At 38.0% G+C, this 69,640-nt stretch overlaps 1 protein-coding gene across 4 annotated transcripts; it reads left to right on the forward strand.

The window, feature by feature from the left end:
* The first annotated feature begins 26,232 nt into the window (after positions 1–26,232).
* EED (embryonic ectoderm development) lies at positions 26,233–60,718 on the forward strand. Of its 4 annotated transcripts, XM_081239248.1 has the most exons (13): positions 26,246–26,975; positions 32,206–32,358; positions 34,318–34,410; positions 37,662–37,727; positions 39,225–39,350; positions 39,998–40,079; positions 45,211–45,302; positions 47,111–47,244; positions 49,751–49,856; positions 51,031–51,105; positions 58,780–58,938; positions 59,893–59,966; positions 60,383–60,718. In XM_081239248.1, exons 1-13 carry the CDS (start codon positions 26,862–26,864, stop codon positions 60,507–60,509), a joined length of 1,401 nt encoding a protein of 466 aa, XP_081095374.1. In that variant the 5' UTR covers positions 26,246–26,861; the 3' UTR covers positions 60,510–60,718. The 4 variants fall into 4 exon arrangements, with proteins under 4 accessions (XP_081095377.1, XP_081095376.1, XP_081095374.1 ...); XM_081239249.1 differs by lacking the exon at positions 51,031–51,105 and having other exon boundaries at positions 26,251–26,975; XM_081239251.1 differs by lacking the exons at positions 32,206–32,358; positions 34,318–34,410 and having other exon boundaries at positions 26,233–26,975.
* Positions 60,719–69,640: the final 8,922 nt, after the last annotated feature.

Raw genomic sequence — 69,640 nt, forward strand, 5'->3', positions numbered from 1 at the left:
TCATTTTAAAAGCTACATATAAAAATATGCCATAACTTATATAATCAACACTCCATGGATGAATTTATATTGTAGTCTTTTGCTATTATAAACAGTAAGTCTGTCGGTTTTGAAATCTTCAGAGAATCTTTTTGGTGGAACTGTATCCTAGGCCTGCAAGCTTAAACGTCTCTTAGTCCGTTTGGTCTTGGGAACAAGTGGACCTAAGAAGAGCCATTTGGAAATGAATTTGTTCATAAGAAGAGAAAAATCTGTGTCTGGAAAGAGGGTAACGTGGCAGAATGATTAGCTAGGAAACTAAATTCAAAATTAGCAATATCCTAAAGGGCCTCATGTGATAACCTAAGAAATTTGACTTTATCCTGAAAGTTATTCAGAGCCACTGACTGGTTTTAAGCAGAATGGCTATGACATGGTTATATTTATGTTTTAGAAACTTACTGTAACAAGAATGAGGAGAATAGAGTGGAACCAGAAAAGAAGTAGGGAGGCCAGGAGAACTATATAAGTAACTCAGGAAATAATTTATGAGGATTTTAACTAAGTGATGGCAGTGGACTGAAGAGGAGGAGTATGATATTAGAGAACTATTAAGGGAGTAAAACTACAGTACTTTGGACTGACTGCACAAGGGTGTGATTGAATGGGCAGAATCTAAGATGAATACCAGGTTTCTGGATTGGCCCACTCAGTGGATGGTATTAGTCACCAAGGCAAGAGGAGCAAGTAAACGGAGAAGGATGTTCAGTGAGTTTTGAACATTTGACCTTGTCCTTCTGGAGCATGTAGGTGGTTATGTCAAATAAGTAGTAGAACATATAGGTCTGAAGCTCAACAAGAGAGCTACATGCCAATAGCCATTATCAGCATATATTCCATAGCTGAAACTATGAGAATGGAATAGGTCAGCTAGGGGTTACATATTTGTTGATAGAACAAAAGGAAGAGATGATGGAATCTTAAGGAAAGGAGACATTTAGGTGGTAGGTGGAAGAAAAGGAGCCAAGGAAAGCAGTTTTTTTTTAAAAAGGCCTTCAATGAACATTCAAAAATTAAATAAAAGTGACATAACATGGGACTTCCCTGGTGGCGAAGTGGTTGGGAGTCTGCCTGCCAATGCAGGGGACACAGGTTCGAGTCCTGGTCCGGGAAGATCCCACATGCTATGGAGCAACTAAGCCCCTGTGCCGCAACTACTGAGCCTGCGCTCTAGAGCCTGAGAGCCAGAACTACTGAGCCCACGTGCCAAAAAAAACCAAACAAACAAAAAAACTGACATAACAAAGAACTCGAATATTAGCATAATAAAGGATTCAAATAATTTTATCTCGCTTGAAATTCACAACCCCAAGGTATTTAAAGTAGATGTTTCTATCAGAGTCCCATTTTAGAGGCGACTTAAGCTGATTTAGATGACTAGCCCACGATTTCACAGTTGGTTTTTTTTTTTCAATTAATAGGACTCATTACTTTTATTTTTTTATTTTTTTATTTTTTTTTTTGCGGTATGCGGGCCTCTCACTGTTGTGGCCTCTCCCGTTGCAGAGCACAGGCTCCGGACGCACAGGTTCAGCAGCCATGGCTCACGGGCCCAGCCGCTCCGCAGCATGTGGGATCTTCCCGGACCAGGGCACGAACCCGTGTCCCCTGCATTGGCAGGCGGACTCTCAATCACTGCGCCACCAGGGAAGCCCTATTTTTTAATTTTTATTTATTTTTGGCTGTGTCACTGTGTGTGGGTCTTCATTGCTGTGCACGCAGGCTTTCTCTAGTTGCGACGAGCATGGGCTACTTTTTCTTGCGGTGCACAGGCTTCTCATTGCAGTGGTTTCTCTTGTTGTGAGCACAGGCTCTAGGCACGCAGGCTTCAGTAGTTGTGGCACATGGGCTCAGTAGTTGTGGCACACGGGCTTAGCTGCTCTTTGGCATGTGGGATCTTCCCAGGAATAGAACCCGTTTCCCCTGCATTGGCAGGCGGATTCTTAACCACTGTGCCACCAGGAAGTCCCAATTTCACAGTTTTTAAATAGTAGAGCTGGAACTATAACAGGTCTTCTATAGATCTTCATTCCACCATGCTGACTCTAAGTTGCTTATGATTCATAGATATACAGACTAGCAAAACCAGGAAAGCAGATGTGGGAAAGAGATGATGCTAGTACATTATAAACCTCCCTCAATAGCCCCGATTCCCAAGTTTTTTATACAGTAGGAATTTAAGGCTTGGAGAAGTTTACAAAGACACTGTGGGCCTTCCCTGGTGGCGCAGTGGTTAAGAATCCGCCTGCCAATGCAGGGGACACGGTTCGAGCCCTCGTCCAGGAAGATCCCACATGCCGTGGAGCAACTAAGTCTGTGTGCCACAACTACTGAGCCTGTGCTTTAGAGCCCATGAGCCACAACTACTGAAGCCACTGCAATGAGAAGCCTGCGCATCACAACGAAGAGTAGTTCCCTCTTGCCGCAACTAAAGAAAGCCTGCGTGCAGCAACGAAGACCCAACGCAGCCAAAAATAAATAAATTAAATAAATTAATTTATAAAAAATATATATATATTTTTTAAAAAGACGCTGTGGACTAAGGCTGCCATATCAGTAAACAAAGGATATTGTGTCCATCAGGCCATCATGTTACAGCGCCCCCTCCCCACGCTGAAGGTGAGCCCTGACGGAACTTTGGATGGGAAACAGCCGAATACTGGCATGTGGGATCTTCCCGGACCGGGGCAGGAACCCGCGTCCCTTGCATCGGCAGGCGGACTCTCAACCACTGCGCCACCAGGGAAGCCCACAATGTTCTTTATTTCATGCAAATGTACTGGCCATGGAAGATATCCTATGTTGTTTTCACTAGCATGACATGAATGAATGTTAGAGATAAGTAAACCATCTCCTTATGTAACAGGGAAGAGCCAATTCTGACTCCATGTTGGATCAGTTTCTTTTACTCTAACCTTTGCTTTTCCTTGCTTTTGTTATTATAATCACTGTCTATAGCTGTAAGCATACATAATGGCCTGTCACAGGGAACCCTACCCCTCTCCCTGACTGTTAAACTAAAGTGTCTTTGTTCACCTCACAGAGAGATATTCTGACCCTGCCCACCTGTGAATGGCTGCAGAAAAGAAGAAATCAACACATCCCCTCCTTTTTTTTTTTTTTTGCGGTATGTGGGCCTCGCGCCGTTGCGGCCTCTCCCGTTGCGGAGCACAGGATCCGGACGCGCAGGCCCAACGGCCACGGCCCACGGGCCCAGCCGCTCCACGGCATGCGGGATCCTCCCGGGCCGGGGCACGAACCCGTGTCCCCCGCACCGGCAGACGGGCTCCCAACCACTGCGCCACCAGGGAAGCCCCACATACCCTCCTTGATGCAGGCCATGCGAGATGTTTTTTAAGATAAATGACCTTTTTACTTTACTTCCTCACCTCCTCCCCCTCTCTGTTCTATAAAAGAAACTGGCATCCAGACCCCTATAAGATGGTTTTGGGGGGACCCTAGTCTGCCATCTTCTCAGTCTGCAGGCTTTCTGAATAAAGTCACTATTTTTTGCCTCAACACCTCATCTACTGATCTATTGGCTGGTTGTGCAGAGAGCAGAGGGAGCTTGGACTCGGTAACACTTATAAAGATATTAACACAGCATTAGTATTATGGGCCTGCAAAAGCTTAGAAATACTTTCACTATAATCCACCCTGTGATAGTGAAAATTGTTTCCCTGGAATTTGACCTGAAAGAACAGAACTTGGTCCTCAAGTTTCAGCACAGATCTTGTGGAAATGAAACGAGGGAAGGGGGCAGGGCACGACCTTTAAAAGAATGACATAGCCATTGAGGATATGACATAAACTGGTTAGAATCGGTTAGGTCCAAGATGTCAGAAGATTTGACTTCCAGTAGAAGTCAAATTGAGCCTCATTATACACTCATTGTAATACATTAGAATGTTAAATGACACACCCACGGGTGCCATAATAGTTCCCAGGCTGACAATAAAAGGCCAGAAAAGTGGGCGGTGGCCCAAATTCTGGAAATCCCCGCCCCTTCTCCAAAATACTTAGAATAATCCTCTCACTCGTTAGCCTATGAAATTACGTAGCCCATAAAAACTAACCACCCATATTTCTGGGCCTCTTGCCCTTCTGAGATGGCCCACACTCTGTCTGTGGTGTGTGCTTCTCCCAGGGCCGCTCTCGCCTTTTGAGTCGGACTGCATTCTGTCAATGGAATGTGTATCTCTCTAAATAAATCCACTTCTTATCTATCACTTTGCCTCTAGCTGAATTCCTTCTGCACTGAGTCATAAAGAACCTGAGCTTCATTAAGTCCAGAGACCAGGCGTGCGATTTCAATTAAAAGACAGTGGGTGTAAGTCCCAGCCCATGGGTTCAAGTCCCAATCTGGAATTTGGCTGGGTTCGAGTCCCATCTGAGTTGTGCAGTTTCAGAAAAAGCACCTTTCTCCTGCTGATGTAAGCAGGGATTCTTAAAAATTCATATATATTATAAAACCCAGTTATACAAGCGTGTCACAATTGGATAGATTCCAAATGCAGGTTTGAATACAATTAGTTCAAAGTCTTTTTATTTACGTGGATTAATGAGACTGTGGAAGAGGTCTCTGCCCAGAAGGTCCAACCCGTAAAAGTGGTTTCAGCTGGTCTAATTCTGTTCTCACCTGGTAAAGTCTTTCAATCCTTGTGATAACTCTAGGAGCTTGCCTCCCTTAAATCCTCTAAAGAAGTCAATATAAATTAGAGTAAGTAAGATAATATTGATATCACTCATTCAGAAAACATTTATTGAGTGTGAAGGCATTGTGAATATCAAGATGAATCAGAAATGGATTCTGCCCACAAATAATTTAGCCTGGGGTGGGGTTGTGGCACAGCTGATTAGCTACATTAAGGCTGACACTTCTGTTAAGAACTTGAAGTACACGATTTTGTATTGTTGATCCATGTTATTCTTTGCGGTATAGACCAATAAACAGGTGTTGCTGGGCTGCATCCCACAGGCCTACAAGACCTGTACTTTTCGCAGTTTCAAGACTGAAGAAAGAGCCCAGAGTCAGCAGCAGAGACATCAATGGTTTAATGGATGGCGGGGATCTTACGTGTCTGAAGCAAAGTCCTGGAGTGACAGCCCACTGTATGTGGCAGACGGCAGTTAGGACACGGCGGCCGTCCTCGCTCCTGGGAGCAGGAGGAGGTTACCAGTTATATGGAGAATTGACATCAGGTTGGCTCATTAGTTATCAGGAAACCAGCAGAGGGGCACGCTCCCCACTGCCCCCTTAATAAGCTATCACGTGGCTAAAGTTAGAAAAATCATTAGCTGGGGCCTGGGGCAAGCATGTAGGAAGGTCATTCAGGTGAGGGTGTAGGTGAAGCAGGCACTGGTCGAGCAGGGAATGTACAGAGAGCAAGAGAACAGTCATCTTGAGTGGCCTGATCATACAGTGGCATGTGGCAAAGTTGGCATTCTGGTATGAAAGTTGAAAAGCTTGCTTAGTATTTTCTCGTTGTTGTCACTGTTCTTCCTGCTCCCAGGGGAGGAATCTTTCCTTACAATTCTGGCAACCCTTTCAGGATCTGGCCCCTAAGGCATTAGAGATCTTTTAGTCACCAGATGGTAACCCAACTCCACCGAGAGTATTAACTGGTACAACTTTGCCAGAGTGAAACAGTAACTTTGAATGAGTGATTTAGCTTCCTTCCCCCTTCCCTCTCCTAAGGAAACAATCAAATGTAGATATAAACATGTATGTATATATATATGAAAAAAATCAGAATCAATTTAAATGCCAAACAATTGGGGTGTGGTTAAATAAATTATGGATATCCTTATGATGTAACACTATGCAGCCATTAAAAGGATGCTTCAGGAAAACAAAGGAAAATATTCTATATGCTGGTGTAAAAATTGCTTACAAAACTGTAACATGGTATCAATTATATTTTCCAAATATGTGTATATTCATGCTTGTGCACAGAGAAAGATTAGAAGACTCAGATATTAATAGTGGTTATCTCTGGGTGCTAAGATATAAGAGAGTTTTCTTCTTTGTAGTTTTCTTGTATTTTCTAAATTATCCAAAATGTACATGTGTTACTTTCAATATTTGAAACAAATATATTTTCAAAAAGAAGAACCAAAAAGTGGTTTAGCTCTTCCTATTATGTAGCTCATTTTGACAAAGAAGTTTCACCAAATTCCCCAAGGCCTGGAACGAAAGGCTATTTTAGTGATGCCAACTGTGCCATCTCAAAACATTACTCACAGAAATTTTATCTAGAGGCAAAGAAAAGGGTCACTTCCTATCCTGTCTGGGACACAGACGCTGTGGGGAGCATCTTTCCTACATCTTTTTTTGTTCAGGGGTTTTTAATTATGGTACCTCTGGGGCCTCATGAGTAATGCCAAAGTCTTTGCCATCTCTTCCAGTATACTAGGTGGCCATGTGAAAATAGGATTATTGATGGCCTTCAGTAGTATCCCAGAATTTCTGAGAGAGGCCTGCAAAATAGGGCCTATTTGGAGACAGGACATGATATCAGTCAGGAATTCAGACTCCATAGTCAAACAGACCTTAGTTAGAACACTAACTCTAAAATTGTGTTACCTTGGGGGTACATTATTTAATCTCTTTGTGTCTCAATTTCCTTATCTGTCAATTAGATAATAATAGTATCTACCTATAATGTAATATCTACCTAAATAATGTTTCTATGATGATTAAAAATGATAATGCATGTTAAGTACTTAATACAATATCTGGCACATAATAAGTAGTCAATAAATACAAGCTGTTATATTACTATGATAAATGCAATAAAGAGATAAATATGTGTCATGGGGGAGCTAGAAAAGGCACAATTACTCCTGGTTGAGAAGATTACAAAAAGTTTTGTAGAAGGAGGAAATTTAGATATTCTAAGATGAGGGGTAAAGTCATTTCAAGTGATGGCAATGTTAGAGCACAGACATGAGGAAGCTATAGAATGTAAGTGTTGAACAGTTTTCCTGGCATATGACATACATGAAAAAGTCTTTAGGAAACAAAAAAGCCAGGTAAAAATATTTAGTCTTAGCTTATGGATAACAAGGACAGACTTCATCTATTTGTCATAATTTTCATCCCCAAATAATTTTTGTAAAATTACACAGAAATCTCTTTTTGCAATTCCCCTGAGCACGTGTAAAAGTACCCCTGTTTACCCATCTCATGACCCTCTATATTGTATAGTTAAAACCAAGTTTTATCCATTGGTAAGCCAAAGAATCTCCTGGCCAGAGAACAAAGTAGTCTCCTGGGACAGGGAATAAACTAGAAATGGCAGAGTAAGGAAAGCATGATCCTTTCATTTTATGGCTTTAGAGACACTTAAAGTCATCAAGGGCTATGAAAAGAAACAAAGTTATGCTTGGTCCTGGTGAATAGGATCATCTCTCGGATAAACACTTAAATGACATAAAAAATATACACAGAAAAGAACAAAAGTTCAGGGCTTCCCTGGTGGCGCAGTGGTTAAGAATCCACCTGCCAATGCAGGGGACACGGGTTCAAGCCCTGGTCCGGGAAGATCTCACATGCTGCAGAGCAACTAAACCCGTGTGCAACAACTACTGAGCCCACACACCACAACTACCGAGACTGCACACCACAACTACTGAAGCCTGTGCACCTAGAGCCCGTGCTCTGCAACAAGAGAAGACACTGAAATAAGAAGCCTGCACACCGCAAGGAAGAGTAGCCCAAGCTCACTGCAACTAGAGAAAGCCCACACACAGCAATGAAGACCCAATGCAGCCAAAAATAAATTAATTAATTAATTAAATTTTTTAAAAAAGAGAACAGAAGTTCAGGACAGATAATACCTGATTTCAAGATTCACTATAAAGCTACAGTAATCAAGACGATGTTGTATTGGTGAAAGGACAGACATACAGATCAATGAAATAGAATAGAAAGCCCAGAAGTAGAACTACACATTTATGATCAGTTGATTTTTTGAAAATGGTGCCAAGTTTTTCAATGGGGAAAGGAAAGTCTTTCCAACAAATGGTGTTGGAACCACTGTATATACAAATGGAAAAAAATTAAACCTCAATCTTTATCTCACATCACACATGAATATTAGCTCAAAATGTCATATAGATCTAAATGCAAAAGCTAAAACTATAGGGCTTCCCTGGTGGCGCAGTGGTTGAGAGTACGCCTACCGATTCAGGGGACATGGGTTCGTGCCCCAGTCCGGGAAGATCCCACATGCTGCAGAGCAGCTGGGCTCCTGAGCCATGGCCGCTGAGCCTGCGCGTCCGGAGCCTGTGCTCCGCAATGGGAGAGGCCACAACAGTGAGAGGCCCGCGTACCGCAAAAAAAAAAAAAAATAATAAAAACATAATAAGATACCATTACATACCCACCAAAATGGCCCCCCTGACAGGGGCTTCCCTGGTGGCGCAGTGGTTGAGCGTCTGCCTGCCGATGCAGAGAACACGGGTTCATGCCCCGATGCGGGAGGATCCCACATGCCACGGAGCGGCTAAGCCCGTGAGCCATGGCCGTTGAGCCTGCGCATCCGGAGCCTGTGCTCCACAACAGGAGAGGCCACAACAGTGAGAGGCCCACGTAACGCAAAAAAAAAAAAAAAAAAAAAAAACACTGACAATACCAAGTGCTGAGAAGGATGTAGAGTAAATGGAACTCTCATACATTGCTGGTGGCAATAAAAATATGGTACAACCACTTTGAAAATGGTTTGATATTTTCTTATAAAGACAAACATACATTTGCCATATAATCAAGAATTCCACTCCTAGGTATTTATCCAAGGAAAATCAAAACAAAACTTGTTTTGTCCATAAAACTTGTTACGGACAACAAAAACTTGTCCATAAATATTCATAGAAGCCTTACTCATAATAGCCCCAAAGTATAAACAACCCAATTGTCTATCAACAGGTATATGGATAAAAAAATTATTATGTATCCATACAATGAAATACATACTCAGCAATAAAAAGGAACAAACTACATATGCATGCAACGACACTGCTGAATCTCAAGAAGTATGTATGTGTAAAAGACTACATACTGTGTGGTTCCACTTATATAAAATTCTAGCAAATGCAAACAAATCTATAGCAACAGGAAGCAAATCAGTGTTTGCATAGGATGGAGGTAGAGGAGGAAAATGAGTGCAGAGGGGTGCTAGGGAACTTTTGGGATAATGGAAAATTCTATATCTTGGTGGCAAGGGTTACACTGGTGTCAAAACTCATTGAACTGTATACTTTAAATGAATGCAGTTTATTATATATAAATTATACCTCAATAAAGTATAAGAGATACTATGCATGCCCGGTGCAATGTTAGGGCCTTGTGGAACACACAGATGATTAGATATCACAGTTCCCTAGGCTTCCCAGTAGAAAATGAAATGTGCATAGGGTTCAGTAAAGATAGAAGTTTGTTTTCTTTATACTGTCCCTCCTAATTCACCTATCCAACAAATGTTTTTTGAAGTCCAATTACATGCCAGGCATTTGGATCAAAGTTAGAGTTTACAAAGTCATGTAAACAATCTTCACAACGTCCCTGACCTCCCGGAGCCTCCAGTTTCATGGAGGAAATAGCAATGTGAACTACAATCTACAATGATGATTTCTGTGATTGGGAGAATATAGGATGTCAGTGAAGTGCATTTGTGTGGTTAGCAATGACTGCCTGGAACAGTTAACATCTAAGCTCATGTTGAAAGAGTGAGTTTTAGTTAACCAAAACAAAGCTGTCACCCCAGAAATGTCATCCCTTTCAGTATCAACAGTGACATCCAATTTTTTTGTGTATACTGTTTTGGATTAATGCTTCCCCAACTAACCAGTTTTTCAAAATTGGGGGTAATTTATCCATGCTTTTAGTTTAATACCAAAATTGTACATGTGTGTTAACAAAAACCCTAGTGGTTTCATGACTGAAGTCCTCACCCAACTTTGCATAACTATGTATATAGTTGATTTACAATACTTCGGGTGTATAACAAAGCGATTCAGTTATACATATATACATCTATTCTTTTTCAGATTTTTTTCTTTATAGATTATTATAAGGTATTGAATATAGCTCCCTGTGCTATACAGTAGGTCCTTGTTGTTTATCTATTTTATATATAGTAGTCTGTATCATTAATCCCAAATTCCAAATTTATCCCTCCCCCGCAGTTTATATGCTAAACCTCATTTTATATAGTTTAATTATAGATTTACACATTATTTACTGTGAAATAATCTAATACAATTAATTACACCATCAAATCAGAAAAAAAATGAAAGTAACAGTCTGCATAAATCTATTTCTTCCTCTATAAGAGAGTAGGGAGTGGTTCCTAATGAAGAAACCTACCCTAAGGTGTTTGGAAATCTGAGGGATGGTTTTGTCACAATGACTGGGAGAGCTATTTGCATTCAGAGGTTAAGGCCAGGGGTGCTAAATGCCCTGCAATGCTCAGGACAATCTCCCACATACCAAAATTACTCTGCCCTCTATGCTAATAGCATTTGCATTAAGAAATACCATTAGAAGGTCTCCAATGGCCTTTCCAGATCTAAAAGTTTTTTAGTGAATTCTAGTCATTCATTTCAACTGGTATTGCTTTATTATTCTAAATATCAAATAAAATAAGCAGACAACATCAGCCAACTAGGCATTTGTGATGATTAATTTTACATGTCAGCTTGGCTTGGCAATAGTACTCAGATATATGGTCAAACATTATTCTGGATTAAACATGTGAAGGTGTTTTGGATGAGATTAACATTTAAATCAGTGGACTTTGAGTAAAGCAGATTGTCCTCCATAATGCAGGTAGGCTTCATCCAATCAGATGAAGGCCTGAATAGAACAAAAAATGACCACCCACAAGAGAGAGAAAATTCTGCCAGCAGATGGCCTTTGAACTTGAGCTGTAGATTTTGAACTTTCCAGCCTTCATAATTAAGTGAACCAATTCCTTTAAACACCACCCGCCATACACACACACACACACAAACACACACACACCCTACTGCTTTTGTTTCTCTGGAGGACGCTCACGAATATAGCATCCTCGTTCTTTGGCATAAGATTTAGGAAATGTGGAATGGATAAATGAAGTTAAGGGAAATTATCACGTTTACCCTGGATATGGATGGCCATGGTCTCATTAAGTGCACACCTCAAATCTGAAATATTTCAAGTATTTGAGCTCTAGAATGCCCTTGAGCATTTTACTGAGAATGTTTTCCTCTACACTTTTAAACTCATGGGCACTTTGAGGAGTGTAATCCATATGTTTCTGATTCATTTACATTTAACTCATCAAAATCTCTTTTCACAGTTGTCAATCTAAGCTTTCTGAATGCTTTAGCTCTATCAAGTCTTTGTTCTAAGAACCAGAAGTCACCTTTTGCTCAAAGAAATGAAATAAAGTCAGAACCCAAGTTGGAGTAAAATTCGAAATGTACAATTTGTTTTAATTTAATTTTTTTAAATTTTTGGCTGCGTTGGGTCTTTGTTGCTGTGCAAGGGCTTTCTATAGTTGCAGTCGGCGGGGGCTACTCTTTGTTATGGTGCATGGGCTTCTCACTGCGGTGGCTTCTCTTGTTGCGGAGCATGGACTCTAGGTGCACGGGCTTCAGTAGCTGTGGCTCTCAGGCTCTAGAGCACAGGCTCAGTAGTTGTGGCGCATGCGCTTAGTTGCTCCGCAGCATGTGGGATCTTCCTGGACCAGGGCTCGAACCCGTGTCCCCTGCAATGGCAGGCGGATTCTTAACCACTGCACCACCAGGGAAGCCCAAAAGGTACAATTTTAAAATTAGTTCTTACTCCCTTTTAAAAAGCACATTTATTTTTACTTATCACATCTTCACTAGGCAAAAATTGCCTTGTACTTAAAGCCTATTGAAGGTTCTCAGGCATATTTTTAAATATACACAGATCTTCAAAAGCAGCAAGTAATTTTTGTATCAAGCATATTTACATTAAGTATATTTCTTTTCTTGCCTTGGTTATATATACTGATGGTGGACTGTTCAGTGAATCCAAGTATACGCTGTTCTAGAGGTTGTTGTTTTTTGTTCTTTGTTCCCAAGTGCTCATGTTTTTTTGCAAAGTCCATGTAATTTAATCTATGTAATTACCTTTTCAACACAAAAACTTCCGAGATGTTGCCTTATTCCAACAAAAATAGCACTATCTGATCCAACAGATTAACACTCCTGAGGCATCATACAATAACAATCCAATGTGGGCATGGGAAAAAGGAAAACCAAATATTGGCAAAGAAATTAGAAATGCAATTTTGCACCTCTAAGGTGCTAACTCACATTTTTAACTTAAACATCAGATCTCAGGACTGTTTGGGCACTGACTTTAACTTATAGATAGTAGTGAATTTCTTAAGGCTGATTAACAGTCTTTCAGATAATTTAAAGATTATAAATGTTAAAAAAAAACAACTCCTGTTTCTCTGGCTTTGATAGCTAAACTTTTATTTCAGAATTGTGCATTTATCTCTAATATTCCAGACTCTAAGATAATGACAGTTAATTAACCTGGCAATAATTGTAGTTTATTTTTCAGAGAATTAAGCACACAATATGAACCATGTGCCAGACAAAACTTGGTCTTCAAACAGCAAGGCTTAAAATCAAAATTAGATACAGAGGTGTTTTTTTTTTCAGGGAATGAATGAGAATTGAGCTATTTAAAATAAATTCATTTAGCTGATTGCTTTTTAAATTGAAATAACCTTTTTTTCTCAATCCCAAAGTAATACATGCTTATTACCAAAAACACAGAGAAGTAGAAAGAAAGAAATAAAGGATATACTCAGGTCCACCCACCAAGAGATAAACATGTTGACATTTCAGTGGGAAGCCATATGGTGCAGAGATGAACTCAGGTTCCAGCCTTAGGCTGTGTGCATTCAAACCTAGCTCCACCACTTACCACCTCTGTGAGCTAGTAATTTAATTTCTCTGTCTCATCTTCCTCATCTGCAAAATAGAGGTTCAAGGATGTGGTGAAGATTATGAGACAAATCATGCAATGTCCCTGGCATATAGCAAACTTTCAATGAATATTAACTCTTTGTTCAACTTTCTAGATACTTTTTGTCTTAGCATTTTCATCCAGGGACATTGCTGGGTTTGATTTACATTTGAAAAGAGCACTGAGTGTCCCAGAAGATAGTTATAATCAGTAGTGTCTCAGAAGATAGTTATAATCAAAATATATTTTTCTTCATACTTCTTTTTTATTTTATAAGGGGAAAATTGTAGATAAAATCTTGCTATTCCTAAAATCAAAACTGGTGATTTTAAAACACAAGCAAGCTTTTCTTTCATAAAACAAAATAAACTTATCATTCAACAATTTTTCATGCAATAACAAATATTTCAAGCTCTTCCACACAGATCGCCTCATTTAATGCTCATACAAAACTCTTTTGAAAGCACAAGACATCAGAATTATCTCCATTTTTTGAGCTAACTCTTCCCTTAGATTAATGATAGGTCATTGTCATTTCCACTTGCTCTTGAAGACTATACTTAGATATGGGGAGAAGTAAAATTATATGTCTCTCTGCTCAACACTAAAATTTAAAAAGTCCACCTGCTTGTCCTCCCTTTTTTCTTATCTTATTTAGAGATACCACCACCCAGGAAGTCAGCCAAACTATAAACCTGTCACTCTATGGCCCTCTCTCTTCATCCCTTACAGTCCATGAATTACAGAGTCCAGCTGATTATATTTCTTAAATACCTCTGGAAACAACCCTTTACTTTGCACCTTCATTGGCACTGTCTGAGTTCAGGTCTGCAGTGTTGCAGTGGCCTTGGAGTTCCCCTCCCTGCCTCCAGTGTTACCTGCTGATATCTGCCAAAGGGAAAACTCTTCTTTGACCACCCATTACCCACAGACTAATGGCAGAAGGCTTTTCATAATCTGGCCCCTTCCCAACTAACAAGATACCTATTTATAAACCATATACCCAAGTATTAACATTATGCTGTGAAATATACCTCTCCAAGACTAAAATACAAATATCCACTCTTTAGGGCACTCCCTTCCTGTTATCAAGGAAACCAGAAGGTTGAACTAGCGATCATAAGGTAGTACTTGGCAAGCAAAGTCACTGCATAATCACGAGGGAGATTTTATTCTGGCTATAATTGATCCCAATAAACTTTCCTTTATCCACAATAGAGTGTGCTTTTCTAGTGTTTGGAATACAGTATATACATCCACTGTGTTGTCTCTGTCTCTCAAACTCTATTAGGAAAGACAGATAAAAATGTATTTTCCTAGCTAATTCCCACCTCTTTATGAAGCCTTCTCATATTTCCACCCAGTTAAAATTATATATTACCCTGCCCATCCTATCCTAGTTCCGTATTCAGTGTTGGGTATTTCTACTATAGGACTCATTAGTATTTTTATCACTATAGTTATTTATGAAGGTTGCTTTCTCCTAGAAAGCTGCAAGTGTTAGTGATAAAAAGGACTAGCACTTGGGTCAACCAGATGTGGGTTTGAATTCTGATTCTCCCACTTACTTGTTGAGTGGCCTTTGTCTAATCCCTTAACCTCTCTGAGCTACTGTTCCCTCATCCATAAAGTGTAGATAATATGGTACTAGCTTCACAGAGTTATTGAGAGAATTAAAAGACAAGCTGCATGGAAAACAATTTTCACAGTACTGGATGCATGGAAAACACTCAATAAAGTCAATCTTACTGATCATCTTTGCATTCAGCATGGCAGTGAGGAATCCTGTGACTAGGATGGGATCGATTATACAGCCTTGCTTTTACTTTTAGTTGTTTATCGATCTGGGAAAGCAAGAGCACTTTCTCTTTTAAAATATTTTGTCCATTATTGAGTGAAGAGACTTTCTCAGACAGTTAGAAATATTCATTTGGTTTACCTCTGTCTTCTTACCAGACTGTAAGTTACTAGAGGAGAGGCAAGATGTTTTAGTTTTTTTTTTTTGAATCCCCAGAAACTAGAAAGTGCCTGGCACATAGCAGGTCCTTAAAAATATGTTTACTGAATGAATACATACATTTCTAGAAGCTGTTCATAAGACAGTTCTGAGTTTATCATCTAGACCAGTGGTTCTCAAAGGTGGTCCTTGAATCAGCTGCTCGGGCATCACCTTGAGTTTGTTAGAAGTGCACATGAAGGGACCCCACCTCAACATAGCGTATCAGAGGTTCTGGGGTGGAGCACAGCCAACTGTGATTTAACAAGCTATCCAGCTGCTTCTTATGCCTGTTACAGTTTGAGAACCACTGACCAGACAGTTAACACTATTCTATAAATCTCAAAAACATTATGCCAAACAAAAGACATCAGACACAAAAGAATTATTCCTTTCACATGAAGTTCTAGAATAGGCAAAACCAATATAAGGTGAAAGAAACCAGAATAGTAGTTGCCCTGGAGGGTGGGGTAAGGGGTCGGGGTAGGGATTCAAACAGAAAAAGGCATGAGGAAAGCAGATGGCATGGGTTTATGCCTATGTCAAAACTCATCAAACTGTTTACTGAAGACCTGTGCATTTTGCTGTATTTAAATGCAATGCCAACTAAAAATTAAAGTAATGCTCTTTGAATTCTTTCTGTATAAGTCTTATCAGCAGGAGATCTATTTTTACTTTGCAATCTTAAGATGATCTGCAAGGTCCTGCATGATCTGACCCCCTACTTACTTTTTCTAGCCTTATCTGTCACCACTGCTTCTGTCACTTTTTCAGTCTTTCATCAACATTGACCTTTCACTCTCCCAATGGCATGTATTCCTATCCTGCTCCAGGGCCTTTGCACATGTTGTTACTACTCCCTTGAATGTTTCTTGTTCTTCCTTTTTACCTGGTTAACTCCCATTCTTCTTTGGTTCTCATTCTTTTATCTGTTCCTCAGGGAAACCCTACCAAATCTCACTTTGTTGTATGTCCATGGAAACTTTTGTAGGGCTGCTGTGTACACTTGTGCAGGTTGTTCATCTTAATAATGGTTCCCAGCTGAGGTAATAGTGGCTAAAATCCAATTTGTACTCTACTTACAAAGACTTGCACATGGAACAGGGCTGTGTTGCCTGGAAAAGGGCTGCCTTTTTCTAATTCATCAAAGGCATAGTCTGCTTGCCAAGCTGTGCCTACTCTAGGTTGTTTCTGTCTATGGAAGTGCCTCTTAAAAAATAGCACAAGGTACTACACAGGCTAGCAGCAGCCCTGGCCTTGTACTTCCTCTTCATAGTATTTCACAGTTGTAATTTTACATTTATTTGTGTGATTATTTGGTTAATATTTGTTTCCCCCACTAGACAGTAAGCTCTAGTTTTGCTTGTTATCAAGTATTTTCAGCACCTAGAACAGTGCTTGGCACAGAGTGAGTACTCAGTAAATATTTATGAAACACGAGACATTTTTTACTGTTGGAAGAATATTATGCTTTTTGAAGGTAGAGTCTGTATCTTATTTTCCCTTTTTCCCTCCTCCCTCACTCCACCCCTTACAATTACCTTACTGCTTTGCACATAAATGGCATTCAGTAAATTCCTCCTGATTGATTTAAAAATGTTCAAAGAAGCCATAGATGTTCTATTCACAGAAAAGTGGATCTGCAAGCGTATGATTACACACTGCCTGGGTGATGATGAACAGCTGCTATTTATGAAGCAGAAGAGACAAAAATTGTTGAATAAATGAGAAATAGACTTCAATTGAAATGGTAAGGATTTAATTTAGCTTTTGAAACTCATTTCCTGATATGAAGTTTACAAGATACTAGAAGACAATACAAAGGGAGGCTGTGAATTTTCTTTTTCTTTAAAAATACATGATCTTTGAGAGTTTTCCAAGATAGATCAACTATTTGTTTCAGGGCTAAGGGGTATTTCTTTTTTTTTTTTAAATAAATTTATTTTTATTTTTGGCTGCACTGGATCTTTGTTGCTGCGTGTGGGCTTTCTCTATTTGTGGCGAGCGGGGGCTACTCTTTGTTGTGGTGTGTGGCCTTCACATTGAGATGGCTTCTCTTGCTGCACAGCATGGGCTCTAGGCACGCAGGCTTCAGTAGTTGTGGCACGCGGGTTCAGTAGTTGTGGCTCACGGGCTCTAGAGCGCAGGCTTAGTAGTTGCGGCACATGGGCTCAGTTGCTCTGCAGCATGTGGGATCTTCCCGGACCAGGGCTTGAACTTGTGTCCCCTGTATTGGCAGGCAGATTCTTAACCATGAGGGAAGGCTTAAGGGATGTTTCTGACTTGAGTTCTCAACAATCTAAGATAGATTTTTTTTTAAATAAGGTTTTTCGTAGGGGATAATTTTACAGAATAGTTGCAAAATTTCTCTCATTAACATCTTACATCACCATGGTACATTTGCCAAAATTAAGAAATTGAAACACATAACTATTAACTAAACTCCAGACTTTATTTGGATTTCCCATTTCTCCAGTTATGTCCTCTTTCTGTCCCAAGTGAGACAGCTTTTTGATGTTCTTCAGTGGTGTATAAAAGATTGTGTACTCTAAATATCAAGCTCTGAATAGAAATACATAAATCTAGAGTGGCCTGTGTCCTTCATCTTGAGGCAAAAGTACTTTCCTATCAACCAGACTTGAATATGATCCCTAGCTCTGCCACTTTGAAAAGCTGTGTGTCTTTGGGCAAATTGTTTAATTACACTAAGCAATGGTTTCCACATTTGTAAAATGGAGGTGGTAAGACCTCTCCAACTGCGATGGTTTCTGAAATCTTTCACAGTAAGGGAATTCAGTGTTGAAAAACTTATGACTTTTTATAGGTAACTAATCTTTTGCATTTATTAAACTAATACCATAAAAATATCACTCTAAATAGCAGACCTGTGATGTTTTATATATGTTAAATTAGAAGAGGGCTGGGGGAGGGATAGATTGGGAGATTGGGATTGACATATAACACTACTATATATAAAATAGATAACTAATAAGGACCGACTGTATAGCACAGGGAACTCTACTCAATACTCTGTAATGACCTATATGGGAAAACTATCTAAAAAAGAGTGGATATATGTATATGTATAACTGATTCACTGTGCTGTATACATGAAACTAATGCAACATTGTAGATCAACTATACTCCAATAAAAATTTTAAAAAAAAAGAGGGCTCAGAGGATCCTGACTAAATACTCCTTAACCGCCTGGAGGGGTGGGATGGGGTGGGATGGGGAGGGTGGGAGGGAGGGAGATGTATGAGGGAAGGGATGTGGGAACAGATGTATATGTATGACTGATTCACTTTGTTATAAAGCAGAAACTAATAAAAAAAATACTCCTTAACCAAACTTTAGTCAGGCTCCTCTGAGTCCTGTTCTCAACTAGACCTTATCCTTCGACCTGCCTAGTTCAGTTGCAGCAAGAATTCTTCTAAGTCAGTTTAGAAAGAATCCTCCACCTTTGATATCTGATAACCCTGGCAAGTCAGTTTAGGAAGAATCCCCCTACGCTTGAGGTCTCTTCTAATAAATTTCCATCCACCAACCCCCCGGAAGGGGTAGAAAGACATTCCCTCTACCGTCCTAGGTTTGAAAGCTGTATCTATGAAATAAACCCAAAGCAGGCAAGTTAACAGGAGAAAAGGTTTATAAATTTATTAATTTTTAATATTGTATGCACAGGAGCATTGCCAGGGGAAAAAAGTGAATATCAAAAAAAGCAGTGATATTTGAGAGTTTATATCATCTCAGCAGGGAAAATGGAAAGAGGATGTACACTGCTTAGGGGAGAGTAATGTTTTGGAAAGATGAATGGGCCCATAGAATAGAAGGGGGACAATGGTCATTTGTGACAAATTTCCTCTGGATGTGGTGTTGAGTTCTGAATTCTAGTCTCCTCTTCCATGATAAGAGTCAATCTTCCCTGGTTGATGAAACTGCTGGAGAGGGGATATATGAGAGTCGAGTTCCTTCTGGAGGATCTATCTTTAGGCAGATAAGTGGAGCTCAGAGAAGTCTGTGTCTCAGGTGCCTTCAGCTCAAAATAATTAGTATGCCAGACTACAATCCTGCAGCCTGTGGAACAAAAACCACATTGACAGAAAGACAGACAAGATGAAAAGGCAGAGGGCTATGTACCAGATGAAGGAACAAGACAAAACCCCAGAAAAACAACTAAATGAAGTGGAGATAGGCAGCCTTCGAGGAAAAGAATTCTGAATAATGATAGTGAAGATGATCCAGTACCTCAGAAAAAGAATGGAGGCAAACATCGAGAAGATGCAAGAAATGTTCAACAAAGATCTAGAAGAATTAAAGAACAAACACCTAGAAGAATTAAAGAACAAACAGAAAAGAACAATACAATAACTGAAATGAAAAATACACTAGAAGGAATCAATAGCAGAATAACTGAGGCAGAAGAACAAATAAGTGACCTGGAAGACAGAATAGTGGAATTCACTGCCACAGAACAAAATAAAGAAAAAAGAATGAAAAAAAATGGACAGCCTAAGAGACTTCTGGGACAACATTAAATGCAAAAACATTCGCATTATAGGGGTCCCAAAGGGAGAAGAGAGAGAGGAAGGACCCAAGAAAATATTTGAAGAGATTATAGTTGAAAACTTCCCTAACATGGGAAAGGAAATAGCCACCCAAGTCCAAGAAGCACAGAGAGTCCCAGGCAGGATAAACTCAAGGAGAAATACACCAAGACACATAGTAATCAAACTGACAAAAATTAAAGACAAAGAAAAATTATTGAAAGCAACAAGGGAAAAATGTCAAATAACATACAAGGGAACTCCCATAAGGTTAACAGCTGATTTCTCAACAGAAATTGTACAAGCCAGAAGGGAGTGGCATGATATACTTAAAGTGATGAAAGGGAAGAACCTACAACCAAGATTACTCTACCAGCAAGGATCTCATTCAGATTAGACAGAGAAATTAAAAACTTTACAGACAAGAAAAAGCTAAGAGAATTCAGCACCACCAAACCAGCTCTACAACAAATGATAAAGGAACTTCTCTAAGTGGGAAACACAAGAAAAGAAAAGGACCTACAAAACAAACCCATAACAATTAAGAAAATGGTAATAGGAACATACATATTGATAGTTACCTTAAACATAAATGGATTAAATGCTCCAACCAAAAGACACAGGCTTGCTGAATGGATACAAAAATAAGACCCATATATATGCTGTCTACAAGAGACCCACTTCAGACCTAGGGACACATACAGACTGAAGGTGAGGAGATAGAAAAAGATATTCCATGAAAATGGAAGTCAAAAGAAAGCTGGAGTAGCAATACTCATATCAGATAAAATACACTTTAAAATAAAGACTTACAAGAGACAAGGAAGGACACTACATAATGATCAAGGGGTCAATCCAAGAAGAAGATATAACAATTATAAATATATATGCCTCCAACATAGCAGCACCTCAATACATAAGGCAACTGCTAACAGCTATAAAAGTGGAAATATATAGTAACACAATAATAGTAGGGGACTTTAACACCTCGCTTATACCAATGGACAGATCATCCAACAGAAAATTAATAAGGAAACACAAGCTTTAAATGACACAATAGACCAGATAGATTTAATTGATATTTACAGGACATTCCATCCAAAACAGCAGATTACGCTTTCTTCTCAAGTGTGCACGGAACATTCTCCAGGACAGATCACACCTTGGGTCACAAATCAAGCCTCAGTAAATTTAAGAAAATTGAAATCATATCAAGCATCTTTTCTGACCACAACGCTAAGAGATTAGAAATCAGTTACCGGGAAAAAAATGTAAAAAACACAAACACATGGAGGCTAAACAATACGTTACTAAATAACCAAGAGATCACAAAAGAAATCAAAGAGAAAATCAAAAAATACCTAGAGACAAATTACAAAGAAAACACAATGATCCAAAACCTATGGGATGCAGCAAAAGCAGTTCTAAGAGGGAAGTTTATAGCAATACAATCCTACCTCAAGAAACAAGAAAAATCTCAAATAAACAATCTAACCTAACACCTAAAGGAACTAGAAAAAGGAGAACAAACAAAACCCAAAGTTAGTAGAAGGAAAGAAACCATAAAGATCAGAGCAGAAATAAAGGAAATAGAAACAAAGAAAACAATAGCAAAGATCAATAAAACTAAAAGCTGGTTCTTTGAGAAGATAAACAAAATTGATAACCCATTAGCCAGACTCATCAAGAAAAAGAGGGAGAGGACTCAACTCAATAAAATTACAAATGAAAAAGGAGGAGTTACAACAGACACTACACAAATACAAAGCATCCTAAGAGACTACTACAAGCAACTCTATGCCAATAAAATGGACAACCTGGAAGAAATAGACAAATTCATAGAAAGGTATAACCTTCCAAGACTGAACCAGGAAGAAATAGAAAATATGAACAGACCAATCACAAGTAATGAAATTGAAACTGTGATTAAAAATCTTCCAACAAACAAAAGCCCAGGACCAGATGGCTTCACAGGCAAATTCTATCAAACATTTAGAGAGGAGCTAACACCCATCCTTCTCAAACTCTTCCAAAAAATTGCAGAGGAAGGAACACTCCCAAACTCATTCTATGAGGCCACCATCACCCTGATACCAAAAACAGACAAAGATACTACAAAAAAAGAAAATTACAGACCAATATCACTGATGAATATAGACGCAAAAATCCTCAACAAAATACTAGCAAACAGAATCCAACAGCACATTAAAAGGATCATACACCATGATCAAGTGGGATTTATCCCAGGGATGCAAGGATTCTTCAATATACACAAATCAATCAATGTGATACACCATATTAACAAACTGAATAAAAACCATATGATCATCTCAATAGATGCAGAAAAAGCTTTTGACACAATTCAACACCCATTTATGATAAAAACTCTCCACAAAGTGGGCATAGAGGGAACCTACCTCAACATAATAAAGGCATGTATGATAAACCCACAGCAAACATCATTCTCAATGGTGAAAAACTGAAACCATTTCCTCCAAGATCAGGAAGAAGAAAAGGATGTCCATTCTCACCACTATTATTCAACATAGTTTTGGAAGTCCTAGCCATGGAAATCAGAGAAGAAAAAGAAATAAAAGGAATCCCAATTGGAAAAGAAGAACTAAAACTGTACTGTTTGCAGATGACATGATACTATACGTAGAGAATCCTAAAGTTGCCACCAGAAAACTACTAGAGCTAATCAATGAATTTGGTAAAGCTGCAGGATACAAAATTAATGCACAGAAATCTCTTACATTCATATACACTAATGATGAAAAATCTGAAAGAGAAATTAAAGAAACACTCCCATTTACCACTGCAACAAAAAGAATAAAATACCTAGGAATAAACCTACCTAGGAAGACAAAAGACCTGTATGCAGAAAATTATAAGACACTGATGAAAGAAATTAAAGGTGATACAAACAGATGGAGAGACACACCATGTTCTTGGATTGGAAGAATCAATATTGTGAAAATGACTATACTACCCAAAGCAATCTACAGATTCAGTGCAATCCCTATCAAATTACCAATGGCATTTTTTTACAGAACTATAACAAAAAATCTTAAAATTTGTATGGAGACACAAAAGACCCTGAATAGCCAAAGCAGTCTTGAGGGAAAATATGGAGCTGGAGTAATCAGACTCCCTGACTTCAGACTATACTACGAAGCTACAGTAATCAAGAAAATATGGTACTGGCACAAAAACAGAAATATAGATCAATGGAACAGGATAGAAAGCCCTGAGATAAACCCATGCACCTATGGTCAACTAATCTATGACAAAGGAGGCAAGGATATACAGTGGAGAAAAGACAGCCTCTTCAATAAGTGGTGTGGGGAAAAATGGACAGCCACATGTAAAAGAATGGAATTAGAACACTCCCTAATACCATACACAAAAATAAACTCAAAATGGATTAGAGACCTAAATGTAAGACTGAACACTATAAATCTCTTAGAGGAAAACATACGAAGAACACTCTTTGACATAAATCACAGCAAGATCTTTTTTGATCCATCTCCTAGAATAATGGAAATAAAAACAAAAATAAACAAATGGGACCTAATGAAACTTAAAGGCTTTTGCAATGCTTTTGCAAAAGCATAGAAAACTACAAACAATACAAAAAGACAACCTTCAAAATGGGAGAAAATATTTGCAAACAATCAACTGACAAAGGATTAATCTCCAAAATATATAAACAGCTCATGCAGCTCAATATTAAAAAAAACAAACAACCCAATCAAAAAACGGGCAGAAGACCTGAATAGACATATCTCCAAAGAAGACATACAGATGGCCAAGAAGTACATGAAAAGCTGCTCAACATCACTAATTATTAGAGAAATGCAAATCAAAACTACAATGAGGTATCACCTCACACCAGTTAGAATGGGCATCATCAGAAAATCTACAAATAATAAATGCTGGAGAGGGTGTGGAGAAAAGGGAACCCTCTTGCACTGTTGGTGGGAATTTAAATTGATACAGCCACTATGGAGAACAGTATGGAGGTTCCTTTAAAAATTAAAACTAGAACTACCATATGACCCAGCAATCCCACTACTGGGCATATACCCTGAGAAAACCATAATTCAAAAAGAGACATGCACCCCAATGTTCATTGCAGCACTATTTACAATAGCCAGGACATGGAAGCAACCTAAATGCCTATCGACAGATGAATGGATAAAGAAGATGTGGTACATACATACAATGGAATATTACTCAGCCATAAAAAGGAACAAAATTGGGTCATTTGTAGAGACGTGGATGGATCTAGAGACATACAGAGAGAAGTAAGTCAGAAAGAGAAAAACAGATATTGTATATTAACGCATATATGTGGAATGTAGAAAAATTGTTCAGATGAACTGGTTTGCAGGGCAGCAATAGGCACAGATGTAGAGAACAAACGTATGGACTCCAAGGGGGGAAAGTGGAGGGGTGGAGGTGTAATGAATTGGGAGATTGGGATTGACATATATACAGTAATATGTATAAAATGGATAACTAATAAGAACCTGCTGTATAAAAAAATAAATAAAATTAAAAATTAAAAAAAAACAATATTCCAAAGCAGCATACTGCAGGTGGCATGTCCTGAACTCTTTCACCCCCCCACCACTCTTCTCTTTGATTATAAATCCATACCTATCCTTGCTGTATTCAGAGTTGAGCCCCATCTCCCTCTCCTACTGTGATAGGCTTGACACCTATTACAATAGTCCTAAAGTTCCTTACTGTTTTAACAAGTGTCAGAATAATTTTTTAACATTAGCAATAATGAACATTAATTTCCATTTATTATCCCTGACTCATCAAATTTTTAAAATATCTCTCCTAGTTTTAATAAAACTAAAATATATATATATATATATATATATATATATATATATTTTTTTTTTTTTTTTTTTTTTTTCGGTACGCGGGCCTGTCACTGTTGTGGCCTCTTCCGTTGCGAAGCACAGGCTCCGGACGCGCAGGCTCAGCGGCCATGGCTCACGGGTCTAGCTGCTCCGCAGCATGTGGGATCTTCCCGGACCGGGGCACGAACCCGTGTCCCCTGCATCGGCAGGCAGACTCTCAATCACTGCGCCACCAGGGAAGCCCAACTAAAATATTTTTTAAAATATTTTTGCTTTGTTATGAATAACATGCATGCTGAAAGGCACTTTCCTTCCATATGTCCTTTATCCAAATGTTCAGCACTTTTCTGATTTTATTAGTAGAAGGTGACTCCCACTGATCCCAGATACACAGAGTAATTTGGATTGGAAACGCTTTAGTTAATTATCTTTTATTTGTAGAACTACATTCACAAACATCCTTATTAACAGATAAGTGGGGTATGTTTGTCTTTGTCTGTGGAAATGTCATACCAAAGCACATCTTACTTTCTCAGTGGTGATTCCATACCAATCTCATCTCTCTCTCACCAACTGAGGAGTGCTTAGCAGCGCCTGGCACATTAGGAGTTCAACAAACAAGGGCAATTACTATTATTAAGATATGAACTTTAATTTTTTCAGCTTCGTTATTTTTCCTGAGTCTTCACTGCAAAAACTTCTTATTCTGCCCTGCATTTGCTTTACCTTCCCTTACTCATTCTCAACTGACTTCCCTCCTTATCCCCAAGAGTGACTTGCAATCTGCAGTTAATGAAACAGAGATAATGATATTCTCTATATTAAGGCATCATGCAGAAGTAGTTCTAATACACTAGAATTTTATCGTGGGGCACTCCTCTATACTGTTTATCCAATGGGTGATGTAATGAGGTCTAAAAGACAAAAAAATATATAATATCAAGTGATCAAGAAATATTAGGTCCCTTCCTATACCTTCATTTTTACAGATGAGGACAATGAGGCCCATAAATATAAGTTGTCACAGCTAAGTTCCAAAAAAGGGGGAGAGAGGGGGAACTGGCTTTTATTTCTTGTCATAGTTCTCCTTTTCTGGGCTATTCATTTGGTTATATGTCTTAATCACCCATCTAACAAATCCACGAGGCTCACCAATGTAATTAGCACCTGTCAACCGCCCAGATACGGTAACACAGCAAACATTTTGGTGAAGCATAACAGTTTTGTTGCCTTCCCCTAGAATTTTATTGTATTTGGTGTGCCAAAAAATATTGTCCGTCATTTGTCTCACAGTCGCATACATGCTTGGAGATGACCATTGACTTTTAGGCCTTGTCGTTTTTCACGGCCTTGATAATCCTTTAACAGGTAAAAGAAGCACTCCGGAATGTAACTCATTGGAGTCTAGAATTATAATTTTAGTATATTCCTACCTAAACCCTACCCAATATTGGTACCAATTGGACGAGGATAAACATTCATCGCAATAAACATTCACTAGAATAAATATTCATCAAGAAACTAGGAGGCATTCAGGGATTATTATTTTGTGGCGTTTAGAAATCCATCCTGGACTACGGAAACCCGGTGGAAGACTACCTGGTTCACAAACAAGATTTCAAAGAGGAGGGGCTTGGAGGAGGCGGGTCCGGACAACCAAGCGCGAGAATACGCCCCAGCGCATGCGCACCCATTAGCGGGTAACTCCCATTTGCTAGGTAGGGGAGGAAAGTGAGAAGCAGTCTACAATTTTAAAATTTCTCTCCGCAACCGAAAATTAGATTGTGATCAGTTCCATGAATAATGTGAGAGCGTTATTCTCCGAGTTCAAGATTAAGGACACTTGGCATATACCGCTAAACCAAGAGGTGACTTCTCGTCTCGTACCCCGTCTCCTGGGACATTGATAGGCTAGTCCATTCCACAGACTTTCGAGTCCTTGCAGCGGGTCGGGGATCGAAGGATTGGGCCAATAGCGGCTGAAACGTCTTTGGAAGGAGGAAGGGGGTGAGGGGGCATCCCTCTGAGTTCCGCCTCTCCTTTTTCGAGGCGGTCGTGGGGAAGGGGGACGTACGAAATATTGCCCTCGAAAGCCAAGGATCACACCTCTCCGTGCAAACTGCCGGGAGGGCGGCGGGAAAAGGGCAAGACGGGAGTGGGGAAAGGGAAGGATCCAGGAAGCCGCGCGGGAGGGCGCGCGCGCGCGCCCCTTTTTCAGCAGTGTGGCGGGGTCGCACGCACGCCCGCCTCGGCGGCTGGGCGCGGTTTGCGACAGTGGGGGGAGTGGTGGAGGTGGCGGCGGCAGTGGCAACTTTGCGGCAAGCTCCGGACGGGCTTGCTTGACGGCGGTGTGGCGGAGGCCCCGCCCTAGGCGGCAGGAACCTGGAGGGAGGCGGAGGAATATGTCCGAGAGGGAAGTGTCTACAGCGCCGGCGGGAACAGACATGCCTGCGGCCAAGAAGCAGAAGCTGAGCAGCGACGAGAACAGCAACCCGGACCTCTCTGGAGACGAGAATGTGAGTGCAGCACTGAGCAGTCCGGACGGGACTTTGGAGTGAAAGTTTCAAATTCTTTTTAAACTGTAGGCGCGGGGGCGGGCAGGCGGCTGTGGGGGGAGGGAGAGGTGTCACCCTCTACTCAGGAAAACGCGGGCGTGGAGGAGAACATCGAACTTGTCTCTACGGGGATTTTGAGCTGCGGCCGAGAGCGAGCGGAAACTTGACGAAGGAGAGTGGTTTAAGAGAGAGCGTGGTGGTGGAGGTCAGAGGGTTCTGAGATCCTTTTGCGTGCATGCGGAGTGTCTGGGCCTTTAGGCAGATTTGGGGAGAGTGCGGATCTGAGATTCCAGTAGTTTAAAAGGCAAGTTAGAGGTTTTTCTAAGACAGTTGGAAGGAGGGGCCAGCGTGTGTTAATGGACTTTTAAAAAGGAATTTAGGGGCCGTGTCACTCGTAGACCCTTACCGACTGTCCAGGATGGGAAGAGTAGCTCTTAGACGTAAGAGATTTCGGTGACTCTTTTAAAGGGGCTTTTGTGTCCGCTTCTGTCTTGTCCGTGGAGAAGGGGCGTGCCTGACAGTCGGCTTCTCTTCAGGAGGAGGAAAATTGAGAGGGTCGTCTACTGACTTGGAGGGGGAAACGACCCTTGAGGAAGGAATGAGAAGGGACAGTTACTCTTTTGTAAGTTTTCACTAAGATAAAGGGGATGACCTGGAAGATTTTTGGCCGCTGTGGTCAGGGTAGATGTCTTTAGGTGTGGGCTCGTGGCTTCGCATGTGTAAGGTGTTTTGGAATCAGATTTTTTTTTTTTACTCTTAAATGGATCTTGGTAATACTCTAGTTCGTCCCAACAGTTGATCCCAGTGTTTTTAGGTGAGACGCCAGTAATGACCGAACTGACATTAATTTTCAGTCTCATGTTTTAAGTTTATATCCAATAAGGTCAGCAAAATGTCTTCACAGTTCATTCAACGAATTACTACTCTGAAATGTGAACCCTCCGAGGTAACAACATCTGATTATCTTTTTTAAACCTTTAAAGTGTTATAGGAAGGTGGTGTAAGTTCTTCTTTTTCTCAGTTTAGCTAGTTTTAAGAATAAATGTTGTACCTTACACACCCAGTTCCTAAGTTCTACATCACTGCATCACCGACTGAAGCATATATATGGCATGGTGTCAAGACCAGAATTTTAACTGAACAGATGGGAAAGAATTCTTTTTGCAGATAGAAGAAAGATATTTGGGAGATTGTCAGTTTGTGGGATTTGGACTTGAAATTTCTGGAAGGCTTAGGTGTTGAATGTTACTTTAAATCTGTTTTTTTCCTGTTTGTGCTTCCCAATCTTATTATATATCGGGATCTAACATTTTTGACCCTCTTCATTCCAGCCCTTGGTGTCTGTTTTATTTCCACCTCTTCTTAAATTTCTCTAGGCAGATTAGGTTAGTGACTAGGAGCACAAACTGCATCTCTTAGGTTAAAATCCCCACTCTACTGCTTACCGGTTGCTTGATCTTGAGCAAGGTGCTTGACCTAGTTGCACTAGATTCTTATCTTTAAAATGGGGATAATAACGGTATTTACCTCATGGGATGTTTGTGAGGATTAAATGAGATAATATAGGTAAAGTGCTGAAAAGAGTGCCTGCCCCTTAATGAGTAACATACAAGTGTTAATTACTATTACTTCTTTTGTAATCACATTGTCTAGACTTATGTTTCTGGCCCTTCCACATATTAATCAGGCAGAAATGTAATGAAAATGTCAATAACCTATTAGACTAAGGAAAATTTCAGGGAACCAAATAAATTGAAAGGTTATTTTCTTTTTACAGACCCTTAAGAGGAATGTACTCCTTGATGCATACTAAAGCTATTCAGAACTAGATGATTGGACTAAGCCGTTGTTTTGGTTCCTCCATTTGGCTGGGACTTTTAACCTTTTTTGTGCCTTGGACACCTTAATAAATCCTGTGAAACCTTCTCAGAATAATAGTTTCAAATGTATAAAATACAATATATAAGATTACAAACAAAATCAGTGATAAAATTATTAAAAAGTTACAGAATTTTTTAAAACAAATTTAAGATTTGTTTTAATAAAGTGCTTTAATATCAAGTGCTTCTTTATTAGCACATTAAGTAACTAGGTCTAGCAGTGACTCTGATAGTTATGATGGGCATAGACAATTTTTGAGATCTGCAACTACTATAATGTGATATAAAAATACCTGATTTCATTGGTGAGAAAGTCACAGCTACAGTAACATTAGCATGTATGCTGCCTGCATTATAATAGAAGGAAGTAATAGATTTCACTTAAAGATAGTGAAAATTAAAATGCAACTTTAAATTTATTTATGTATTTGTTTATTTTGCCGCTTAAGTTCACAGGTCCTCTGAATTTCATCCAGGGACCCAGATCTAGGACATAGGTTAAGGGAAGCGAGTAGAGAACTCTGTATAAAAATGAGTTCAGAAAAAGCTAACAAGGGCAGTGGTTTTACTCTTGAGGGAGCCAAATAATGACAGGAAGGCCAAAAGCAAGTGGAGGAAAGAATGTGGTGTTTTTGAGTTGGAGTGAAGGTAGTCTGAGCACTTGCTACGGTTAAAGTGAATCAAAGAATTGAAAGGACATTAAAATTTTTTTCAATTGAGGTATAATTGACTAATAACATTATATTATTTCAGATGCACAACATAATGATTCGATATTTGTATACATTGAAAAATGATCAGCACAGTAAATCTAGTTAACATCCGACCTATTTTAAGTTTGTTTTATATGTATCTGCCATTCTATTAACTTTTTCATATGACTGCAGAGTAGTTAGCTTATGGAAGAATACTAATTGTTGTCTGGTACTGAGATCAGAAGGCTGAATCTGGAGACATGTCTTTTGCTTAAGCAGCTTGTGGCAAGATTAAGGGCCAAATTACTATCCCTGTTTCCTTGTTGAGCAAATGCAGATGGTAGTGCCATATCTGTTGCATAGTACCATTCTGTATTTTGATGAGGGGCCAAGGTGGAAGTCAGCTTGTACACATATTAGATACTTAGGAAAGGTTTGAATTTAAAGATAAAATGAAAGCATTGTGACTTATTTCATTTCCATTTGTTTGATTTCCATTTGATCTTGATTTGCCTATTTGAGGAGATGGGTAAATTAAGTGGTTAAAAGTTTATACACATACCCACACACATACACATACATGTAATGTGCCCCGATTATTAACAGTGTTTTGTGTGGCTTCTTGATTAGCAGTTGGATTCTTAGAATGGAAAGAAAAATTTTCCAGACTGGGAAGAAGCTAGTGAATAAATGTCTAACCGTTTTATTGTTTCATTTCTCTAGTGTTGAAAGATAATTTTCAGAAAAAGAATAAATTTTCAGAAACATTTTATTTTACTCATATGAGGGAACTGGGCAAGTGTAAGTCAAACGGTACAAATGTATATGGATTAAAGGAATGTAGAGATGAAATTGCAAATGGAGACAAAAACTTTTCTTCAGCGTGAAAGGGAAGACATTTGAACCTCTACCTTTGGATTATGCACAGTGTGAGAAATGTAAGATTGTTCAAAGGCAGTGAAGGGGGTTAGAATAATCTGATAACACGGAAGAGCGTGCAGTAGTTACATAGTTTTCCAGTGAAACACAAAATTGTTTTCTACACTAGGTTTTATCTGTGTAAATACAACTGAAAGGTAGGGAGAAATAGAGATTAACAGTGATTTCAGGACTTCCCCGGTGGTCCAGTGAGTAAGAATCTGCACTTCCAATGCAGGGGTCCGGGTTTAGTTTCTGGTCAAGGAACTAGATCCCACATGCATGCCGCAACTAAGACCCCGGGCAGCCTAAATAAATGAAAATTAAAACAACAACAACAAAAAAAACCCCAGTGATTTCAACCTAGGAACTGAACTCTAAAGTTTTACATTTCTATATCTATAAAAGCTGATTGTATTTACGTGAAATTACAGTCTAGATATTGAGCATTACTATGTGCCATCTATCCACTTCATTCTCTTTTTTCACCCTAGATAACCAGTATATTTTAGAATGATTTGTGTATTTTTTTTAAAAAGCGTTCCATTTTGGTAGGAACCATTCGTTTTGAAAAACCACCCCTAAGAACTACTGTATAATACCATATAGTTTTTAAGGAATTAATATGAATTTTTAATATACTTTTTGATACTCCAGTTAATTTTTAATGATCTGTAATATCATAAAACCAACTTTAGGAAGCAATAATTTAAAAATAACCTCTAAGACAATGGTTCCTAATATGTGTTCTCATAGGTGTTAATAGGCACTCCATGAAAAAAAAGCTTCCTCTGGAATGAATTTAGTAACTGCTGCCCTAAGGTGATATAGGTTTAAATAAATCTCTTTATTCCAAGGAATACTTTGGAATGTGTAATCAAAGGAGGTAGTGAAATCCTGTTCTCAGAGTAGAGAACCATTAATATAGCTTGCGGACTGGAGACAGGGTATAAATTAGGTGAATTTTCAAGGTTTCCTGCAGTCATTTCTACATTTGGAAGAATTTTACTTTACAGTGAGTTTCTGGAGCTCTATTATATGAGTATTCTAGAGCTATGAGTCAGATTTCACTTGTATATAGCACATAACATGTAGAACCTAAAAATATTCTAAATGGTTTAAGTGTTATAAATAAGCAGAGTTTGAATGATAATCAGGATTTTCATCTAAAGTAGGAAGCACTAACACTGTAGCCTCAAACGGCTACCCACTCCCATGCTCCAAACTGAGCAGCAGTCAAATAAATTATGAAGACATGTAGGTCAGTCAGATTTAAGAGTCATAGCTTTTGGTTTTGAATACCAGCAGCACTAACCAGCAAGACACCATTTAGGCTCTCTAAGCAACATTTCCTTATCTAACAATACCTTGTATGAAGGGCAGTAAAGATGAAGTGAGGCAATGTAATAAAGTGGCTGGCACAGACCAGTGCCTTGTTATTTAAAGGCAGTATTATTCTTACCATTAGCATCATCATGGTTAGCTTTTTTGTTTATATTTTTGCTGAAATACCAAATATCCACAAATCCTAATGTGTTTGCATTTTATTTTTATTTGGAGACAAGAATAAATTTCTTCATTTCTTGCAGGATTTCTTAATTAATTCTTTTAGGCCAGTCAGTAGCTACCCAGTATGAACTCATTTCCTAAGTACAGTATTGCTGTTTCATATAATTTTTTCTGATTTGCTGCTCATAGGATGATGCTGTCAGTATAGAAAGTGGTACAAACACTGAACGCCCTGATACACCTACAAATACGCCAAACGCGCCTGGAAGGAAAAGTTGGGGGAAGGGAAAATGGAAGTCAAAGAAATGCAAATATTCTTTCAAATGTGTAAATAGTCTCAAGGTATGTACAGAAAGACACAGTCTATGTGCTGAATGATGGGCTCCAGAGTTATTTCTCAGTGGTAAACATTTTATGCTCAGGATACTCTGTCAAGTTAAAAATATTATAAAATTATAATAATCTGAAGTTTTGTTTGTAGGGCAGACTGCATAGTTATTATAATCCATTCCACATTTGTTTAGCTTTTTTTTGTTTGTTTTACATTAAATGGGTAGTACCTAGTATTGCATCTGGTTTTTCTTTACTGTTTTTATTGATTTTGAGAAATGTTACTCTTCATATTTTGGTAAAACTTAAAAGCATAAGCCACTTCCTGGTACCTGTTACTGAAAAAAACTGAATGTGACTCATTAACTTTGAGTTAGCATAAATTGAAACAGATGTCTTTGTGCATTCTTTAAAAATTTAACTCTTTTATTTGTAATTGTTTTCAAAGAAAAAGGTAGAAATTAAAAAATTTTTTGAATATTTAATATTTGGAAAAAATAATAGGTTGGAGTTATTTAGATTACTGCCTTCCTCAATAGTCTTTTTATTTTTAAAAAGGATTACTGATATTTACTTTAAATGTTTTACATATATTCATTTCCTGTTTTTTAAATTTGGGGGTGTTTTTCCTGTGCTGAGCAAAAATATACATTATATTATCTTATACATACGTTAGATAGATTCTTTTTAAAATCTCTAAATATACTTTAAAGTCTTCAGAAAGCGTAAGAAGCTATGGCTTTATAGAAATTATTTTCCTGTCTGTGTAGCAAAATTGATTGCTCAGTGTTTAAAATTATATTGTCTTAAAAGGAGGGAACTTAATCTCAGTGGTTGTTGGGTTTTTTTTTCCTTCTAAAGCTAAGTGTCCATTGTAGTTTCATGTTAATATTTAGGTATATTAACCTATTTTTACGTAGTATATCTGGAAGGTGGTTTTAACTGCCATTTGGATATTTTGATTAAATATTTCCAAAGCCTAAAGCTATGGCTTTTTAAAGGATAAGAAATAAATGTTGTTATACTTTAAAAGTGAAAAAAGTGCCTTAAAGTGAATATGAAAGTTACTATTAACACCAGGAGATTGCCAGTATAATTAAGGCTGAAAAATAACTTCGTGAACAAAACTGAATACTTGTAGCACAGGGAACTCTGCTCAGTATTCTGTGGTGGCCTAAATGGGAAAAGAATTTGAAAAAGCTGTATATGTATGGCTGAATCACTTTGCTGTGCACCTGAAACTAATACAACATTGTTAATCAACTCTACTCCAATGTAAAATAAAAATTTTTAAAAACCTGAATACTTGTTTTTTGTACATCTCCTTATAGCCTCCTGGTAACTGTGAAGTTACAGCCCACTGCCTCCCCTGGCCCCCACTGTTCAAGTATTCTTGTTCATTATAAAACTTCTTGGGTGGTTTTTCTTTTAGGACCCAAATTCAAGGTTATTTAAAGTTGTTTCTATAGAACTGTAGAAAGCAGTGATTTGAATGGAGTCTGATATGCTTCACTGTACAAGGGAAATTAAACCTAATAAAGTTTAATGAGTACTGGAGAAACTATATTAACTGTTAGGTTATTTGTTATTTCAGAAAAATAAATTGTGTCCTTATGTCCTAAGGGATTAAATGCCTTTACCACAAGTATCCATTTTATTTTGATTCAGAAGCGTGCAGTTGGGTTTAACAATATAGAAGGCAACTATCAAAGTATTTTCATTGATGAGTACTTGTTACCTAACCTTTGATCTAAATCTTTAATTGTTATAAAGCTTTATCATGAACCAGTATTTTAAAATGTGAAAACTGGACTAACAGATACCTTTTAAGTGTCAAAAGTCAGTTTATGTATGATATATAAAACTGCAGCTTGCATTTTGGAAAAAAGTTATAATGGGAATGGTCAGTTTAGTACCATTTTTTGGTTTCTAAAATATATTAATTTTTCTTGTTTCTTGGTTATTTTATAGGAAGATCATAATCAGCCATTGTTTGGAGTTCAGTTTAACTGGCACAGTAAAGAAGGAGATCCATTAGTGTTTGCAACTGTAGGAAGCAACAGAGTGAGTGTTAAGGGGACTGTTTGGCATTTGGCTTATCAGAGTCTGGTGTTAATATAACATTGAAGTGTAATGATTTTGAAGTAAACTTTGTATAGCTGGTTTGACAATATTGTTCCTTTATGTAAAAGTGAAGCATTCTAGAAACTGACAAAATTAAAAGTAATATTCATGAATGAAAATATATCTTTATTTCATATATACTCCCAATTGTTCATGAAACAGGTTTATTTACATTTTGTACTCATAAATATTTTGTTTTGAGTGGCTGAAAAAATTGACCTTGCTTGTTAGAAGTGACTAATAGTTGTTTGTCAATTTAGGGTAAAAAGTCTGTGATTTCTTAAAAATAATAAACATAATTAGTTGCTCTCTGTAAATGGAAGGCGTAAATCCAGTGGATTTATGTAATAGTTACTGAAAATATTTTAAGTATATGCAATAAACATTTGTTTTGAATTGTTTTTAGGAAGCCAGAGTATCTTGAACTAAGAGAATGCATGGAAAAAAACATGCTGGGCATGTTTTGATGTCAATGATTAAACTTTTTAGTTAAACCTGGGGCTGAAAAAGTGGGTTGCAAAGACTTGTTTACTTCCATTCACTTCTAAATGAATGGGAAAAATAAAGATTTCCCTAGTGCTTACCAGGGAGAATCAGGAGTTTTCTGTTAAGCTGAAATCACTTCGGAAAAGTTGTTCTCCTGATAAGTCTTTACTGTATTAGCTGACATTCTGCTTATTCATTAGTACTGTACTAAGAGTTATGAGAAGTAACAGAGAAATAGATTGGCGTATTTGGAAAAAGAAAGATGGAGGAAATTGACTAATTGATATGGATTGACAATAAACAAAGTCACTTTCTTTACCTTTAGCACAAGAGGGGAGGGGAAGGAGGTGAATCTGAGAGGTGTTCCATAAATTATTATTTTAATCGAGTGAAATTAAATTTTATGCTTCTTTAGTAATTGTGCTAAGCTTTTTAGAGAAATAAAAGACCATGATTTTTAATGCACGCCATTTCCTATATTTGTTTGCTGTTTTAGTGTTAGTATTCTGTTCTCAATCAAAACTAACTTGGGGAGTTGTCAGCTGAGTATTTTTCAAATGTCAGCATATTTCCAAGCTTTTTTCCTTTTTTATTCTGAAAGTTTGAGACTCATACAAACACACATGCATCTATTCTGGGCTAGAACTTTGCCATTCCTGTTTTCTAAAAAGTAAAATTTGGCTTTAAGTAATTTCCTGGAAGTCTTTAAGGAAGTTTTAATTACATTTAAGGCTCTGTTGCTTTTACTGGTCATTGAAGTTCTGAAAATTTGAAACTCTATACTCAAGTTGATAACCTGGGATAACAGCTTTTTTTGGTGTTTAGCCAAATGTAGGTTGTGATATGTAGCTTGAAAACAACAATTCAGAGGGAAATTGATGTAGTTTGAAGAAGAGATTAAGGTTATTTTTCCGAAAATTGGGAACATAATCCATTAATTCATTTGAATCCACTTTTCAGACATCACTATAAGCCTGATTATACTTCACTAACTTCACCATCATATTAGTATAATTAGAATTAGTATAATTTGTGCTCCAGTATGCTCATTGTAATGTTCCAGGCTTTCTAACAAAAAGAATCCCTGTTCTCATTTAAAATGACATTGAATTATACGTTACTGAATTATAAAAAGGTCTGCTGTTTGGACTTCTTTTTAAAAAAAAGAAACAAAAACAAAACAAAATAATCTCTTAAGACAACCTAGTTAGCATCCATATAAGGAATTTTTTTTAGAATATTTATGTAGCAATTATCTTGTTAATAGGTGATGATAGATGATTTAAAGGATCTTTATAGAGTTCTTATAGACTTATATTAAGATTAATAACAGGTTATTGCTAACATGACTAAGCTGTAAGAAGAATGGAAAGAAATTTATAAAAAATTTAGTATTATAGAGTAAGCCCTCTGTATCTGTGGGTTCCACATCCACAGATTCAACCAAGTGTGGATCAAAAATATTCAGAAAAGAAAATTCCAGAAAGTTCCAAAAAGCAGAACTTGAATTTGCTTTGTGCTGGCAACTATTTATATAGCATTTACATTGTATTAGATGTCATAGTGGTCTAGAGATGACTTAAAGTATATGGGAGGATGTGTGAGGTTATATGCATACACTATGCCATTTTATATAAGGAACTTGAGCATCCTCAGATTTTGGTATCTGTGGGGAGTTCTGGAAGCAATCCCCGGCAGATACCAAGGGACAACTGTACATAATTGAATAAAGTGTATATATTATTAATTTTAGAATGTGTGATGAAAAGGCCACTGTACATCAGAAAGTTAATATTTGATGAGCAATGTCCATGAGAAAATTATTAGGCAAATTTTAGGTTTTCTTTTTTTTTTTTAATTTAATTAATTTATTTATTTTGGGCTGCGTTGGGTCTTTGTTGCTGCACGTGCGCTTTCTCTAGCTGTGGCGAGCAGGGGCTATTCTTTGTTGCAGTGCGCGGGCTTCTTATTGCAGTGGCTTCTCTTGTTGCAGAGCACCAGCTCTAGGCACACGGGCTTCAGTACTTGTGGCTCGCGGGCTCTAGAGCGCAGGCTCAGTAGTTGTAGCGCACGGGCTTTGTTGCTCCCTGGTATGTGGGATCTTCCTGGACCAGGGCTCGAACCTGTGTCCCCTGCATTGGCAGGTGGATTCTTAACCACTGTGCCACCAGGGAAGTCCTAGATTTTCTTATATGTAATTAATAATGCTCTAAAACTATCCAAAGACTTTAAAGCTTTAAAAGAGGATAAACCACGGGAATTCCCTGATGGTCCAGTGGTTGGGACTCCCTGCCGTAGGCCTGGATTCATTCCCTGGTCAGGGAACTTGGATCCTGCAAGCCTTGTGGTGCAGCCAAAAAAAAAAAAAAAAAAAAAGATAAACTACAGTTTTAGGGAGTAGTTATACTTTACTGTGAGGTATTCAACTTTATTTACTTGGAAAAGTTGGTGCAATTAGATGGATGAGATAAAAGTTGAAAACATTGGAAACAGAAACCATTATTATTACTGTAGTATTTAATATATTCTGAAAATTATGTAATGCATTAGGCTTTATAATAGCTTCCTTAAGTTTAAAGGAGCCATTTTAAAGCAGTAGTTTCTGTAGCATCTTTGAGATACATTTGTGACTAAAATATGTTCAAAAGCTGAAGAGTGTGTTTCTACATTTGAGATAAAATTTAATGTATTTTTGTTTTCATTAGGTTACCTTATATGAATGTCACTCACAAGGAGAAATCCGGTTGTTGCAATCTTATGTGGATGCTGATGTATCCTTTCCTGGGTTTTCCATATTGTTGGCTAAAGAAATTGACTCTCAATAAGTACCCCAAAACTTTTGTAAATTAGTTAGTTCTCTAAAGTTATATTGTCCTTTCTTAACTTTAACCAATGCTATCCTTCACTGTCACCCAAAAGATTCCTAGTATCTAGTTTTCCTGATTCCTAGAAAGCCATTGTAGGGTGGATATGAAAGAGGACAGTGTGGGTATCTGGAGATGAGCATTGGAAATCCTGTAATAGAAAATGATAGCAGAAACTTCCTGTTTCTTTGACCTTGCTTGGAATTTTATCATTTCAAGGCAGTTATATTGGTGAACTTGGATTAATCAGAAGCTGTGCCTGGCAGTCATACCAAGTATTTGGTCATCAAAGCCTACAGGGAAAAAATAAACATGTGCAGTTTGTTTAGGAAATACATGGGTTTATAAAGAAAACGCTTTAAAAAGCCAAAGGGTACAACAGTCAAAGCTTGGTGATAAGATTTCTTCCAGATCCATTTGAAAAAGCTAGCAAATAAGAAAATGCAGGAACATTTAGTCTTCCCTTAGGTGATAAGAAAAGAAGTGACCTGTAGCCATACTGGGAAGGTATCACACAGGAAAAGGTGGAAAACTGAATATTAATCTTTATCTAGAGCCACATAGAGTTACTGAGATAGAGCCAGGATCAGCAAATTACAGCCTATAGAGCTGGCCACCTGTTTTTTGTTTTGTTTGTTTTGTTTTGTTTTGTTTGTGGTACGCGGGCCTCTCACTGTTGTGGCCTCTCCCATTGTGGAGCACAGGCTCTGGATGCACAGGCTCAGCGGCCACGGCTCACGGGCCCAGCCGCTCCACGGCATGTGGGATCTTCCTGGACCAGGGCACGAACCCCTGTCCCCTGCATTGGCAGGCAGACTCTCAACCACTGCGCCACCAGGGAAGCCCCTGGCCACCTGTTTTTGTAAATAAATTTTTATTTGGGACACAGCCATGCCCATTCATTTACACATTGGCTATGGCTGCTTTCAAAAGACAGAGGTAAATAGTTATGCAAACAGCAAAATAGTAATCAAAACTGAGTGGAAGGGGCTTCCCTGGTGGCGCAGTGGTTGAAAGCCCGCCTGCCGATGCAAGGGACACGGGTTCGTGCCCTGGTCTGGGAAGATCCCACATGCCGCGGGGCACCTGGGCCCGTGAACCATGAGCGCTGAGCCTGCACGTCCGGATCCTGTGCTCCGCAACGGGAGAGGCCACAACAGTGAGAGGCCTGCGTACCACCAAAAAAAAAAAAAAACTGAGTGGAAGGACTGGATTTGTTTGATCATTTGGTATAGATTTTAGACCTAAAATCTCCATTGGTTAAACCTGGTAGTGTAAAGAAAAATAGGAACTTCTTTGTCAAAAACTTCAGCAGTTCTTTGGAGGTTTTTGTGTATAGTATTGTGATCATTGATGTGTTTACCTTTCAAAAGCAAATTATATTTCTTAACTGGCATTTCTTAGGCTGATGAGAACTTTTACACTTGTGCATGGACATATGATAGCAATACAAGCCATCCTCTGTTGGCTGTAGCTGGATCTAGAGGCATAATTAGGATAATTAATCCCATAACAATGCAGTGCATAAAGGTGGGTTTTCTTGTTAAATTATAGATCTTTTTTTTTTTTGAATGCACACCTGCAAAAGCTTGTCATGTTGAATTTAAAACAGTCAGTGTCTGTGCAATTTCTAATTTGGTTTGTACTTTGCCTATTGCTTCATTTAGACAAGTCTTTTGAGACCTTTGTCACATTTGGGTAATGCAAATTAAGGAATAAGTGGGAAAATTTTTTCATTTGCACTATTTTCTTTTAAAATAATTTCTGTCCTTTTGTCTTGCTTTAGTCTGAGAGGCTTTAAATGAACAATAAGAAAAGAGTTGGCTCATTTTCCAAAATCCCCTAAATAGGGCGTATAGAGTCAAGAGCACCTTGTAAAGAACTGAAAACTGAAGCCATGGAAGTTGATACTAAAAGAAATTTCACAAATCACGTTAACCTTGGGGGTACATTAGAATCACCTGAAAATCTTTTAAATCCTTGCTGTGGCTCAGAATATCTGCAAATGGGACTTGAACATCTTTTATTTTTCCTGCAAGTTGGGTGCTTTTAATATGCAGCCAAGGTTGAGAACCACTATTTCAAGTGAAACTATTTTTCCACTCTTCTAAGATTAATGAAAAAGAATTTATTGATTTTTATATGAAAGTTGAAGAAATGTTTTAAATTTATTATAGCACTATGTTGGCCATGGAAATGCTATCAATGAGCTGAAATTCCATCCAAGAGATCCAAATCTTCTCCTGTCAGTAAGTAAAGGTAAGAGAAGCAAATGTTTCTTTAGTTCTATTATTTGGGAGTGAGTTTTTTATTTTAGGGACAAACTGTTCTAAGGCAAAAAGCCAAATTTAAAAAGAAGTAAGTTTTAGAAAAATCTTAGCCTACATTAGCATCTCCAAACCAAGAATTGGAGGATGGGACCTTGAAATACACTGTTAACATATGATGTAAATAAAATAATTGGTACTGAGGATTAAGTGTGTATTACCCTTATTTACCATATTGCATTATGATAGTTTTAGAACTTTATCTGCAATTGAATTATCATATTAAGCTTCATTAATTTTAAGTGACCAAAGTTATGACATTTTTAATAGTTTGAAGGTAGTTTTGCAAATCATCTTACCATTCTTTCCAATCATGTAGTAAGAAATAATGCATCTGAAGATCGATATTGCTTTTTTTTGACTCTCTCTATATAAAACGTTTGTTTTATAAAGGATTCCCTGTAGAATTCCTTAAAATGCTAAGTTATCCAGCGTAAGCTCTTTGTAATTTTTCCCTTATTTGTAAAGAGAAAGCATTGCTTTGCTCTGTATGGCTGTGTCGGCATTATAAGTTTATTCTGGGTTCAGACAGTCTTCTTAATCATTCTTAATCATTTCTGAGCTCTCTAAAATGATTTGGGCTGTTCTTATCTCTACATTCTGTTTTCGATTGCCCTTTCTCGTTTCATTTCTACATTATTATTCTAGTCAAGTTTATTCTTTTAACAGTTTGTCACACTGATAACCTAACCCCCACAATCTGCTCATATTAAAAGATGTCCTCAAATTAAAACTCTTACATGCAACATGTTTCAGTGTGATTTTTCTTTAACTATCAAGGCTTGTTTGGAAATAGACACCTAAGAAGAGAGCTAATAACTTTTTCTCTTCTCTTAATAACATTAGCTGGGCTCAGGTATTCCTTTACAAGTAACATAGGCCATAACGCGTTACTTGTTCTTAATGTTACAACTTTTTAACCCTGTCCTTCCCCCACTGTGTCAGTAAGAGCATTTTTCAAACAGTTTCTCAAAATGAATAGGAATTTTTCTGTAAGTAATGATCAAGGAAGGAGAAGACAACCTATAGAAAAGGAAAAAATATTTGCAAATTATGTATCTAATAAGGGACTTGTATCAAGAGGTCATACAGCTCAGTAATAAAAAGACAAGCAAATTAAAAACAGCCAAAGGTTTTGAATAGACATCTTTCCAAAGAATTTGCACAAGTGTCCAATAAGCACATAGAAAGGCACTTGGCATTATTAATCATTAGGGAAATGCAAATCAAAAACACAGTGATACAGGCGAATTCTGTCAAACATTTAGAGAAGAGCTAACACCTATCCTTCTCAAACTCTTGCAAAATATAACAGAGGGAGGAACACTCCCAAACTCATTCTACAAGGCCACCATCATGCTGATACCAAAACCAAAGATGTCACAACAAAAGAAAACTACAGGCCAATATCTCGGATGAACAAAGATGCAAAAATCCTCAACAAAATACAAGCAAACAGAATCCAACAGCACATTAAAAGGATCATACATCATGATCAAGTGGGGTTTATCCCAGGAATGCAAGAATTCTTCAATATACACAAATCAATCAATGTGATACACCATATTAACAAATTGAAGGAGAGAAACCATATGATAATCTCAATAGATGCAGAAAAAGCTTTTGGGTTTGACAAAATTCAACACCCATTTATGATAAAAACTCCAGAAAGTAGGCAGAGAGGGAACCTACCTCAACATAATAAAGGCTATATATGACAAACCCACATCCAACATCATTCTCAATGGTGAAAAACTGAAACCATTTCCTCTCAGATCAAGAACAAGATAAGGTTGCCCACTCTCACCACTATTATTCAACATAGTTTTTGGAAGTTTTAGCCACAGCAATCAGAGAAGAAAAAGAAATAAAAGGAATACAAATCAGAAAAGAAGAAGTAAAACTGTCACTGTTTGCAGATGACATGATACTGTACATAGAGAATCCTAAAGATGCTACCAGAAAACTACTAGAGCTAATCAATGAATTTGGTAGAATAGCAGGATACAGAATTAATGCACAGAAATCTCTTGCATTCCTCTACACTAATGATGAAAAATATGAAAGACAAATTAAGGAAACACTCCCATTTACCATTGCAACAAAAAGAATAAAATACCTAGGAATAAACCTACCTAAGGAGACAAAAGAACTGTATGCATAAAACTGTAAGACACTGATGAAAGAAATTAAAGATGATACAAACAGGTGGCGAGATATCCTATGTTCTTGGATTGGAAGAATCAACATTGTGAAAATGACTATACTACCCAAAGCAATCTACAGATTCAGTGCAATCTCTATCAAACTACCAATGGCATTTTTCACAGAACTAGAACAAAAAATTTCTCAACTTGTATGGAAACAAAAAAGACCCCGAATAGCCAAAGCAATCTTGAGAAAGCAAAATGGAGCTGGAGGAATCAGGCTCCCTGACTTCAGATTATACTACAAAGCTACAGTAATCAAGACAGTATTGTACTGGCACAAAAACAGAAATATAGATCAATGGAACAGGATAGAAAGCGCAGAGATAAACCCACGCACATATGGTTACTTTATCTTTGATAAAGGAGGCAAGAATATACAATGGGGAAAAGACAGCCTCTTCAATAAGTGGTGCTGGGAAAACTGGGCAGCTACTGGGCTGTAAAAGAATGAAATTAGAACACTGCATAACACCATACACAAAAGTAAACCCAAAATGGATTAATGACCTAAATGTAAGGCCAGACACTATAAAACTCTTAGAGGAAAACATAGGCAGAACACTGTGACGTAAATCACAGCAAGATCCTTTTTGACCCACCTCCTAGCGAAATGGAAATAAAAACAAAAATAAACAAATGGGACCTAATGAAACAAGCTTTTGCACAGCAAAGGAAGCCATAAACAAGACGAAAAGACAACCCTTAGAATGGGAGAAAATATTTGCAAACGAAGTAACTGACAAAGGATTAATCTCCAAAATATCCAAGCAGCTCATGCAGCTCAATGTCAAAAAAAAAAAACAACCCAATCCAAAAGTGGGCAGAAGACCTAAATAGACATTTCTCCAAAGAAGATATACAGATTGCCAACAAACACATGAAAGGATGCTCAACATTGCTAATCATTAGAGAAATGCAAATCAAAACTACAATGAGGTATCACCTGAAACTGGTCAGTATGGCCATCATCAAAAAATCTACAAACAATAAATTCTGGAGAGGGTGTGGAGAAAAGGGAACCCTCTTGCACTGTTGGTGGGAATGTAAATTGGTACAGTCACTCTGGAGAACAGTATGGAGATTCCCTAGAAAACTAAAAATAGAACTACCATATGACCCAGCAATTCCACTACTGCACATATACCCTGAGAAAACCATAATTCAAAGAGTCATGTACCACAGTGTTCATTGCAACACTATTTACAACAGCCAGGACATGGAAGCAACCTAAGTGTCCATTGACAGATGAATGGATAAAGAAGATGTGCCACATATATACAATGGAATATTACTCAGCCATAAAAAGAAACGAAATTGAGTTATTTATAGTGAGGTGGACAGACCTAGAGTCTGTCATACAAAGTGAGGTAAGTCAGAAAGAGAAAAACATACCATAGCTAACACATATATATGGAATCTAAAAAAAAAAAAAGGTTCTGATGAATCTAGAGCAGGACAGGAATAAAGAAACAGACGTAGAGAATGGACTTGAGGACACGGGGAGGGGGAAGGATAAGCTGGGACGAAGTGGGAGAGTAGCATTGACATATTACACTACTAAATGTCAAATAGATAGATAGCGGGAAGCAGCTGCAAAGCACAGGGAGATCAGCTCGGTGCTTTGTGACCACCTAGAAGCATGGGATAAGGAGGGTGGGAGGGAGACGCAAGAGGGAGGGGATATGGGGATATATGTATGCATATAGCTGATTCACTTTGTTTTATAGCAGAAACTAACAACACTGCAAAGCAATTATACTCCAATAAAGATGTTAATAAAAAAATGATACCACTTCACACCTACTAGGATGGCTGTAATCAAAAAGACAGGGCTTCCCTGGTGGCGCAGTGGTTGAGAGTCCGCCTGCCGATGCAGGGGACACGGGTTCGTGCCCCGGTCCGGGAAGATCCCACATGCCGCGGAGCCGCTGGGCCCGTGAGCCATGGCCACTGAGCCTGCGCGTCTGGAGCCTGTGCTCCACAACGGGAGAGGCCACAACAGTGAGAGGCCCGTGTACCGCAAAAAAAAAAAGACAATAAAATATGTTGACTAGGATATGGAGAAATTGGAACCCCCTTCATCCATTGCTGGTGGGAATGTAAAATGTAAGGACATTGAAAAACAGTGTGGCAGTCCTAAAAAGTTGAACATAAAATTACCACTCCTAGGTGTGTATGTCTTCAAGAGAAATGAAAATATGTCTGCACAAAAACTTGGACACAAATTGGAATCAAGAAATCATTTTTGTAGCAATGTTAATTTCCACTACTAACACAATGTATTACTGCCTCTTAGTGTTACCTATGTAATATGTCAATATTCATGTACAGTATGGACATTGCTATATTTCAAGCTTTGCATAGTGTTATATTTATGACTATTGCTGTCTGTTTATTTTGTTGCTGATGTTTAGTGGAAAATTAGATTGCTCAAATTACAGTTACAGCCTGTTTGTAAGGTCTGTAATACTCTAAAATTATGTCACTATGAATGTTTCAGTCCTATTTTGGGATTTACTATAGAAATCTTATAAATCTACTTTGTCCTCTTCAATTTGTAAATGGATATGGTAGAGGGAAAAGCTAGAACCTTTTTCTGTGGCATATGCAATAATCAAATTTAGGACCAGAGAAATATTTCTTTCTTATCTTGAAAGTATGAGCTCATACCTAGTTAAATCTACAGGTGATATAAATATTTTAAGTTCCTATATGGTATGGATTCCTTCTTAATCTTTACTGTGAGTAAGTTTAGTCCAAACTTTGGTAGCTTTTTCTTCTTTAAAGAGCTTTTGAAAGTCCACAGTAAATGAATGATAAAAGTTCATATTAATTTTTTTATGTCTGTACTAGATCATGCTTTACGATTATGGAATATCCAAACGGACACTCTGGTGGCAATATTTGGAGGTGTAGAAGGGCACAGAGATGAAGTTCTAAGTGCTGTAAGTTGAAAGCTACAGGGCAGTGACCTTCAGGTGTACAAAGCTGTGAACAATACCCATAGAACTCTTTCCTTATAAGAAAGCATGTGGTTTGTTTCATCTAGTCTGGCAGACAGTTATTTCATTTACTTGTGACAGAGAAGGTTTTAACTTACAGATGAAGAAGTAAAGCAAATAGGCTCTTTGTGTTTTATCTGTACTCAGTGCCTGGATTCTCATGAACGAATACTATGAACTTGTTCTTTTCCCTTTTTAATCTAAAATCACCAAGTTAACTTTTGTTGTTTCTCAGTTATTAAAGGAAAAGGTTAACCTACTTGGCAATTAAGAAACTCTTTCATCTTTTATTTGAAGTTGAAATATAAGTTATTCATTTCTAGGAAGTGCTGTTCACACTGAGTTTTAGATAACTCTTCCCTTTGATGGCATGGTGTTATCTTTATACTTACGTATTATAATCTATTGATGATCTATTGTAATGATATAAATGTTTTTAGTCAAGTTTCAGATTTTTATGTTATTTCAGATTTACTTGTGTTCCGTGTAGAGCTTACTTATTTAGTAGTCTTATAGCTCATTTCTTTTCTTCTTTTTTTTTAAACTATTTAAAGGGGCACCATATTTTGAAGCATGTGACATTTTCATTGGAAGTACTAACTATTCCTATAGTTAGGGTTTGTTAGGGTTTTTTATGATAATTATACCTACCTTAAAGGATTTTCTAGAACTTGCAACTTGGATTTTCTAGAAGTTGCAATAGCAATCTCCACCTGGCTCTATGTGTGAAAAGACTACTGTCCTTCCTTAAAAACTAATAAGAGCTCCTGGCTCTAAGGGTGTCTTGTTGCTGTTGACAGTGAGGTTATTAGGAAAAGAGCAGCTACCAGACTTTGGATTCAATAAACACCAAACCTAAAGCTCTCAGGCTATGTAAAACAGTGTTCATGACTAATTCAAAGGTTGGATTAACAGAATATCTAGTTTAGTGAGGAAAATACTCTCCTTAAATAGAACTCTCTACTGTTATTTCTTAAAATGAGAGCAGGAGTCTGTATCTCTTCTCTGTAACAATAGGAGTTCACTGCTAGAAGGATTGATGTGTGAGATTTTCCTTAACACATGTATGTACCATGTGCTAAATTAAATATCATCTCTGTGCCTCAGTGTCTCATCTATGAAATGAGGTAGAATTAGGTTATAATGGATGATCTGTTACGAGCTTAGTAAAAATTAGTAAACAGCAAATGAAAAAGTTTAAATATGTTATTTCCTTTTTTAGACATTTTTTCCTTTATTCACTTAAAAAGTGAACTCTAAAACCAAGGTACCTGAAGTGTTGTGACTTAGGTGTACAAATAAAGTAAAATTTCAATTGTTTAAGGACTCATAATTTCACATACAGATGTCAGTTTCATTGCTTGATCAGGGTTAGACAAAGAAAAGTAACATAACCATTTAGGTTTTTGTGTCATATAATTGTTTTACCTCATCATTCGATTCACCTTCAAAATCAAGCATAGCAAATACTTGAATAAAGATAATTGAATAGATAAAATTAAATTCAGTTTACTTTTTTGCCTTCCATATTGTATAAGCTCATATATTGTGGTGGTGACACATCAGTGAAAATAAATCTCAAAAGCAGTGAAAACTTTGTGACTTACGGCCTACATATATGAAACCCAAAATGTTAGTATGGTGGTTTGAAATACAATTTTCACAATACTGGACATCAGATGAAAATTAGATAGCATAATTTGGGGAAATAATTTATATATTTAATTTAAGCTTTTCTGTTTTACATACAGGATTATGATCTTTTGGGTGAAAAAATAATGTCCTGTGGTATGGATCACTCTCTTAAACTTTGGAGGATCAATTCAAAGAGAATGATGAATGCAATTAAGGAATCTTATGATTATAACCCAAATAAAACTAACAGGTAACAGTTGTAGTACTTAAAACAATTTGCTATCTCATGCTGTTGAATAGCGTTTTACTTTTTCCAAAATTATTGTATAGGTCTCCAACACTGATTTTAGAATCCCCTTTTAATAACTTTAAGGTATAACTTATATGCCATAAAATTCACTGATTTTAAATGGAAGGCCTTTATTTTTGTCTATATGTTTGTGGCTCATTTTTCAAAATCCCTTTCAGTTGTATTTTTATCTTAATTTAGTAGCACATTTCACTTTTATTTAGGTATGCATGTGCTAATGTTATTAGCACTGCTTGTCAGTACTGTAAGTTCTAATTCAAGACAGTAAATAATAATTTTATTTTTATTTTTCACTCATAATGAAAGAGCTTTATTTTCAGTCCTTAAATATCATATGCCTTGAAACTATTATTGATTATGTTTCTAAGAAAATAAATTATTTGAAAATTCACACATCTGTGGAAGATGATTATATAAACAGAAGTAAATCATAATTTTAAATGGGGTTCTTAGCTTTAATTCATGATAACATAATGCTTTCCTTTAAGTGATACTCACTTCATTAAATGGAGAAAATTCAAAAGCAGGAGCTTTGAACCAAGGGGAGGGACTAGCTGTGGGAACTTGGCATTTTTCTTAGTATATTTTTGAAAAACCTCAACTCTTAATTCATTTACTATCTTTTTCAGAATCTTATCAAGCTATTATTAACACTTTCGCTGTAACTATCATATGTTTGTAAATGTTAACTTTGTTTGCACTTTTCATTTTAGCAGAGTTAATTTTCTGGTTATCAAGCCAGATTATTAATAGATTGGTAGTTGAATTTGTAATTATCAGTAAATATTTTAATACACAGACATGCATCAGATCTCAAGCCTCTAAGAATTAGTATGACTTTCGATTTTTATTTTAAAACACCAGGGCTTAGTATAATATTCAGTTTATGTTTTTATATTTTCTAGAGCTCTGAAATAAATAGAAGTTATATTTTACAGCTTACAGAAAATAACAGTGAATTATGCTGGTCTTTTTGAGAGAGGTTTAACCATAGATTATAATACATATTTGGCTAAAAAGTAATTAATAAAATTATAGCAGTTAAGAATTTATATCAGATCATTAATAGCATTTTAATGTTTTAATAAAGAAAAAATCCAGGAGTTCCCTGGTGGCCTGGTGGTTAGGATTCCAGGCTTTCACTGTCGTGGCCTGGGTTCAATCCCTGGTTGAGGAACTGAGATCCTGCAAACCGCAAAAAAAAAAAAAAAGAAAAAAGAAAAAAAGAAAAGAAAAGATCCCAGAATTTGAATTGGAAAGAGTATTTGAAATGATTCAGCCCAACATCCTTTTTACATATGAGGGAAAAGCAAAGAGAGGACATGTGAGTTGCCCAAGACACAACTAATTCATGGTATATGATACTTCTGCAGTTACTTCAGTTTAAAAACTGAATCAGGGGCTTCCTTGCTGCCGCAGCGGTTGAGAATCTGCCTGCCAGTGCAGGGGACACGGGTTTGAGAACTGGTCCAGGAGGATCCCACATGCCGCGGAGCAAGTAAGCCCATGAGCCACAACAGCTGGGCCTGCTCTCTAGAGCCCACGAGCCACAACTAGTGATTCCCACACACCTAGAGCCCGTGCTCCACAACAAAAGGAGCCACCACAATGAGAAGCCTGTGCACTGCAATGAAGAGTAGCCTCTGCTCATCGCAACCAGAGAAAAGCCCACGTACAGCAGCGAAGACCCAATGCAGCCAAAAATAAAATATAAATAAATAAATAAATAAAAATCACTTACTAGATTAGAAATATTAGGTATACATTTAATTAACTTCAGAATTGGTAGCAACTTCTCTAGTTTATAGTCTTCTCACAAACATCTTTAAGGAAAAGTTGCGCCATATTTTACTTTTCTAAATACAGGAGAAGTTCTAACTAATAAATGTCAAATTCCTGTCAGATATCATCTTCAGAAATTGTTGTTCTAGGAAGGATTCTCACCTAACTTTACCTTTAGCAGACTTTGAAATGGTGTGTCATTGTTCCTAAAAGATAATTATCTATTGAAATAATCTAGATGTGTTTACTTTCATAGACCATTAATGCTTAATTTTAAAGGACTGAGTAGGTAGCTTAGTATTTTCTATGAGAAATTTTCAGCTCTGTAATCAGGTGTCTTTGGTTATTGGTTAGATAGCCAGAATTGAAGTGATTAATTTTGGCCTATATGTAGTAAGGCAGGAAGGTGCAATTTTTATAAATGAAATTTCATAGGATGAATACAAAATTCAGTTGAGAGCTAATAATGGAGTAAAATGTAGAAACAAAAATGGAATGAGATTTTAGCTCCAAGTAAACAAATAAGAAGGTATTTAGTTTTGTAGAAACACAGAAGAATTAGTATTCATATATTTTATTTTTCAAAGTTTTATAAATCCAAAAAGGAAAATTAGTGAGCTTTTGCTACACGTTTTTCTCTTAACTTTTGATATTTCCATTTCAGGCCATTTATTTCTCAGAAAATTCATTTTCCTGACTTTTCTACCAGAGACATACATAGAAATTATGTCGATTGTGTGCGATGGTTAGGTGATTTGATACTTTCCAAGGTATGGTAACTGCTGTTAAGCTGTATTTCCATTGTTTGTGTGAGTTGGAACTTTGCAGGGAGCACAGTTTTTTATGCAGTTGGTAAATTGGATAACAGATGGGAAATTGCTTTTTTTATTTTTAAGTCATATAACTTTGAAAGATTTGGAAATTTGTTTTAGGCATAAAACATCCTGATGAATTATAATTTGTGTTCCAATAAGATGAAAAATGTTAACTTGCAAGTTGATACTGTTCTCTGATATCCAGTGTTACTGTAAAATAACCAATATCTAAAGCCAGTAGTGTGGTTGGTTTTTTTTGTTGTTGTTGTTTTTAATTTAATGTTTGTGTTCATTTCAGTAAACTTACATGTACAAAAACAGACGGGTGGAGTTGGTTCATGGGATGTAGTTTGCCAACCCCTGCTCTAGTATGTTGATACATATGTTTATATATATATTTTTTTTTTACTGATAATTTAGAGAAGTTGGTGGTGATGTCATCTGAACATTTAGGATTGTCAAATTTGGAGAAACTGCTATCTAGTTTCTTTTCTTGATACAGGTTTCCGGGCATTTCACATTTTCTTGGGCAGAGCCTGATTTATTTTTTCCTTGGCCATGAGGGTATAGTTTTACCTTTCTATTTTTTAACTTTTGATCTTGAAATTAGATTCACAGGAAGTTTCAAAGACAGTTCAGAGAGTTTCCATATTGCCCTTCACCCAATTTCCCCCATTGGTTATTACATCTTACATAGCTATAATACAATATCAAATCCAGGAAATTGACATTGTACAATGTGCGTGTGTAGTTCTATGTCATTTTATCACATGTGATTTTGTCATTTCAAGAATGTTACAGTATGGGACCTTTTAAGATTTTTTTCACTCAGTATAATGCCATCCAAGTTGTTGTGTGTATCAATAGGTCTCCCTTTTTACTGCTGAGTAGTATCCCATGGAATGGATGTACCACAGTTTATTTAACTTTATGCATCTATTGTAGGACATTTTGATCCTTTCTAGTTTGGGCCTATTACAAATAAAGCTGCTATTGAACAATCGTGTATAGGTTTTTGTGTGGACTTACTTAAGTTTTCACTTCTCTGGGATAAATGCCTAGAAGAGCAATTGCTAGGTCATGGTTAAGTTCGTTTAGTTTTTTAAGAACCTGCCAAACTATTTTCCAGAGTGGCCGTGCCATTTTACATTCCCACCAGCAATGTATGAAAGATCCAGTGTCTTCGAATCTTCGCCGGCATTTGGTATTGTCACTATTTTTTATTTTAGCTGTTCTGATAGGTGTGTAGTGATACATCATCGTGGTCTTAATTTGCATTTCCCTGATGGTTAGTGGTGTTGAACATCTTTTTCATGTGCTTATTTACCATCCATATATCCTTTCAATGATGTCTCTTCATATCTTCTCATTTTCTGATTGGATTGGTTTTTGTTTTGTTTTGTTTTTTACTGTGTTGAGTTTTGAGAGTTCTTCATATATTCTAAATATAAATCCTATGTCAGGTAAATAGTTTGCAAATATTTTCTTCCAGTCTGTAGCTTGTCTTTTCATCCTCTTAACAGGGTCTTTTACAGAGCAAATGTTTTTAATTTTGATAAAGTTCAATTAATTTATTGATTTTTTAAAAAAATTATTATTTTATGGATCATGCTTATGATATTGTGTTTATTAAATGCTCTTTACTGAGCCCTAGGTCCTAAAGATGTTCTCCTGTGTTTCCTTCAAAAAGTATTGTAATGGTTTATGTTAAATTGTCCATTTTAAGTTAATTTTTGTATGAGGTTTAGGTAGAAAGTTCATTTTTTGCCTATAGTTATCCAGTTGTTCCAGCTCCATTTGCTGAAAGCCTGTCTTTCCTCCTTTGAATTGCTTTTGTACTTTCTTCAAAATTGTTTGGCCATACTTGTATGAGGCTGATTCTGATTTTTCTATTCTGTTCCCTCTACCAGTACTACATACACAGGCTCATTTACTCTAGCTCTATAATTAGTCTTGGAGTTGGTAGAGTGATTTCTTCCACTTTATTCTTTTTCAATATTATTTTAGCTATTCTAGTTGCTTCATCTTTCCATATAAATTTTAGAATAATCTTGTCTACATTTACTAAAAATCCCGCTGGGGTTATTTTGGGGGGGTGGGGAAATTTTCATTGGAATTGTGTTAAACCTGTATATCAGTTTGGTGGGGAATTAATATCTTTACTCTGCTTAGTCTTCTGCCTTGACTATGGTATGTCTCTCCATTTAGAGTGACTGTAATAAATGGTATTTCTGATTTCCATTTCTTTGTGTTCATTGCTAGTAGATAGAAATAAATTGATTTTTGTATATTAATCTTGAATCCTTCAATCTGAACTATTTATAGTTCAGGAAGGTTTTTGTTTGTTTTTGGTTAATTACATGGGATTTTCTACATAGATCATAATTTCATCTGCAAATAAGGACAGTTTTTATATCTTCCTTTCTGAACTATATTTTTCTTAATTTCCTTTTTTTGTCTTATTTCACTGGTAAGCTTCTAGTCCTGTGTTGAATAGCTGTGTTAAGAGCAGACATCCTAGGCTTGTTTCTGATGTTAAAGGGGAAAAGAATTCAGTCTTTCACAAGTATGTATATCAACTATACAATTTTTGTAGATGTTCTTTATCAAGTTGAGAGCTGTCCTTCTGCCTGATTTTTTCAGAGTTTTATCATGAATGGGTGTTAAAGTTTGTCAAATGCTTTTTCTGCATCAACTGATACGATCACTGGTTTTTCTTTTTTAGCCTGTTAATGCAGTGGATTGCACTGATTGTTTCTGAATACTGTATCACTGGAATAAGCTTACTTGGTCTTGCTGTATAATTCTTTTTATATGTTACTGAATTCTATTTGCTAATATTTTGTTAAAGATTTTATATGTATTAATGAGATATGATATTGGTCTGAAGTTTTCTTATTTATATTGCCTTTGTCTGGTTTTAGTATCAATAATACTGGCCTCTAGGCCTAGAAATTTTTGAGGAGGAGTTTAAAAATTAAACACTCGGGGCCTCCCTGGTGGCGCAGTGGTTGAGAGTCCGCCTGCCGATGCAGGGGATACGGGTTCGTGCCCCGGTCTGGGAGGATCCCATATGCCGCGGAGCAGCTGGGCCCGTGAGCCATGGCCGCTGAGCCTGCGCATCCGGAGCCTGTGCCCCGCAACGGGAGAGGCCACAACAGTGAGAGGCCCGCGTACCACAAAAAAAAAAAAAAAAAAAAATTAAACACTCAGTTTCCTTAAAAGTGAAAAGGTTATTCGAATGAACTGTTTCATATTGGGTGAATTGTGGTAGTTTGTGCCATTTGAGGAGTTGATCCATTCCATCTAATATAAAATTTATGTGTGGAGAGTTGTTTGTAGTATTCCCTTATTATCCTTTTGATATCTGAAAGGTCTCTAGTGATAGCCCCTGTTTCATTCCTGAAATTAGTAATTTATATCTTCTCTTCTGTCAGTCTTTTTAAGGGTTTGTCAAATTTTTTTCTGTTATCTCCTGTCTTCCTTCTTTCCTTTAGTTTGCTGTGAGTTGTTTTTGTTCTTCTATTTTTATGATGGGAGCTTAGATTATTTAGTTGAGACTTTTCTAATGTAAGCATTTAGTGCTATAAATTTCCCTGTCAGCACTGCTTTAGCTACATCTCACAAAAATTTTGATATGAAGTGTGTTGTATAGTTTCTAAGTGCTAGGAAATTTTCTTGTTATCGTTCTCTTATTGATTCTAGTTTGATTCCATTTTGGTCAGAATATACTCTTTATGATTTTGATTCTTTTAAATTTTTTGAGATTTGTTTTATGACCCTGTTTTGGGTATGTTCCATGGGAGCTTGAAAAGAATGTATATTCTGCTGTTGGGTGGAGTGTTCTATAAATGTCAGTTAGATCCTGTCAGTTGACAGTGTGGTTGAATTCTTCTATGTCTTTGTTGATTTTCTGTCCACTGTTCTGTCTAATAATTAATAAATTATTGAGAAATAAGTGTTGAAGCCTTCAACTATAATTTTGGCCTTTTCCCTTCCTCCTTTCAGTTCTGTTACATTTTGCAGCTCTGTTGGTTGGTGTATACACATTTGGTATTGCTTTGTCTTGGTAGCTTGACCCTCTTATCATTATGTAAGGTCCATCTCTGTCTCTGGTAAATTTTTTGCTTTGATGGGTCCTTTGTCTTACAGTAGTATAGCCATTCCTGCTTTCCTTTAATTAATGGTATATCTTTTTCAAACCTTTTTTTTTTTTTTTTTTTTTTAGTTTATTTATTTTTGACTGCATCGGATCTTGGTTGCTGTGCGCGGGGTTTTTCTAGTTGCAGCGAGTGGGGGCTACTCTTCATTGCAGTGCGCGGGCTTCTCATTGTGGTGGCTTCTCTTGTTGCGGGGCATGGGCTCTAGAGTGCATGGGCTTCAGTAGTTGTGGCACACGAGCTCAGTAGTTTTGGCTCACGGACTCTAGAGCGCAGGCTCAGTAGTTGTGGCGCACGGGCTTAGTTGCTCTGCAGCATGCGGGATCTTCCTGGACCAGGGTTCGAACCTGTGTTCTCTGCATTGGCAGGTGGATTCTTAACCGCTGCACCACCAGGCAAGTCCCATCTTTTTCAAACCTTTTACCTTTAATCTCCCTGTATACCTGAAGTGAGTTTCTTAAAGATAGCATATAGTTGGGTCATATTTTTTTAATTCACTTTGCCAAACTGTCTTTTAGCTAGTATATTCAGACCATTTATATTTGAGCCTTAACTTACCAATTATTACATTAAGTTTACTATTTAATTTTTTTTCATTCTTTTCATTTCTCTGGGGTTTTTTTGCCTATGTGCACATATTTTAGAATTCCAATTTGATTTATCTATACTACTTTTGAGTATATTTCTTTGTGTAGCTTTTTTGGTATTTGCTCTGGGTGTTACTGTATATGATCAGTCAGTATATCAACATTTTACCACTTCAAGTGAAGTATAGGAAGCTTACCTCTCTCTCTCTTCCACTTATAATTGTCTCAAATATTTGCTTTATAATTGAGAACTTCATCAAAGAGTATTACAATTTTTGTTTCAACCGCCAAACAGAATTTTAAAACTCAAGAAGAAGGAGAATGTTGTGTTTACTCATTATGCTTTTTCTGTTGTTCATTCCTCCTTTCTGATATTCCAAGATTCCTTCTTATATCATTTCCTTTCTGTTCATCAAACTTCCTGTAGCCATTCTTTTAGAATGGTGACAAATTCTTTTAGTTTTTCTTAGTCTGAGAATGTTCTCATTTCCCCTTCATTCCTGAAGCATATATTCACTGAATGTAGGATTTTGTGTTGATGGTTCTTTTCTTTAAACATTTGAAAAATGTTGTTCCCCCTCTTTCTGGTCTCTGTCATTTGTAATGAGACATCTGCCATCATTGAATTGTTTTTTTCCATAGGTAAGGTGTTCTTTCTGTCTTACCTGCTTTCGGGATTTTTTTTTCTTCGTCTTTAGTTTTCAGAAGTTTAAATGTGATATGCCTGATATTGATTTCTTTGAGTTTATCTTTTTTGGGGTTCACTCACCCATCTCGAATCTGTAGTGGGTTTGTCTTTGGGGGACATAATTTGTCCCAAAATTGGGAACTTTTCAGCCATTATTCAAATTCTTATTTAGCCCCACTTTCTTCCCCCTCTCCTTTAGGAACTCTAATGATGTGAATATTATATTATTTGTTTGGTCCCTGAGACTCTGTTATTTAATAAGTCTGTTTTCTTTTGCTCAAATTGGGTAATTTCTATGTTCTAACTTTAAATTTACTGACCCTTTCATCTCTCTTTTTTTTGCTGGTGAGCCCTTCAGTTGTTTTTTATTTTAGCTATCGTTTTTTTAGTTCTAAAATTTACATGTGATTCTTATCTTTTATTTCTTTGCTGAGACTTTTTTTATTGTTTTAAATGTGTTTGTAATTTCTCATTGAAGCATTTTTATGATAGCTGCTTTAAAATCCTTGTCAGATAGTTCTAACGTCTATGTCATCTCACTGTTGGTATCTCTTGGTAATCTTTTCTCATTAAAGTTGAGATTTTTACATTTCTTGGTATGACAAGTGAATTTTGATTAAGATATCGATATTTTGGTTACTGTTACAAAACTGGATCTTACTGATATTTAAGCAGGCTTTCTTTGATAAATTTTCAGCTAGGGAAGGGGAGTGCTGCTTCATTATTGGCAGGTGGCAAGGGAAGTTCAGGTTCCCCACTTGGTTGACTTGGTGATGATGTCTCTTTAGTACTGGGGTGGGAGTTCAGGCTTTTCACTGGGCCTCAGGTGACACCACCCTAGCAAGAGGGGTTGGGAGGCCTCAGTACTGCTCCCCGAGTGGTCTCCACTGACACTGAGAGTGGTGGGTAGTTGTGAACATTCTGACTCTCTGCTAGGCTTCCTCTAATACCACCCCAGGCAGAGGAGGAGGGGGAGAGTCACCTCATTACCATGAGGGGTATGGAGGAGTCAGGGTGTTACATACTTTAAGTGTTTAATTATCACCTGAGAAGGGACTCCACTGGGACTTTGCTGGTCCACATGTGTGGATGGGTCCACTGTTTTTCCTGTGGTATTAAGTGTTTACCTGAAAATTTTCTCTCATGCTAGGTTGCCACTTTCCTGGTCCTTTGCAGAGAGTAGGCTTTTGTTGGGGCTTTTTTTTGTTTTGTCTTCACTTGTTAGCTTTGTTGAGTTGATACCTTCTCTAGCATCCAGTCTGGGGTACATAAAGAAGCAAAAGAAAACCAAGCAACTCAATGTCCTTCATGTCCCAGGGCCCCTAATCAGTCTGCCTCCTCCCTAGCCTTCAGACTTTTAAGCTGTACTTAATGAGATAAATAGGAAAAAGTGCCTCTACTTCATCTGTTTTGGAAGCAGAATTTAAAAAGGAGTAGCTCCAAAATTTCTGCTCTTAGAACTTAATCAGATGATAGGAAAGGATTTCTGCATTTTAGGTGGGAAGCTGAACTGAATATTGGTGGTCTCAAATCTGGCTCCACATCAGAACTATTGGGAGGACATTGTAAAAATAGATTCCTAGGCTTCATCCCCAGATATTCTAAATCTGGCATAAGGACCTGGGAATTTGTAATGTTTAAAAACTCTCTAGGGCTTCCCTGGTGGCGTAGTGGTTGAGAGTCTGCCTGCCGATGCAGGGGACACGGGTTCGTGCCCCGGTCCGGGAAGATCTCACATGCTGCGGAGCGGCTGGGCCCGTGACCCATGGCCACTGAGCCTGCGTGTCCGGAGCCTGTGCTCCACAATGGGAGAGGCCACAACAGTGAGATGCCTGCGTACTGCAAAAAAAAAAAAAAAAAAAAAAACCTCTCTAGATGATTTTCTAGTACAGCCATCCATTAGTGCGATTATTTAGTTCTCCATGAGGGACCTCTGTTGATTAAGGATCCTTTACCAGTACAGTCAGTAAGAAGCACTTAAAGAAGTATTTTACAATTCTGCTGCTTTGGCCTCCCCTCTCAGAGTTTGTGATTCAGTAGGGTTGGGGTCAGTATGAGTTTTTAAAGAAAGCTGTACAGTCTATATCAATCCAATTGTGTACTTAGTTAAGAGTCATCAGCCTAGGTGATCTCTAAGATACTTTACAATAAAGAACTTGTATAGGGCTTCCCTGGTGGCGCGGTGGTTGCGGGTCCACCTGCCGATGCAGGGGACACGGGTTCGTGCCCCGGTCTGGGAAGATCCCACGTGCCGCAGAGCGGCTGGGCCCGTGAGCCATGGCCGCTGAGCCTGCGCGTCCGGAGCCTGTGCTCCGCAACGGGAGAGGCCACAACAATGAGAGGCCACCGTACCGCAAAAAAAAAAAAAGAACTTGTATAACAGATCCATATCCCTGGGATTTTATATAATCCAAAAAGGGCAGAGAAGAAAAAAAGCATATTGTCCACTCCCTAATCTCCCTGTGACACCACAGAGCTACCACATGTGGTTGTTAGGCTGTGTCCTGTAAAGTTCCAGGAGGCATTCTTCACCTACACCAGGATTTCTCAATCCTGGCCCTGTGGAGTTTGGGTAAGACAATTCTTTTTTGTGGGAGGAGCTGTTCTGTGCATTGCAAAGTGTTCAGCATCTCTGGCTTCTATTAACTAGAAGCCAGAGACATTGCCAAATATCCCTTAGCCAGCAAATCACTGACCTACACAGGAATATAAATAGTGTCCTCTGTTTGCATTTTTTCCTCCCATTCTGTTCTTTACCACTTGCTGCTTAAATAGAATGTATGTAAAGGTTCAGTGTTGCAGGATAGCGAAGGTGTAACTCAGCCTATTTTAATCCCATCCCCTTATCAGTGTCTTAATATTGAACCACTGCTTTTATTGCCTTCTGTATAATCTGATCTCTAAGGCCCCTTCTCTGAATTCATTAGCTTTCCTATGACATCTCTTGAGCACCTATCATGTAGTGCAGACAGAAGGATTAATAGTTAACCAGATATAAAGGGAACCATGGGGGTTTAGAAGTGGAATGGGGAAAGATGAAACTAGCAAAGTGAGCAGGGGCCATATTGAAGAGCTGTGTATTCTAATACAGTGTAATTTTACCTTTGCTATAAAATACTTCAAGTCTCTGGATGCTGAAGTATCTAAAGCTGAATTTGTTTTGGTTTGAAAGAGAATTTGTGACTTCAGAAATGAATATTCTAGACAGTGTAATGCTTTTGTATTGTTAAAATCTGTTGATAATCAGACTTCTTGTCCTTAAGTGTGGATGCTGACTCTGTAAATATAAATGAATGTATATCGCTGGACTCAGTAGATGGATAACCAGGTTCTAAGAGCTGTGAGTTCTGAAATGATAGTAGAGAAGAAGCTTTGTTTTTAATGTTTAAAATTCAGTTCTTTGATTAACATTTCTTTTTTTCTCATTTCTGTCTTTTTTAAAGTCTTGTGAAAATGCCATTGTATGCTGGAAACCTGGCAAAATGGAAGATGATATAGATAAAATTAAACCCAGTGAGTCTAATGTGACTATTCTTGGGCGATTTGATTACAGCCAGTGTGACATTTGGTACATGAGGTTTTCTATGGATTTCTGGCAAAAGGTAGCAACATATTTTTACATTTTGAAATTATTTGACTTAAAACCATGGCAATTTTGGTTTTCTCTGTAGTGTATCTGTATTCTATTACCTCTAAGTTTAATCTACCTTGATTTTTTTTGTATTAATTGCTTTGGGCTTTGATGTTATTTATTCTACCCTTGTGGCTCTGCACACCATCTGCAGTGCTTATTATAAATGAAATTGACAGGTGTCAATGGTGGCAGTTAGGTGTTTACTTTCTGTAATATCTGTTACTAAGATTTAATGTTTTGGATTAGAGTGTTAATCTTTTTATATAGAAAACCAACATGGAAGATAGAGACAAAATATTAGTTACCTAAAATTTTTTTAAAATTTGGTGTTAGAATTTTGTGATAACAAATTACTTGGGTATTTATTTCTATATGAAAGCTTTGGAAATTTCCTATGGCTTTTACTACAGTTCTTTAAGGCAGAATAAAGAGTACATGCTAACTATGTAAATAAATTGTAAAGTTCTTCGTAAATTTGCAAAATAACCTCCTTATTTTACTCAAGACATCTTTGTGAAGCATTAGTTGCTCTTATCCTCATTTACACAATATAAGAAATATAAGATGGGGCTTCCCTGGTGGCGCAGTGGTTGAGAGTCCGCCTGCCGATGCAAGGGACACGGGTTCGTGCCCTGGTCTGGGAAGATCCCACATGCCGCAGAGCAGCTGGGCCTGTGAGCCATGGCCACTGAGCCTGCGCATCCAGAGCCTGTGCTCTGCAACGGGAGAGGCCCGCGCACCACAAAAAAAAAAAAAAAAAAATCAAAAAAAAGAGAAATATAAGATGCAAAGAAATAACCAAGAGCGTTGCCATAGGCTAGAGCTGAGGTTTTTCTGAAATAAGAAAGATGTCTTAAGATTGTTTGAAATCTTTATAGCTTATTTTAATAATTTGATTTTTTTAAAAAATATGTTTATACAGATGCTTGCATTGGGCAATCAGGTTGGCAAACTTTATGTTTGGGATTTAGAAGTAGAAGATCCTCATAAAGCCAAGTAAGTATTTAGAAATTCCTCTTCATAATTTCTCACTTTTTCTCCAAAGTGTTATGTCAGCATAGAGGAAGTAATTGATACTTGCAATGCCATCCTTAAATCATTTGTAACGCTTACATTCTCAGAGTACTGTAAAGTATTTCTTTTTTATTCTAATAATGATTGTTTTTCCCAAGTACTTTGGTAATAAGTTATTTCTCTTTTTTTAATATAAGTTATATGGTGCCTCTTGGATTTAAAATATACCCAAATTTTATGACATTTGAGATTGGGCTCTTTGTGAAGTGTATTCTGGTTTCAGGTGCTTTCTATATGACTTGGAACATCTATTCATTTTCTGATTCATTGTTTTAAGTTAGATACTGACAGCATTATATATGCATGGTATTTAACCTGTTGTCATGTTTTCTCCCTAGATGCACAACACTGACTCATCATAAATGTGGTGCTGCTATTCGACAAACCAGTTTTAGCAGGGATAGCAGCATTCTTATAGCTGTTTGTGATGATGCCAGTATTTGGCGCTGGGACCGACTTCGATAAAATACTTTTTCTCAATCAAAATTAGAGTGTGTTTTCTGTGTACAGTAGAACTAACGTATCTTGCTAGTAAGGGCACATAGAGCATTTAGAGTTGTCTTTCAGCATTCAATCAAGCTGAGCTGAATGTAGTGATGTTTACATTGTTTACACTCTTTGTACTGTCTCCTGCTCAGACTCTACTGCTTTTAATAAAAATTTATTTTTGTAAAGCTGTGTTGTATTTTAGTTTATTTTGTTTTGTTCATTGTGATGAAAAGAAATGTTGAAAGTAATAAAATTACACCTTATCTTTTTGCAGTGATTATTATTGTTTTATTTGTGTAACTGGAGAAAGCTATATAATATAGTGATTAAGTATAAGCTCTAGAACAAACTGAATTTTAATCTTGGCTCTGCCACTAACTGACCTTGGGTAAGTAAAAGGATCAAGTGATTTAATACATGTGAAGCGATTAGAACAGTACCTGACTACACTAAACCCTTATCTTTATTTAACCCTATCTTTATCTTTAACCCTTGTCTTATCTATGGTTTTATATTTCTTTTTTTTTTTTTTTTTTTCCCCCCCCCCGCGTACGCGGGCCTCTCACTGTTCTGTCCTCTCCCGTTGCGGAGCACAGGCTCCAGAGGCGCAGGCTCAGCGGCCATGGCTCACGGGCCCAGCCGCTCTGCGGCATGTGGGATCTTCCCGGACTGGGGCACGAACCCGTGTCCCCTGCATCGGCAGGCGGACTCTCAACCACTGCGCCACCAGGGAAGCACCTGGTTTTATATTTCTTAATGATTTCTTCTATAATAATTTTGTAATAAGTAAATTCTATAAGAGTTGTGACATGTAATGTTTTAATAACCTATCTTTATAGTTAAATATTATTGCCATTCGATTTACAACTTGGTCATTAGTCATCTTAGTGGAAATACTATCAGTAGAGCAAGGGAGGAGAGGACATAGAAGCTTAAATGCAGTGGGTTGAAAAATGAAAGAAATGGGGAGTACGTTTGTATAGTGAGTTATTGTCCCCTTTTCTAGAAGGGTATTGGTTAACAGAAATAAGTAAGTTGAGGATATCATAGGGATGAAAGTAGTTGGTGGGTTTTCCTGGTGGCACAGTGGTTAAGAATCCGCCTGCTGGTACAGGGGACACGGGTTTGAGCCCGGGCCGGGAAGATCCCACGTGCCGTGGATCAATTAAGCCCGTGCGCCACAACTACGGAGCCTGCACTCTAGAGCCTCTGAGCCACAACTACCAAGCCTGCGTGTCATAACTACTGAAGCCCGTGCGCCTGGAGCCCGTGCTCCGCAAGAAGAGAAGCCACCACAATGAGAAGCCCACGCACAACAACGAAGAGTAGCCCCTGCTCACCACAACTAGAGGAAGCCCACGTGCAGCAACAAAGACCCAATGCAGCCATCAATCAATCAATCAATAAAAATTTATTTTAAAAAAAGTAGTTGGTGATTTTTGTCCCAAACATAGGGTGCTTTGTGCACAGTGGCAAGAACAGAATTAAAGGGACTTCCCTGGTGGCACAGTGGTTAACCTGTTGTGATTTGTAGAAAACGACTATCATTTTGGAATTGAACTGGTGGATTTCTAAAGAGATTCTTGGTGTTTTGTGGTTATTTTCTGATGCAGAGCAAGACTTCAGATGAATAAAAGCAGACTCATTTCACCTTCCTTGCTTCAGTTACCCCAGGCTGATGTGAAATGTAAAACGTTGGGTGATTTCTGTTATGTTTTGTGTAATAAGTGAGTGTGTAGTTGTGTTTAATTCTAAAACCATTTAATCATGGGTTGTCAGAAAATCATTGTAATGTATAGCACTCTATTGGCCATTATTTGATTTTTTTGATGCAAAATTACTTTTTAAACCACTAAAATTTTGTATATAAAATGTTTGATTTATCATTCTGAAAGACTGATTGCAAATCAAGGTTTTAATAATCCCAGTTCTGAGTAGCTACCTATGTTGCTGTATTTGTTTCCCTCAAATCCCTGAAAATAGCTGGCTGCAACAGGGTTTGTAACTCTTGGAAGTCAAAACCTTTTGTGAAGGGCCTTCTAAAATAATTTATTACCTTTGCCTTAAAAAGTGAGCTCCTAGTAGACAGGAGAGAATCACTTATTTATAAACTTAATTGGCCAGGTGTGCAAAGCACTGCATTAATTAGGTCCCTGTATAAACCTGTGCCATGCAATGGTTCCCAGATGCTGGTCGGTGGAAAGAGTGAGTGCACCAGAATCATTAGCATATGACTGATCTCTGGGCCCCAACCAGAGATTTGAATTCAGTATTTTTTTAAAAACTCACCCAGATGATTCTGCTGCACAGATTATGTTTATCTTAACCCAGCCCCATACAACTTTCCACAGTCATTTGAAACTTCCTCTCTGTGGCTAACTAGTACCTCTCAAACTCATGTTCAACGCTACTAGTGGGAGTGGTGGAAAATTGTTAATAGTTCTTCTGTCTGTTGGGTCACCTCTGTGGGATTTAGCATTGTTTCTGTCCCAGTTCTCAGATTGGGGCCTGATGCAGCTTCCTGCCAGACCTCCCCTCTTTCTACGGCCTTTTTCTGTAGTCTTCTGGGCCACAACCAAGATCAGGACATCCAAGAGAGACAGCTGTGAACAGACTGGGACTTGACAGGGACTGTTCAAGACCCCACATAGACTGGAGTCTCTTCTTCCTGGCCAGGGCCCCTCACTTAGCCAATGCCCTTTCTCTTTTCTTCTGGTGGCCTTGCCAGGCTTTGGCAGAGGCTTTCCAGGTAGCTGAGCTGTTTTCTGTATTCACACTGTAGGGGCTCAGTTAAATGTCCTCTAGAAAGAGTTTCTACCTTTCCCAGTTACTGCCTTTCTTCCACTTCCCTTCATAATATCTCTGGTAGAAACTCTTATTTTAGCATCCCACTGAAATGCGTGCACTGTTGTGTTTTCCTATGTTATGAAATCAGTGCCAGAGTAAGAGCTATTGAAAAACAGAAGTGTTTCCTTATGTTTTTAATCTCAATCTCAACACACTGGCTCACAGTAGGCACTCAATGGGATGTTGAATGAATGAAAAATGAGCTAAGAAATATTTGCTTAAATGAATTTCTGATGGGTTTCGGGCATATGGACTACAAAAACACACACACATACACACACTGTATGAATAGAGATGAACACCACTAAGCCTTATGTAAAGCTGTCCTGGGAAAAGAGAAGAATTGTGCCTTATTGGCCTTGATATTCTTAACCTCTAGCACATACAGTTCCTGGCTTCTTATAATATTTTCTTTAGTAGTGTTTTCCAAATTCTAACATGCATCAGAATCATCTGGAAGGTTTGTTAAATCACGCATTGCTGTGCCCCATCTCAGAGTATCTGATTCAGTAGGTTTGGGGTGGGGCACAGAGAATCTGCATTTTTAACAAGTTCATGGGTCTGTTGATGCCACTGGCCCAAGGACCACACTGTGAAAACCACTGAATTTTCAATAGTAGTAGCTATACTATAAGTTGAGTACTGACCATTTTATTCCCTACCAAGGAACTATGCTAAGTTCCTTATACGAGTTATTTTATTTACCATTCGACAACCTCATGAAGTATAAATTATTGTCCCAATTTTACAGAGGAGGAATCTGAGGACTAAAGCTGTTAAATACCTTGCCCAGTGTCGTAAGTGGCAGGGCTGAGATTTGAACTAATTTCTAACTGCAGGGTCCCTGTTTATAGCCATGGTGATAGACGAAATAGTTTGTGTCTTAAGTAAATACCTGACAATGTGCAGGCCAGTAACTTCACAGATGGATGACCAGTCATATCTACTCCCAGACAGCCACTAAACATCAGCTCTGAGAGCAAGGGGCCTGATCCTTATTTCTTGTTTTATCTCTAGAGCCTAGAAACAAGCTCTCACATAGTAAGTGCATAATAAATGGATAATTGTTTAAAAAAATTAGTGCATATTTAAAGTATCTAGTTTTGGCAAAAAACCCTTTTGTGAATGAAGGAGGAACATGTTCACATGTACAGACTGAGTGTTCAGATTCTTGAGTTGGGCTGGTGGGTATTCTTTCCAGCTTAAGACCTCTGAACTAGCAGAGCTCCAGTATACAGGTCAGTGTTTCTCAAAGTGTGGTTCCTGGACCAGCAGCATCAGCATCTCTTGGGAACTTGCCTAAGGGCTGTCAGACTTAGAATAAAGTACAGGATACCAAATTAAATTTGAATTTCAGATAATAATGCAATACTTGGGACATACTAATAACAAAAAATTATTCACCATTTAACTGAAATTCACATTTAAGATATACGGGGCATCGTGTATTTTATTTGGCAACCCTAACTTCCTTAGAAATTAAAATTCTCAGCCCTACTCCAGACCTACTGAAAAACTCAGGTGAGGCCCAGCCATAAGTGTTTTAACGTACCCTACAGGTGATTCTGACAAACCTTAAAGTTTGAAAACCACTGCCTTAGGCAGTGCCTGTTTACCTAAAGCAGGGCTCAGCCAAATCTGGCCAGCTGTCTGTTCTTGTGGGTTTTTTTTTTTTTTGGCTGCGTTGGGTCTTAGTTGTGGCACGTGGGATCTTCATTACAGGATCTTTCGTTGCAGCACACGGGCTCTTCGTTGCAGTGCGCGGGCTTCTCTCTAGTTGTGGCGCATGGGCTCCAGAGCACGTGGGCTCAGTAGTTGCAGTGCATGGGCTCAGTAGTTGTGGTGCGTGGGCTCTCTAGCTGCGGCACACAGGCTCAGTAGTTGTGACACACAGGCTCTCTAGTTGTGGTGCATGGGCTCTAGAGTGCGTGGGCTCAGTAGTGGGCTTAGTTGCCCAGCAGCATGTGGGATCTTAGTTTCCTGACCAGGGATTGAACCCATGTCCCCTGTATTGGAAGGTGGATTCTTAACCACTGGACTACCAGGGAAGTCCCCGTCTGTTCTTGTTAATAAAGTTTTTAGGACAGAGCCACAGCCATTCCTTTTACTTATTTTACTTATTCTTTTATGTATGTACTTATTAAGTTTCCTGCCCTCTTGGAATTTTTATTCTAGTTGTGGGTGGTTAATTATATCTTCAGCTATAATTAACAATGAAGCCAGCTAAAACTGGCTTAAACAATAAAGGAATATATTATCTTGCATAACCAGAAGTACAGAGGTAGTGCAGTCTCCCAGGCTGGTTGGTTCCACAATTCTTGGTGTTATAAAGGCATGTCAGCACAGAGACCTTATGGCTTAGGAAGCCCAAAACAGGTACTATCTGGCCTTTTACAGAAAACATTTGCTTGACCCTGACCTAAAGAGAACTTTCTCTGTTTATAGAACATGTTCTCAGCTTTCTCTGACAGGTGCTGTAAGCTGGGAGAGGACAGACACGGAGGTTCTGAATATGGAAAAGTCCCTTCCCCTGGGCTTCCCGGTAGGCATTGCTGTGGTCTTTAGCTCCTTGTGGGGAAGGTGGAGGGCAAGGCGGTAGAGGAGAGGCTGTTGAGCGGATAAAGGAGAGTGCCTAGCGCCCAGAACACCTAGTTGTGTGCACCCCCTGCTGGAAAGTTGGCAGAATTCAGTATCATAGAACATTTATTCAACAAACGTGTAGAGAGGATCTACTGTATGCCAGGTACTGGGGAGCAAACATAGAGTCCCGTTCTTGAAGGGCTCACAATCAAGAAGAGTCAGGCTCCCTAATTAGATGTTTATACTCTCTAGTCAAGTGTCAACCGCAGATGTATTTAATGATCATTGATATACTTTCATTCATTCAGTAAATAACTATGAAATGCTTACTATGGGGTAGATGCTCGGCTTGGCACTGGAGATACAGTGGCAAACAAAACAGACATGGTCCCTGCCCTCTCAGAGCTTATATTCTAGTAAGAGTTGTGTTAATTATAACATCAGCCATAAGTAACAACCAAGTCAATTAAAATTGGCTTAAGCAATAGAAAAAAATATATTATTTTGCATCACCATAAGTACAGAGGTAGGACATTGGTTCCAGGGCTGGTTGGTTTAACAACATAAGACATTAATAAAGACTCAAGTTATTTTCATCTCTTTGCTCTTCCTGAGTGCTTTTTTCTTAGGTTGTTCTCATGTTGTTTCAAGATGATTGCTACAACTCTAGGTGTCACTTTTAGATATATCAGTGTAGAGGGAGAAAGTGACCATATTTTCGTGTGACTTTCTTTTTTTTTTTTTTTGCATTACGCCGGCCTCTCACTGTTGTGGCCTCTCCCGCTGTGGAGCACAGGCTCCAGACGCACAGGCTCAGCGGCCATGGCTCACGGGCCCAGCTGCTCCGCGGCATGTGGGATCCTCCCGGACCTGGGCACGAACCCACGTCCCCTGCTTAGGCAGGTGGACTCTCAACCACTGTGCCACCAGGGAAGCCCCATGTGACTTTCTTAAGACCAAAAAACCTTTCTCAGAAGCCCCCAGCAGACTTCCTCCCAAGTGCCACTAACCAGAATTGGGTTATGGGACTGATCCTAAACCAATCACTGCCAAGGGAATGGAAATTTGTTGATTAGATTAAGCAGGGTCTTCTTCTGGGGCTCCTGAGTCTCATGGAGGAGGGGTGCCTTCCTGAACAAAATTAGGGTTAACAAGGAAGAAGGGGGGAAATGGATATTAAATAGATAACTACCAGTATTAGTTACAGGGAAGGAAAATTAATAAATAAAAAGTAATCACAGACAGTGAAAGAACTACACAGAAGTTAGCTTTTGCTGCATAACAAAACATCTCAAATCTATTTATCTCATGATTCTATTTGGGCTGAGCTCAGCTGAGTGGTTCTTCTGGTCTTGACTGGGTTCATTCATGTGTCTGGTCAGCTTGCAGTCAGGTAGCTCCACTCCTGGGGTTTGACTGGTTGTTGGCTGAGGCAATGGGGCCAGGTGTCTCTCATTATCCAGCATGCTATCCTTGGCTTGTTCCTGTGGTAGACTGGCAAAGTTCCAAGGACTAGAGCAGCCACTTGCAAATATTTTTGAGGCCTGGGCATGGAAATGGCACAACATCACTCTGTTGCATTCTTTTGGTCATATCAAGTAAGAAGGCCACAAGGGTAAAGAAACAGAGTCCGTCTGGAAAGTCACACTGCAAGGTCATGGACACAGGGAGAGGAAGAATTTGTGCTATTTCTGCAATCTACCACAGATGATAAGATGAGTAACAGGAGAAGGACATTCAGATCTTCCTTCAGGACAGAACTATCATTTGGAAAGTTTCAAATCACGAATATGTCTTTTTCTGAGCTGAAATTCTTGTACTATATGATTGTTATTGATGATTTTTTGAGAGCATTCGTTAGAAGAGGATTTTAGCTATCCACACTTCCTCTTCCTTTTTTCCCATCTTCCTCTTTTTAAATTTATTTTATTGAAGTATAGTGATTTACAATGTTGTGTTAATTTCTGCTGTACAGCAAAGTGATTAAGTTATACATACATGCATACATATATATGTATATTCTTTTTCATATTCTTTTCCATTGTTCTTCCATCTTCTTAATGTAGTTAAATAATTTCTAGTTAACCCACATTTGGAGTTTTTATTAAGATAGTGTTGGGAGGCCAAATAATGCCCTCCCCAAATAGTCAGGGCCTGTGAATGTTACTTCATATGGCAAAAGAGATTTTGCCAATATGATTAAGCGAAGGATCTTGAGATATGGAGATTATTTTTAATTGTTTTGTTGGACTTTAAATGCAATCACAAATATCCTTATAAGAGGGAAGGAGAGTAATATCTGACAGAGAAGAAGGCAATGTGAGGACTGAAGCAAGATGCTACACTGCTGACTTTGAAGACGGAATAAGCCAAGAACTCGGCTCTAGAATCTGGAAGAGGCAAGAAAACAGATTCTCCCCTAGAGCATCTGGAAGAAGTGCAGCCCTCATGGCAACTTGTTTGCAGCCAGGTGAAACTGATTTCAGACTTCTGAATGTGTGCTGTTTTAAGCCACCAAATTTGTGGCATTTTGTTACAGCAGCCATACGGAACAAATACATTCATGTAAATATTGTTCTGTGCTAAGTCATTTTATTGGCACTGGCCTAAATAATGGCCTCTTTTTCAGCTTTAGTTTGAATATCTGACTTAGGCTAAGTCTTCATCCATCCACCACCTCCATGAAACACCTCTCTGTATAACTTTGCATGTTGTCAGACATGTCAAATAATCTATTCATTTTTTTGAGGATTCCTGAAATGGGTGCACTTTGCATTATTTCCTGGGACTTCTTTTTGCCATTACCTTTGAAATTCTATCACTCTCCTTAGTGGAATCTCTTGTGTTCTGAATATTGTCTCATGTCTTCCTTTTTATTGGTTTATTCCCTTGTTTGGGAGGAGCACATCCAGTAACTTACTGAGAAAGGACATATGGAAGGTAATTTTTTTTTTTAGACTTTGCAGGTCCGAAAATATCTTTAGTTTGCCCTTTACTTGATTATAATTTTGGCTGGATATTGAATTTGATATAGGAAATAATTTACACTCAGAATTTTGAAGGCACCTTTCCTTTGTCTTTCAGTGTTCAGTGTTGCTACACAGAGGTCAATTCACTTTGGCCTGCAATCATTGTACATAATTTTTTCTTTTAGCTTCATGGAATCTCTATTTAGTTCCATATTATGAAATTGCATGAGGATGAGCCTTGGTATGGGTTTTTTATTCATATTGCTGGGCAGTCCATGAGCCTCTTCTTTCTGGAGACTCATGTTCTACAGTTCTGGGATTTTTTCTTTTAAAGAAAATAGTATTTATTTGATAATTTATTGTCCAGTGTTTTTTTTTTTTTTTTTTTTTGCGGTATGTGGGCCTCTCATTGTTGTGGCCTCTCCCGTTGCGAAGCACAGGCTCTGGACGCGCAGGCTCAGCAGCCATGGCTCACGGGCCCAGCCGCTCCGCGGCATGTGGGATCTTCCCAGACCGGGGCACGAACCCGTGTCCCCTGCATCGGCAGGCGGACTCTCAACCACTGCGCCACCAGGGAAGCCCTGTCCAGTGTTTTCTTTATTCTCTCAGGAATTCCCACTAGGTCAAATATTGAACCTCTTGTATTGATCTTCTAATTTTATCATTTTTCTCTTCATTTCCCTTTCTTTCTTTCCCTCACTTCTCTGGGAG

Source organism: Mesoplodon bidens (assembly GCF_964165515.1).
Source record: "Mesoplodon bidens genome assembly, chromosome: 7".
NCBI lineage: Eukaryota > Metazoa > Chordata > Mammalia > Artiodactyla > Ziphiidae > Mesoplodon > Mesoplodon bidens.

Excerpts from the sequence above, each read along its gene's own strand:
- EED (XM_081239248.1), top strand. The coding sequence starts at position 26,862 with ATGTCCGAGAGGGAAGTGTCTACAGCGCCGGCGGGAACAGACATGCCT. Across the intron at positions 40,080-45,210 it reads TCTCCTGTCAGTAAGTAAAG|ATCATGCTTTACGATTATGG; the intron begins GTAAGAGAAGCA and ends TGTCTGTACTAG. Across the intron at positions 49,857-51,030 it reads GTGATTTGATACTTTCCAAG|AGTGGCCGTGCCATTTTACA; the intron begins GTATGGTAACTG and ends ACTATTTTCCAG.